General features: G+C 38.9%; 1 protein-coding gene across 2 annotated transcripts; it reads left to right on the top strand.

Annotated features, from left to right (window-relative positions):
- Positions 1 to 11570: 11570 nt before the first annotated feature.
- On the top strand, positions 11571 to 67664 carry TFCP2L1 (transcription factor CP2 like 1). 2 transcript variants are annotated; one of them, XM_070730040.1, is made up of 15 exons: positions 11571 to 11905; positions 24463 to 24614; positions 45499 to 45575; positions 47374 to 47479; positions 48007 to 48113; positions 51482 to 51634; positions 54245 to 54355; positions 56481 to 56572; positions 58198 to 58246; positions 58343 to 58436; positions 58717 to 58807; positions 59196 to 59296; positions 61624 to 61766; positions 66653 to 66704; positions 67341 to 67664. In XM_070730040.1, the coding sequence occupies exons 1-15, from the start codon at positions 11844 to 11846 to the stop codon at positions 67376 to 67378; spliced, it is 1428 nt and encodes a 475-aa protein (XP_070586141.1). In that variant the 5' UTR covers positions 11571 to 11843; the 3' UTR covers positions 67379 to 67664. The 2 variants fall into 2 exon arrangements, with proteins under 2 accessions (XP_070586141.1, XP_070586150.1); XM_070730049.1 differs by lacking the exon at positions 54245 to 54355.
- The last annotated feature ends 4425 nt before the right edge of the window (positions 67665 to 72089 follow it).

Genomic DNA, 72089 nt, shown 5'->3' with positions numbered 1-72089 from the left:
TACTATTGTATCTTTGATCCTGTACCCTGAGATCTTGGCTGGTGTGACACTTGAAACTAGAATTTTGAGAATTTTTGAAAGGGAATTTAGCTGGTCTGAAAAAGAGACTGATTCCAACGTTACTTAGAGAATCTGATGCAGGTTCATTAGCAGGTCTACTTTTTCAATTAAGATTTCATTCTTAACATGAGAAAAACAGAAGCTGCTAATGATCTGTTATAATAATAATAATAATAATAATAATAATAATAATAATAATAATTTATTAGATTTGTATGCCGCCCCTCTCTGAAGACTCAGGGCAGCTCACAACAATAATAAAACAGTGTGACAATGTAAACAAATCTAACATTAAAAAAGCATTTAAAAAAACACCATCATTTAAAAACCATGCAACATATGCATACCATACATAAAACTATAAAAGCCTGGGGGAGATGTCTCAATTCCCCCACGCCTGGCAATACAGGTGGGTCTTTAGTAATTTGAGAAAGACAAGGAGGACGGGGGCAGTTCTGATCTCTGGGGGGAGTTGATTCCAGAGGGCTGGGGCCGCCACAGAGAAGGCTCTTCCCCTGGGGCCCACCAGACGACATTGTTTATTACAAGGAAACTGAGCCATATAGCCTTCTCTCTAGATTTTGCAAAGTGAAATGCTTAACAGTCGTACGTCAATGAAGTTTCTCAGTCACCCAGGTAGAGGAGTCTGGAAGTTGAGTCAATAAAATATTTCAAACCAACAAAGCGAGAAGTACAGTTGCCATGACTCAACTTACTTCCTCTCTAAAGATAAGCAAATAAAGCTGGGTTTATATACAAACCAGTCACTGTTGGTGCCAGTCAAAATTTGATTGGGATTATTAAGCCATTTGCAACACCTTAACCTACATGTTTATTTTTAAATATTTTTATACACATAAAGGGTTATGTACATTTTAACACTTCTCTGTCCTCAATGTCCATCTTCTGAATTAAAATAGTGCAGAAAAATACTTCAGTGTAACGATTTTCAATAGGAGTTTGTTCACCACAGTCTTTTTTTCTTTCCTTTCTAAGTCACCGGAAGCTTCAAAGAGTTAAGCTACCATTGACATGCCCGAAGGGCTAAGGCTCTTGATGATTTTGTTGCTATTCTAAAAATAGGAGGCGAGCTTTCTAATCTCCTTGCCAGTCATTTCCACTCCCTGCCAGTTTTTTCCTGCTATTTCTTGCAAAGGGGCATCTGCAACCCAGAACTGTCTATAACCTAAGTTTTCAGAATGATTACCGGGGCTTATTAACCTGTCAGTGGGCTTTAGAACTAAATTACAGATAGTTGTGTTTTGGGGGGGGGGGTTTGTAACTATGTTGTCAGGTCTATTTTTTTGATGATATTTTTAAGGCTACTGTAACAGAAACAGAAATCTAACATTGGCAGGGGTGGGTTCTTACTTACCTCGCTGCTGGTTTGCTTCTTCCGTATCCCCCCCTTCCCATGTGTCCAAGCACAGTGCTGAAAATTCAGCCTTTTCACATGCTCAGAAGCAAAAAACCAAGATGCTGCTGCCGTGAGTGCCAGCCAGCCAGCCATCGCTTCTGGTTCGGCATGTGGGGGGGGGGATTCTTGCAACCGGTTCTATAGAACTGGTCCAAACTGGGAGGAACCCACCTCTGAACCCTGGGTATTACCATGTAAATCCAAGGTTTGCATGTTTAAGTGAGGATGGACATCATCACATAAGCTTTCCCAGGAACAACAGAAAAGGAATCCAGGAAAGTCAATTTGGCAAAAACTAAAATTAGGTGTACAGTGTTCCCTCGATTTTTGCGAGGGATGCGTTCCGAGACCGCCCGCGAAAGTTGAATTTCCGCAAAGTAGAGATGTGGAAGTAAATACACTATTTTTGGCTATGAACAAGCCTTCCCTTAACACTTTAAATCCCTAAATTGCAATTTTCCATTCCCTTAGCAACCATTTAGATTATTACTCACCAGGGTTATTTATTAAAGTTTATTTAAAAAATATTTATTAAAGGTGGACAAAAGTTTGGCGATGACATATGATGTCATTGGGCGGGAAAAACCATGGTATAGGGAAAAAACTGCGAAGTATTTTTTAATTAATATTTTTGAAAAACCGTGGTATAGACTTTTCGCGAAGTTCAAACCCGCGAAAATCGAGGGAACACTGTACACAGATCTCTCCATATATGAGGGTTACCCAGAAAGTAAGGTTACAAGGCACGTAGCTCTTGCTGGGAATGTTCACGGGGGAAGTTGGCATTACTATCTTGTGGCAGGAAGCAAGCAGAAGTGAACGAGCAGTCCCAGTGGTCAGTTGCTCATCGATTGGTGTTGTGGTGAAGGTTAGAGATGAGCGTCCTCATTCCATTTCCTGCCAAGTGAGAAGTGCATGTTGTAATATGCTACCTAAACGCTAATGGCACGAATGCTGCTGCGATTCATTGTGAAGTTGTTTCAGTTTATGGAAAGGTGATTCTCGCACCCAGTGACTATCATCTCTTCACTAAATTGAAGGAACACCTTGGTGGAAAACATTTTTACGATGACGACTAGGTAAAAATCGAAGTGACGAACTGGTGAAAAAGGCAGCGGGAGACCTCTATGACACAGGCATCAAAAAACTCATCCCACAGATGACAAAATGTATTGAACTGAATGGTGATTATGTGGAAAAATAATGTAATACTTATGCTTCCTCACCTTCTGTCCTGATGTTGATTATTGAAAGTTTTTCCCACCATCCACATCAGTTCCAGCCAATCTTTTTCATTGTGCATTTCCTTGATTGGATGTTGCATAAATGGAATGACAAGAAAAAAAATAACTCAAATAATTTCTATACTTCCTTTGTCTAAAACATACAAATATTTATGAATAGCAACTGACAGCATAGGTTGCTAAATGAGGCAATTGTTAACCATTGCAAATGGGTCCAATTCCAGGGTTTTAAGATATTCAATGTTTTTCTTGATTAGGAAAACCTCAAAGAGAGAGAGGGAGGGAGGGAGGGAGGAATTCAAAAGGTATAAATTAGTGGTAGTGGTTCCTTCAACGAATGGGCAGAATAGGAGAGGGGAGGAAAAGCAAGGAGGTAAATATTTGTGTTGATTCTTTTCCTCTCTGATTTTGCCTTAAAAAGTGAGCCACTCAGGAACAAATTGGAGAATTTGTTACTTTAACATACAATGTTACTTTTTCTTCATCTTTAGAGGAAATAAAGACTTTTGTCAAGTTTTTGTACCATGGGATCAGTCCAGAATGTTGTAGGTATGCTATTTCATATTTGTCCCCATGCTAAACATTAACTTAAAAGTTTATATTCTACATTATGAAATGCTTTTCAATTGAGAAATTAGAGTCTTAAGATTAAATTCTTATCAGACTCATAAGACATGCAGGAATGCTAAGTCACACACAGTAGTATTAGTTATCTCTTGTTGTGTACCAGCACAAAGGCAGAACATGGATTTCACCAGAAAACATTTTTACAAAAACTATAGCCTCTGTTCTTATTTTTGGTGTGTGTGTGTGTAGTTGTTTGTATAGTACCAATGGAAGGCAGGTGAATAAATGTTCCCAGATGTAATCTGTAATTTGTACTCACTTAACAGTTGTCATTTAAATGCTGTGCAGCATATCTACACTTTGCTTTTATATAAAACCTAAAGCAAAAACAAATATCAACAGGGAAATAGTGCTATGGAATACACAACAACCGAAACCATGTGCATATCTTTTTATATAATGATTACAAAATTTATCCAATGAGGCTAATTAGTATAACTGTGTGGATTACAATAGAATAGAATAGGGGAGTATAAATGCATGCTTGCATAAATGAAAACCTTTGTATTTGGCTTATATAAAAACAATGAGAAGATATAACAAGAATGCTTTCTGCTCTAACAGCCCTTAGGCGATCTAAGAACCAAAGTTTGGCCGTGCCCATGATTTTTATTAAATTTGTATGGGTGTTGTACATGATAAAAATGCCAAAGCATGTTCAAAGAGGCAATTTCTCATGCCCATATTTCATATCTTTCCAGCAATTCCTAATGTCAGGGCACTGGAGGCATTTATTTTGTGGTGTTACAATGCCACTGCTAAGGAGGTTATTCCAGGGTTTCCTAGAGATGGTTATGTTCAAAGTATAGTCTCTCTTAGCCTCTTATCCCAGAATCCCAGTACGTGGCAGGGAGAGTGATATAGTCCAGTTCATGAAATCAGGGTGAGATTTGTCCAACTCCATCTTGTTCAGGTAAAAAGAAATAAAAGGTTTGAATCTGAGAGACATCTCAAGTGAAAGGAGACAGTCAAGAAGCTATGTTGGAATGGAGAGAAGGGGGACTTGAAGTCTCTTACTTCAGCATCAGATTTAAGCTTGATATTTCCACAAAATCAAGAAGCAAATCAGATAAAATTAAATGAGAAAAGAATTTCTGATTAACAATGATTGTTACATAGATCCTATAGATATATATTTATTAGTACCATGTTAAGGTTATTCTCATTTTTTTTATTCAGGTGAAGATATTTATTGTTTTTGATGCTAACTTTGTTTATGTAAGTTTAGTTATTATGTGTTTGATGCATCTTGGAATCTCTGTGCAGATCCATTCCATCCTAAATCTAACTTCTCCTTTATAGCAACTTATTGTAAAATGATGTCTGTGATTGTAGCAGCACTGTAAGTTTATTTCCTCCTAGCTTGATTGAAGGAAATAGAACTGCTGGACTACTTTTGTAACCTATTGAGAAAGAGGAAGGATTGCACAATACTACAAGCACAGAATATCTGCACATTCTTGCTTTGCCAAGTTAATGGGTAGCTACCTCCACAGAGCATTAATTGGTAGTTAGCAAGAAGATCAAGAAACTTCCACTCAAAAGGAAAGAGATACGTTGATTATATTGTAGAAATTAAACATTCCATTGCCAATATTTTGCTAAAATTTTGATAATTTAATTCCTTTTTCACTTTCAGTCTGGTTGAGGAAGACTGTGATAATCTTGTCTTTTTGATTGTAAGGGATTGCTAGGGGCTTGACAACTTCAAGTAATAGTAATGCCTTTTAAAGATTAAAATATATAATTTTATTCATCTTATTCATTTTTACTTGAACATTGATCATCTTCAATGGACAGAGTAAATTTCTCTATACAAACACCTCACACTATAAGTATAGGAGATCATGCCATAGTATTAATTTCATTTTTACCTACTTAACAAAAAAACAGCAGCACCAAACCAATTGTCAAATTATTCAAATAGGCTGAACATTCCTATCTGTCTCTCGTGTCAATGTTAAATGGGGGGATGCCAGATAAAGTCAATCCATGGAATATTTTTGATGGTGGCAGTAATTACCAAGCAGCTACACCAAGACAGGAAGTGATGGTTAAAATATGCCAAATTCTCAAGAAAGTCTGGTTGATGAGAGTTGAGATTTCCCACCTTTCATCTTATAGGATCATCCGTGCTGCTACATATTACGAAGAAACCCCCCCCCCAACATGATTTGGAAAGTTAAAACATAGAATAACAGGGTGGGAAGGGGACCTTGGAGATCTTCTAGTCTGAACAGATCTTATTATGCTTTGAATTGTTTAATTCAAATAATAGAACAGTGTTTGTTCTAGTCTTGTTGCTTCATTTGTTAAATATATAATAGGGCCGTCTTTATCTCTGCCTGTCCCACAAGATTGCATAGGGTGAACATGCTATAGGTTTCCTCTATGAAACAATTGCATCTAATGGGACCTAGGAAAATGCCTTCTTTGTTACACTGACTACACTTTGAAACAAGGAGGTTCAAATGGTACCACCCTATTGGTCTTCTATAGAGCTATGAGGATCTGATTTCTCTACCATGGAGGCCGATGAACCCATTGTATGATGTGCATCCCCCCCCCCCCGCCCGTTCTCAATTATGTATGGCTGTTGTTTTTGTTGGGATTTTTTGGTTTTCATATTATTATTGCTTCTTCCTGATTTCTTTTTGTATAAACTCAGACTCACAAATTGTAAAAGGGAGAGTCACATGCAGTATGAGAGGAGAAGTACAGTGGTACCTCCACTTAAGAACTTAATTCGTTCCATGACCAGGTTCTTAAGTAGAAACATTCTTAAGTAGAAGCAATTTTTCCCATAGGAATCAATGTAAAAGCAAATAATGTGTGCAAACCCATTAGGAAAGAAATAAAAGCTTGGAATTTGGGTGGGAGGAGGAGGAGGAAGACGAAGAGGAGGACAGTCGCTGCGGAAGGAAGAAGGTGAGGTGAGGGGAATCAAAAAAATCCAAAACTTTAAGGCTTAAAAAAAAAGAGGGACTCTGAGGCGGCAAGGAGGAGCACGCGCCTCTAATACACTTGGTGCGAGGATGCTTCCCATACACTGCCTCCCATACACTGGCTGCTGCTGCTGCTACCTGCTGCCTCTTCCTTCCCATGCTGAAGGGCTCCCCTCTCGATCGATCGCTTTGTAGCCAGCACCTTTCCTTTGCTGTGGTGACTCCTTGGCTGCCCAGAGCGAAGAGAACGTTTCTTTTCTCTGGGTGCTGGCAGAGGTTTATTCCCTCTCCAAGTGCCCAGAGAAACGAAAATACTTTGTTTGCTCTGGACTGCCAAAGCCCTATTAAGCGCCACCAAAAAGGCTCTTCTGGCAGCCCAGAAAAGCCCGAGGTGGCCAAGACTAAAGGGGGAATGGCAGGGAACTGGCCGGGCCTTCGTGCTGCTCTCAAATTTCCTGGGAAATTTTTCTGGGCTTGGGTTCTTAAGTAGAAAATGATTCTTAAGAAGAAGCAAAAATATCTTGAACACCCAGTTCTTATCTAGAAAAGTTCTTAAGTAGAGGCGATTTTAAGTAGAGGTACCACTGTACTTATGTTTCACACCTTCATATGTTGAGATGTGGAGTTTTATTTCTGTCTGGTTCTATTCTTGTTTTCTACAAACATTAATCCAGATATAACTTCACTTGTTTCATTTCTTGGAGCTCCTCAACAATGGCACAATAAATAAAAGAAATGGTACCAAACTGGAAGGCAGGAAAAGGCCGTTAAATTTCAACCACCCCTAATTTGCTCTAAATAAGTTATTATATAAGTGCATAATATTTATTACTTACCAATGTCTGGCCATAGGTTTTCTTCTACATCATTGTATATAGAATGATACTGTTTTGAAGAAAGAAACTCCACCCCTAAATATAATTTTACTAATATTTCAGTCAGTTTTTCTTTTGATCAAGCCCTCCTGGATTGGACTTTTGACCTGACAATACCGTAGATATTATCTTCACCTATTCCAGGTATAAAATGTATAAAAAGAATTAACAATACGTATCAAAAACAAGCATCTTAGCAACTATTCTTATCTTGATGTATGTGATATATTAATTTACAATTTTCCATTTCAGTTCTACATTTATTTTAGCCATGACTTTAGAGAATTCTTCAGGGGGAAAAAGTCCTTATGGTAATGATCTTTTATCCTGTAAGTTCTGCCAACTACTGACTAGGTTCTATAAACACAAACATTATATGACATTTATGCTGGAAATGTTATATGACATTTATGTTGGAAATGAAAGTTGTCATCTACAGTATATATCTCCTATTAAAGACTGGCACTCCAAAATAAAAATAAAACCCTTTTCTTTTTCACAATATGGTTTTGAAGAGAAAGCATAGTGTAATATTTGAGGTCCACAATTATAATGCCATATGAAAAAAAACGGAACGTGTGATGTGAGACACAAGTAACCTCTTTTCTTAATATCTCTACTCTTGTATAGAGTATAGAGAACTTCTGTTTCTGTTTCATTGTCCTATTCAAGAGAATGCTAATTGGAATAGAACTTGCTCCTTCTACAATATTTTACCCCCCACCCTGTTTACCTTTGATTTAGATGAGCAAAGCAGAGAAAACCTGAAGTGCCCTCTCAGCCCAGAACAAATTATCATTCATAAAAAGTTCATCTAAGATATAACAATGTTGACAAAGCCAAAAGGAATTTATGAAGACATACTATTCTTCTTCAAAAGACAAGGAAGTAGGTCCCTATGAAATTATTGTCTTATTATACAGGGACAGTATTATGCAATTATTTATTAATTTATACTACCCTGAATAATTGTTGTTCTGTCCACTATGAGGTGTAATCTGAATTAGTAAGCAGGGATGGCTTTATGTAGCATAAACAAGCTCTGGTACTCCTACTAAAGCTGTGTTGCTCGGTTCTTTTTTATTCTTCACTGTGCCCCACAGAATCTACAATGGGAGGTCATATTCCAATGTAGATTATGTACATATTGGTAGAAATATAATTTTGTTAATTTGAGAAGAAAATGGAGATTAAATGTGAGTAAAACTATAGGATAAGTGTAACTAAAGGATATTTCAAATTCTTTGCTGCCATGTTATATTTTTCAGACAGTTTATTTCCCCCCTTTTAAATAAGTTGATCTCACAAAAAGGAAATTCATTTTTTGCAGTGTTTTCCTCTAGTAGGTTTGCAATCAACAATAAAAAATATACTTCTTATGGAAAATGGATAATTAAGTCACCCAAAGTTGTAATTAGAATGTAGACTTGAAAGATGTTGATTAATATAATGCAATTGTAGTGCTACTGCTAAAAAGGTTTTAAGGGAACTTTAAATCTATTGTGATAATGAATATTAACTCTTAGTATTGGAATGGAAACAGATTGAGAATCCAATGTCAATTGAATTTATAGCCATGGAGCAGTCTTTGAAGACCAAATAGTACAAAGCAACTGTTTTAACTCAAAAATATCAATTAATTCATGACAATCTTCCATTGCTATGGAAATGGAGCATAGAGCAGGAAAGGACTAGATAACTCTCCTCCCCTTACAGTCCTAGTTTAAATCATTCTGCCCAAATTTATTTATGCTTAACTCATTCTAAATCACTTATTCAAATGATCTCTAAAAGGTGTATGTTGTAAGACATTCTGCTTTTCCTGAGGATTTTTCATGGCCTCCACACCTTCCCTCCTAATTTAGACTGTTTGACTCTCTTACTGGATTACCCTGACCATGGTTTTTCCAATTCAACCAGGCTGTGTTTTCAAAACACTCTAAACCATACATCAATCACAAAGGGTGGTTTCTCACACAACACACTAGATTAAAATGTGGCTGGCTAGTTTACGAGTTCAGTAGATCATCTAATGTCTGCTTTTTCAGCACTTGCCTTTGAGAAGTTGCATGGGATTGGGTTATCCTATCTTTGCATTCCTGTTTTGGAGATGGGAGGACTTGTGGCTCTTAAAAATTAACCACAAAACCCCAACCCCAGAAATCAGTTTTCAGTGTCCTGCATAACCATGCAATGTGTAAAGAAAGCAGCCCCTTTGATCATTTTTAAGCTATCTAGAACTGAACACACTCAAAACCGTAGAAATGGTGATAGACTTTAGGAGAAACCCTTCCACCTCTCACAATTCTAGACAACACAGTATCAACAGTAGAGACCTTCAAATTTCTATCTATCATATCTCAAGACCTAAAATGGTCACCTAACATAAAAAACATCATCAAAAAAGCACAACAAAGAATGTTCTTTCTGCGCCAGCTCAGGAAGCGCAAACTGCCCAAGGAGCTGCTGACATAGTTCTACAGAGGAATCATTGAGTCTGTCATCTGCACCTCTATAACTGTCTGGTTTGGTGCTGCAACCCAACAGGGCCGACACAGATTTCAGAGGATAATTAGAACTGCAGAAAAAACAATTGCTGCCAACCTGCCTTCCCTTGAGGACCTGTATACCGCACGAGTTAAAAAGAGGGCGGGGAAAATATTTACTGACCCCTCGCATCAGACATCGCTACAGAGCACTGCACACCAAGACAATTAGACACAAGAACAGTTTTTTCCAAACGCCATCACTCTACTAAATAAATAATTCCCTCAACACTGTCAGACTTTCTACTAAATCTGCTTTTCTATTCCACTAGTTTTTCTCATCATTCCTATCATCCTTTTCCTCCACTTAGGACTGTATGACTGTAACTTGTTGCTTGTATCCTAAGATTTTTATTAATATTGATTGTTTCTTCATTGCTTATTTGACCCCTAACACAATCATGATTCTTGACAAATGTATCTTTTTCTTTTATGTACGCTGAGAGCATATGCACCAAGACAAATTCCTTGTGTGTCCAATCACACTTGGCCAATAAAATTCTATTCTATTCTATTCTACAGGTAGTCCTCGATTTATAACCCCAATTGAGCTCAACATTTAGGTTGCTAAGTGAGATGTTTGTTAACTGAGCTTTGCCCCATTTAAGGACTTTTCTTGCTACCATTGTTAAGGGAATCACTGCTGTTGTTAAATTACTGATGTTAAGTGAATCTAGCTTCCCCATTGACTTTGCTCATCAGAAGTTTGCCTAAGGTGAATCCCATGACTCCGGAGACAAGGCAACTGTCAAAAATATGAGCCTGTTGCCAAGCATATGAATTTTGATCAAGGGACCACATGGAGATGCCGTGACGGTCCTTAAGTGTGACAAATAGTCACAAGTCAATTTTTTTCAGTGACATTCTAACTTGGCTTGTCAGAAGTTTGCCAAAGGTGGATCCCATGAACCTGGCGATGCTGCAACCATTATAAATACGAGTCTGTTGCCAAGCATCTGAATTTTGATTGCGGGACTACATGGAAATGCCACAATGGTAATTAAGTGTGACAAACGATCAGAAATCACTTTTTTTTCCAGTGATGTAATTTTGAATGATCACTAAATAAAGTGCTGTAAATTGAGGACTACTGGTATTTACTTCAGGAAAGCTAACCAAATATTTCCCTCAACACTGTCAAACTATTTACTAAGTCTGCAGTACTATTACTATTAGTTTTTTCTCATCCTTCCTATCACCCATTTCCTCCCATTTATGACTGTAACTTATTGCTTGTATCCTTAAGATTTTTATTAATATTCTTTCCTGATCGCTTATTTGACCTCTGTGACAATCACTAAGTGTTGTACCTCATGATTCTTGACAAATGCATCTTTTCTTTTATGTACACTGAGAGCTTGTGCACTGGAGACAAATTCTTTGTGTGTCTAATCATACTTGGCCAATAAATAATTCTATTCTATTCTGTTCTGTTCTGGGTAAAATGAGGACCCAGATTGTTGGGGGCAACATGCTGATTCTGCAGACCCCTTAAAGAGGGCTGCAAAAGCACTACGAAGCGGTATACAAGTCTATACCCTCTCCCTCGGTTGAACTTGGGGGCGGCTGCAAAGCGCCCCCTAGGGAAGACGAAGTCCTCCCCCCACCTCAGGCGACCGAATGTCAAGCCCCGCAACGGGGTGGGCTGTGGGCTGAGGGGGGACGCCGACCGATGGCTTGGCATTCCTGGGGGGGAAGAGGTGGCCGCCTCTCGCTCTGTGGCTGCGCCTCCCTCGCCTCCCTCTGCTTCGGTGGCTCCTCCTCAGCTTTCGCCACCTCTGCCGCGGGCGACCACAAGCCAAGGAACCCAGTCGCGGCGGAGCTGAGGGGAGGAAGGGGAAGGGGGGGAGGGAGAAACCCAGGGAAAGCCGAAGGCACTCGCGGCTGACCTCAGCGCCGGGGAGCGGCCGCCCAGCGGCTCACGCGGCTCGGACCAATAAAAGCGCAGCCGAGCGCGGTTCCGGGCTGTTTTCGAGGGCTCGCCGTCGTCTGTCTCCTGCCTAACCGCTTCCCGGCTCGACCCGACCTGAGCGCCTCGAGCGGGGCGGGGGCGGTGGGGGAGCAGCTCGTCCCGGACGAAAGGATTTGACTCGAGGGGTCGGCTTGGCCGGCGAGCGGAGGGCGAAAAGATGCTGTTTTGGCACACGCAGCCGGAGCATTACAACCAGCACTCGACGGGCAGCTACCTGCGGTGAGTCAGGCGAAAAATGGTGTGTGTGTGTAGGGGGCAGCCGTGGGTGAGTCGGAGAAAAAGACGCGGGATGCCCACGAGCCAAGGGGAGTGGGGGGAAGAAGGGGGAAAGAAAAGAAGAAGAAAAAAGAAAGTAGGGAGGACGGAAGGAAGGAAGGAAAGGAAGGAAAGAAGAAAAGAAAAGAAAAGAAACACAACACCCGCGCATGGCGGGTCAGCCAGTGAGGAGATGCGAAAGTAGCTGCTGAGGAGAAACCATCGCCCGTTAATTTGGCGCTGCTGCGTTGTATGAGTGGGGAATCACTTTGGTCTGAATTTGGAGGGGGGGCTGAATTGGTGAAGGTTTCTGAAGCGAGGGGCACACGTGTGTGTGTGTGTGTGTGTGTGTGTGTGAGAGAGAGAGATAGAGACAGAGACAGAGACAGAGAGACAGACAGAGACAGAGACAGAGACTGACGCGGGGGCATCTTAACAAGCGCGAACCGCCCGTGTTATTCAGTGCGCCCCTCTTCAGGAGAGGTCCTGAACTTTTGGGGCGCGGAGCCCTTGGTGGGGAAGCGGTCGGCGGGTGCTAAGGGCGGGAGTAGCGGAGGTCGCGGCTTCTATAGAAAGAGCCAACCTGAGCCCGGAGTTTGGGTGGCTTTTTTTGTACTATTATGTGATCGCACTTCGGGGCATTGGCTGCACTGACGGCGTAAACTTCTCTCCTTTCTAAAAGATTTGACATCGTCATACGATGAACGCTGGGGGAAACAGCAAAAGAACCGAAATACTACCAAAGGGCTGGTTTTGTGAATAAATTAAATAAATTAATAGATAGATAGATAGATAGATAGATAGATAGATAGATAGATAGAAAAAGTAAGTAATAAATTAAATAAATTAAACACATTAATAAATAAATTAAACACATTAATAAATAAATTAAGGGGCATGCATAAGCGCACCACTATGCCTACTGTCCCTGTCCTACTGTCCTATTGTCCTCTTTTATGGTTACTTTTTACTTATGTTTGTACATACTACTACTTGTTCTGCCCCAATGATGAACCCTCGAAGAAATAGGTCCACACACACACATGGAATTGACATGTTTTAAGCTATACATGTATGACAAATAAATAAATTAAAAATAAATAAAATAATAAATAAACCGGTTTTGCTAACGAAGGATCGCGTCCCGTCCCCCCAGATCAATATGAGTGTAAGATCCAAGTTATACATCTAGGGAGAAGGTGCTTTTTCTGAAGATCCAAGGAAGCTTCTTGGATGAGAAGTGAAAGGTCTTCCAAGAAAAACCTGGATAGCCCAGTTGCCTCTTGAAAAAAACCACTCTGGGAATGCTGCTGGGAATGCTGAGCGTCTTTATTTGGGGATGACTTCCTGGATGATAGAATATCTGAAGCAGTTGATTCCATTCTGGGAGCCTGTTTGCAATGCGGTTACTCTGAGAACTGGGAGAGAGGGATGTATCTACGCTGTTACGCACTCTGGGAACTGCTGCCTATTCTCTGTGTAGTGGAATATATTGTATGTATTGATAGTATATAAAGAAAGAACTGTTTATATACATGAGATTGGTACTAATAAGAGAGAGACTTAGGAAGATGGGACACCATATAATTTGGACTTAATAACCAGTAGTCTCTTGGCATTGTGTGGTTCCCCCATTTGTGTTTGTCAATTATGGTTTTTAAAATTGTCAGAAGTTGCCTATCTCATACTTTCCACCTATACTGCCTGTTGTGGGGGGTCAGTATGGTAGTCAGTGTTGAAATTTGTAATATCTATCTATCTATCTATCTATCTATCTATCTATCTATCTATCCATCCCTCCATCCCTCCATCCATCCCTCCACCCCTCCACCCCTCCACCCCTCCACCCCTCCACCCCTCCACCCATCCACCCACCCACCCACCCACCCACCAATTGTCAGCAGTGTTTGACTGCTGACAATTACCTGGATAAGTCCCTACATTTTTCCTGGTAATGATTTTCAGAAGTGATTTGCCATTGCCTTCTTTATAGGATTGAGATAGTGATTGCCTCAAGATCACCCAGGTGATGTCCTGCCTAAGGTAGGACTAAAATTTGCCATTTCCCCTTTTCTAGTCTGATGCATTAAGCAATAGGCCAAACTAGCTCTCCATATAGATCTCTGCAACTTTATATATTCACCTACAAATGTATGGATTTTAGTCTATCATGTATCTTTATTAGAATCCAATAATCAACGAACGCAAAGGAACTTTCAATTCAAAAGATGTAGTAGCAAAAAGAAAGCTATAGTACCAAAAAGTGGGAGATAGAAGCAGAAATGTTTGAAAATAAGGCAAGAGTAGTTATAGCCTGTCTCTGTCTTAATTTCTAAGGTTCAAAACCTTTGTTTTTGCTGCAGTTCCTTATGCAAATCTGTGTCAGAATATGCATTTCTAATGCAAAGCAGGGGGGCGGGGACGGGGGGGCGGGACCCACAAGAAGTGTAAGGAAAGGAAAACAGTTGATAAGGGAACACCCCCCCCTGAAATGTAACTGAATCGACATTCCACAAAATTATTGATTAAATCATTCTATCCCTGCAAGCCATCCTTGCTTCAACCATCTCTTTGAAGTATCTATAGATACACTGCTGTTTAAGGAACAAAAGATCTTGTGACATTTCAAAACAAAGAAAAACAACCCATTTAAAACACTAAAAACTGTCCAATTTATTACAGCATAAAAGTTCTGGGGATATGGTCCACTCCCTCAAATATGTGGAAACTCTTTGTTATGTAGAGTGTAATCAGCAAACTTTCATATAGTAAAAGAGACTTTGTTGCAGACAAAACCCCAAACATAGTAGTCTAAAACCCCAGTCCATAAAAGCAGTCATCCACATTCACGATGATAATATACTATCTTGTGAAAAGATTAATACATTTACTAAAGAATAAATACTTTCACTAAATGATATTCTAATTTGGCAGACATATCATTTTAGTAACCTATGAGTCTCCTTTTTGTGTGTGTATATACCTTGGCTTATAGTTAGTGTTTGACTGCTGACAACAACACAGACCAGGCCTTCTTAAATAGATGATGTTTAAAAAGAAAATAACCTATTGGTTGTATTGAATAAAGATGCTCAAATGAGGTTGCCTGAAGTAAATAATTTCAATGAACAAATTTGGAGGACACAAAGTGTCCTTTCAGAAGTGGAGCACTTGTAGATTAAAAGACTGCCTAATGGTTCTTTAAATCTGTGGTCTCAACCCTGCCCCCTCTACCCCCACCCATCTATGCATGATGAGTAGTTCCTTTAATTCATTTTACTTACTAGACTTGATGAATCCAGTTTTTTCCTGCTTTGTTTCTATGTTAGCCATGTTCTACTTAAGGGCAGTGAACAGTGAAATAATATATGGAAGGTCGTCATTTGAGCCCCCTAAGAAGCAAGCCATAAGTGGAAAACGCCTTTGTTTTAATATGATTTTGTGTATGTAGTTAGGGAATAATTTTTTTAAAAAATGTATAATTGTTCATGGTGCTTAAAAATATATTGTTTGGCAACATCTTTTTAAAGCTAACTAAAATGCCATAATAAATATTTTTTAGTATTCAGTTTGGAAAGGAAGGACCGAGGGTTAGGAAATCAGAATTGGTTGAGTAAAATCAGATTCACAAATCATATTGTTTGCTTGGCTTGCCTTTGTTTCTGTGTTAATTTAGTCATTGTTTCTGAGAAGCCACCCACTGAAGTCTTGCTTAGAAGTTTTCATGTTATCTAAGGATTGGAATGTGTCTCAAAAGGTGGCAGCACCTACTCATTTTTTTTTCTAAACTTGGAGCTTAGCTTACTATTTAGATTAAAACAACTTACAAGGAATACCAATAGGTATGCTAATTAGAAAACAAAACATCCCAGGAAAATGTAGTGATGCACCAAGAAAACCTCATTGTTCTATAAAGTCACCACGATTCAAATATGGCTTGAAGGAAACTTTACAGAGAACTATAATTTTTTATTTATTTGTTGTATTTCTGTGCCCCCCAACTCCCGAAAGACTCTGGGCAGCTTACAACGGGACATAAAATACATTTAAAAACATAATAAAAAATTAAGAAAAAAACAGTTAAAAAACCACATAGATACATATCATTCAAGGCCGGACCTTGTAAAATTGCAAGATCAATGGCCCCAGGCCTGCTGGAAAAGCCAAGTCTTCAATGCTTTCTGGAAGGTCAATAGAAGGTCTGGGGGGGCAGTCCAGATCTCAGGGGGTAGTTGGTTCCAGAGAGCCGGGGCAGCCACAGAGAAGGCCCTTCCCTGCGGGACCACCAGCCAACACCATTTAGCTGTTGGGACCTGGAGGAGAACAGCTCTGTGGGATCTTACTGGTCTCTGGGAACTATGAGGTAGAAGGCAGTCTCAGAGATATATGTCACTGTTAAGTGAAGCCTGAGACCTTTGCACATAACACTTTGCCAACTCAAATCTAGTTAAAGCATGTGAGAATTTGCTTAGGTCAGGAGCCAGGCTTCTTAAACCTTATCAACTAGTACACCTTTTCCCCACTTGTCTTTCCAATACGGCGCATTCCAATTTACAGATTTACCCAGCCAGCAGCACATCCTGCTAGTTACAAAGTCTGGGAGTGGTCATCCTTACTTACCTACCTTCTTTACAATAGATCGGAAAGGGGTAAGTAAATAATTGATGCACAACTGTGGATAATGCTACTTCGGGAAGTTTAACTTCCCCCAGAGGCAAACACAAGTAGTACTTCTGAATTTGCTGAAGTCATATAATTTTAACATAAGGAACCCTGCTATGAGGGTTGTCATTTTATGAGCCTGCTGGGCCTGCCCTGCTAAAGTTGTTACTTCCATGCATTGGGAGGACACAGCTGTCTTTAAGCTTCTCTCATCACTGCTGATCTTTGTTAGATACACTCAGGGGTAGGTTTCAGCAGGTTCTGACCAATTCTGTAGAACCGGTAACAGAATTTTTGAGTAGTTTGGAGAACTGGTAATACCAATTTTGACTGGCCCCACCCTCATCTATTCTCTGCCTCCCGAGTCCCAGCTGATGGGGAGGAAATGGGGATTTTGCAGTATCCTTCCCCTGTCATCCCCACCAAAACACGCCCACCAAGCCACACCCACAGATAGTAAAAAAATTGAATCCCAACACTGGACACACTTAGTATATTTTTTTTTTGTTCTGGGCAATTCCGAAAGGCACAGGAATCATCTGAGACACCTCTGCTGGACTGGACTGACATTTTTCAATCTTACGTTCCAGCTAATATAATAAAATTATGCTACAGGACACTCAAGCTAATCATGTTTAGCCAGCATGTTGCACGGAGCTAGGCCACTTGATGTTTATGATTTAGTATATTGTGCAAATTCAGACATTTTTGTGTGAAGGACAGAATTATTTCAGTCTAATGCTCAGTGGCTCTTTTTAATGATGTTTACTTGCATTATTTCTGACCAAGTTAGAGTTCCTCGAAAAAACACAATCTAGTTTCATTTAATTTGGAGTTTAAATTTACAGCAATCTCATGCTTCCTTGGGTTACATAAAATCCTAGTACAGAATAAGTTCCTTTAGATAACTTCACAACCCTGCTTTGTTGCTTGCATAAGCCACAGTGACAGAGTTTATGCAACATTGAATCAAACCAGCCTACCTAATGGCTTTCCAGGATGTTTGAAGCTGAATCCAGCCCCACATGCTTATTTTCCCCTCTTTTTTTCTGGATTTTTTCCCCTCCACTCCAATGACATATGCAATATAATATACCATCAATCTTAAAATACAATACAATACAATAATAAAATTTTTAAATTTCCACATGCTTATTTCTGATTGTGCTTTTAACTGTATACAAAATTACATTCTTAATCCATAACACTCACATTCGGGGGGAGGGGGGGATAGAGAAGAAAAAATTCTTAAGTTTTTCCAATGCTGACTCTAAAAAGAAACCAGAAGAAGGTGTTCACAAGTCAAGGTTTACCTTCTGTGCTAGTTATAGAAGCAGTGAATCTGAAGAGTAAGCGTAAGAGTAAGAGTAAGAGTAAGCGTTCTTCATTTGGTTACCAATACTAGGGCATATTTTGTTTTTTCAAATAAATTTTATGTAGCCCAGATTTTCTGGCCTTATGCTAATGCTCTCTAGTCCTTGTTCAAATCAGTAGCAGACTAAAATTAAATGCAGCATTATGACATTTATTTCTTGTATTTCTACCACCTAAATAATATTGCCAGAAATATAATTATAATTTTCCTTCCTTGGGTATTAACTATTCTGATCAAGAAGACAGCATAATTTTAAATGGATTCTTGAATGTGAAACTGAACATACAAGTTTAAATGAGGGAGATTTATTATCCCATTGTTCATCTACTTCCTTAACTTCACTGGATGTTTTAAAATTAGCAGTTTCCCACTGGAATTGAACTAAGCATGTTCTCATGAGAATCAGGTAAAATAGATGGAGGCATGGGAGTTGGAGTATGAGGGAGATAACAGGAGCCTGTGGAGACCCATATCTAGATTTAGGTTGCTGGGCAGAAATGAAGTGTAAGAATTAGCCTGTGGGATGATTCTGGTAAGGGTTAGGTATTGTATTCTTTTATCCTTTCTTGTCTTCTTTTTTTTCATCTGGTTTTGTAATACTGCGAACAACAAGTCTTCTGGGAGGGAGAACTCTTGTGATTTCACCTTGTGCAATTCTGGTACCAGCCCAGCCCTTGGGGTGGGTTAAGCCTATAAATCTAAATCTTTTTTAAAAAAACCAATGGATATAGTTTACTGTAAGGGACTTTTTCATAAAAGAAATGCAAATATGCTATATAAAATGGCTGGGGGTGAGGGAAAAGAGAAGTCACATCATCTGGAAAGTTTTCCAGCCCTGGAACAGCAATCTCAATTTAGCTCTGAAGTACATGGGTGCCATAGGTGGCACACGGAGCCATACTTGCTGGCACCCAAGCCATTGCCCTAGCTCAGCTCCAATGTGCATGTGTGTGCTAGCCAGCTGATCTTTGGCTTGCAGAGGCTCTGGGAGTTTATTTTGGTTTTCAGAGAGCCTCTGGGTGAAAGGGGAGGGCGTTTTTACCCTCCCCTGGCTCCAGGGAAGCCTTTGGAGCAAAATACGAAGCCTACTGGGCCCACCAGAAGTTGGGAAATAGGCTGTTTCCATCCTCCAGAGGGCCTCTAGGGGCAGGGGAAGCAGTTTTTGCCCTCCCCAGGCCTTGAATTATGAGTGTGGGCACTCGGGCATGCGTGATAGTGTGCATGGATGCTCTTTTGGCATCCGAGGAAAAAAAGGTTCACCATCACTGGTATATAACAATGGTGTTTCAGTGTTGAGCCTAATTAAAGGCACGGTGATGATTTTTTCAGGCCACATAGCAGCAGATACTACTTTCATTAAAAAAATTTTTTTTTGAGAGTTCAAAAATTAACCCTTGTTTATGTTTTCAAAGGCGAGAAAATGGTTTTGGGCAACATGGAATTCCAAAATGTGACATTTTTCCAATTTAAGCATATTTCCTTCTTCAATCTGTTTTGAACCAAGTGTGGATTTTCTTGTAGTAGTGTCTAGACAAGTAGTCCTCGACTTATAATTGTGATTGTGTCCAATTAAGGTTAAGCAAGACAGTTGTTAAGTGAGTTGTGCCCCATTTTATGAGCTCTTTTGCCACAGTTGAGAATCACATGACCATGGGAATACTGCAATGGTCGTAAGTGTGAAAACTGATTGGTGAATATTTATTTAGCCACTACTTCACTCTGGGAGTGTTTTTTTTTTTTTTTTGCATTAAGCAAAAGAAGGAGATTGTGTGCCCGTAACAACCAGTGTTCCCTCTAATTTTTTGGGGTGGGTGGGCGGAAAAGTATAGTGTCTGAGCGGCAGTCCCTTCGGGACTGGGTGGCACAGAAATAATAAATAAACAAACAAACAAACAAAAAACCCACCTTGTTTTGCCTCAGAGAATTTCAAAATAAAATACAGTGATACCTCATCTTACAAATGCCTCATCATACAAACTTTTCGAGATACAAACCCGGGGTTTAAGATTTTTTTGCCTCTTCTTACAAACTATTTTCACCTTACAAACCCACCGCTGCCGCTGGGATGACACGCCTCCGGACTTCCGTTGCCAGCGAAGCACTTGTTTTTGCGATGCTGGGATTCCCCTGCAGCATTGCAAAAGCACAGAAGTCCAGAGATGGGGTTTCCTATGGAGGGGAACCTCAGGGGAATCCCAGCAGCGCAAAAACGGGCACATTGGCTGGCAAAAGGGGTGAATTTTGGGCTTGCACGCATTAATTGCTTTTCCATTGATTGCTATGGGAAACATTGTTTTGTCTTACAAACTTTTCACCTTAAGAACCTTGTCCCGGAACCAATTAAGTTTGTAAGACAAGGTATCACTGTACTGTACTGTGTGTCTATAACAGTGAGCTCATAATAGGGCAACTCTATCAATATCAAAATGCCACTTAAATAGTTGAGCTAGTTTCAAACTAGATTTTGATTTTCTTTCTCTCTTCCTTACTCCCATTCTTTTTCTTTTTCTTTTTCCTTCCTCTCTTTTTTCTATCTGTTTCTCTCTCTTCCTCTCTTCCTCTCTCTCTCCTTCCCTCTCACTCTTTCCCTCTCGGCTTCTGGGCAGGTTTGGAAAACTCTGAGTTGATGATGATTTTTAAGTGAGCGATTGCTCACTGCTCAGCTTAGAGGGAACTATGGTAACAACCACTCTTTTTACAAGTTTATTAATATACAGTCCTTTTTACATTTCCAGTTATCATTATGGTAGCTCTCTATGTTGAGATGGTTTAAAGACTTTATATAGTAGATCTGAAGATGAAAAGAACACAATGTATTTTACTGGTTTAGATTCTTGATAACTTAAATTCTTTATTGCATTGAAAATGTATTATTTTGCTGTCTTTGAAACAATTATTTCAGCAAACTATAAAATAAAGAAATAATATTGTCAAGAAATTATCAGTTACCAGCAAAGCTGTCTACATTTCCATATTTAACTTTGAAGTTCATATACCTTTTAACTTTAGTTCCCCATAAAATGAAATCACAGTCTCTTTCAGTTAAGAAGTTTTATCATGTTTATTATCAAAACAGATGTGATTAATGCGTTTAGCTAATTTTTTAAAATCTTCTTGCTGGTGAAAAAGATTTATTAATCTGTGTAGCCACAAGAGAACATCTTCTTGTCCTAACTTTCAGTTTATGTTATTGATAATTGTTGATGTGACAGCTTCTAGAAAATGTAGGGTTTTCCCCCCACATTTACACAATTATTATTAGTTGACCTAATGTTGCATCTCTTGAATAAGCCCAACAAGTTAAACGAATTTGATTCATTAGATAATAAATATTATCGATTTAGAAAAAAGCATAATTTATTCTTTGTTCATTTATTACATAGACTACAATGATTTATAGCGCAGCATAATTAATTTTAATACTATGAAATATTAGTTTCCTGAAACCTCATGGTTTCCAAGTGGATTTCCATTATGTACATTCAGCCTTTTTAACTTTTGGCATTTATGTTCCTAATCTTATGACTAGTTAAACAGTTTTAGAATGTGGCCCAGCTTGTTTGGAAACACTAAACATGAACTTATCTATAATCAAGAAGAGTGGTCTTTAAAAGCCACATGACTGGAAATGTGGAGATTTACCATAATCCCAATTTACCCCACCTGGAGACACACCTGGTATACCTTACTTTATCTCAGAAAAGCTAAGTCTGGGCAAATATGATTTGCATTTGGATGGCAGACACTGGGAAATACTGTAGCTAAACACAGAGTGAAAAAAACTTCTTAGAAAAAAGCAGTGGCAACTGTTTCCATACTAGTATTGAAAAAAAAATACATGAATAGGAAGTCACCAGAAGTTGAACAAGACTAGTTCTAACTTTTCTGGAGTGTGAATGGATAACAGATTTATCTTGCAGTTACCAAACTATAAAATAGATCAGTGATGGTGAATCTTTTTTGGTTCGCTTGCCACAAGGATGTGTATGTGATGTCAAGGCAGGATTAGACAGATTCATGGATGCCAAGTGTATCGGTGATTATTGAAACGGATGTCCATGTGCCACCTCTATATTGGTTAAGGCAGGCAGGATTCCCTTGAGCACTATTTGTTGGGGGTCAAGGGAAAGGGAGGGTTTTGCCTTCTCAAAGATCCCCATGGACAATTGGTGGGCCACTGTGTGACACAGAATGCTGGACTCGATGGGCTTTGGCCTGATTCAGCATGGCTCTTCTTATGTTCTTATGTGTGCTAACATGCGTGTATGTGCCCATACCCCTTTCCCCCCCACGCACATGTGAACCCCATCCCCCGCACTGCCCTCCGTGTATGCGCACAGGCCTTTCTGGAGCCCGGTAGGCACTGGTGGGTTCATCCGGTGTGGTTTGGAGAGCCGTACCAGTATGAATCCACTGATTTTTGGTGACTTTCCCCCCACCCTGGAGTGTCCATGTCAGAAGAATTCCTCCGCCCCCCTGTTTTAATGCTGACCTTAAAACTTTATCCAAAGCACAGCTGAGGGTTTCTTCCACACAGAGACACTGGAAAAAAATTGCCAAAAATCAGTGGGTTCATACCAATATGGCTCTACTCCCCCACCACTGCAGTTAGGTTAAAAAAAATGCCCAAACGGGCAAACCAGATGTGTGTTTTTTCAAACTTCTGGTTTGTCTGTTGGGGGATTTTTTTTGCTTCTGGAACTTCAGGGAAGTTTCCCTGAAGCATCCGGAGGATGAAATGGCCTTTCCAAAGGCCAAAAATCAGCTGGCTAGCACATCTATGTTTCTATTATGCGCCTTGGAGCTGAAACATAGAAAAGTCATGTGTCCTCCCATATGGCTCCATGTGCCACTTGTGGCATGCATGCTATAGGTCCGCCATCACTGTAATAGGTCATGAATATAGGTATTACCAGGTACCATTAACTTGAGTATGAAATTCATGCCTGGATCTACTAAACGTGCATACATGTTTAATAGATACATGTCTTTGTACCTAGTTTGCTTTTTTAATAACGGGTGTGTGTGACTGAATCACTTTTGATCCTGGGAATAGTTTCTACAATAGTAATTTCTGGGCGGATAGACTCTTGGTGGGAGAGGTGCAGTATGAGGAGGTTGCAGTGCTGAAGTATTGGAGTTTATGGAGTGTCTTGCCTTATCAAGAACAATAGCATAGATTGAAGTATATTTGGGGAAAAGTCTACTCTTTACCATTATGTGTGCACGCAGTGCAGAGTCACGGGCTTGTGGAGGAGATGCAGGCACGACGAGCAGCCCAGCCAACAAGCCGCCAACTGGATATTGCTGGACCTCCGCATTGGTTGATTTTGAGCAGCGTGGAAGCTGAGCTTTCTTCTTTGTGGCTTCCGAGTTTTTCCCTGGCATCACCGAGTAGAATCTGCTGGGGAAAAAACTTGGAAGCTGCGAAGAAGGAAGCATAGCTTCCACGCTGCTCAAAATCAACCAATGCAGAGGTCCAGCAATGTCCAGTTGGCAGCTTGTTTTTAAAAAATTGGGACTTTTAAAAAATGCCCCGGGACGTGGGAAAAATTGCTCAAAAGCGGGACTGTCCCGTGAAAACCGGGACATCTGGTCACCTTACTTTAAAGTAAAGTCTGGCTAGAATCCTTTAATTCTCTTCTTCCTCGTATGTATTTCACATTTCCTTTCATATTGTTACCTCCCCTTTTATCTATGGAAATTCATAGTTATCCATGTCATGGTTGTCCCAAAAGTGCTTTTTTCAAAAGGCAACTGTACTGTTCTGTCTGGGTCACTCCGGAAGCTATGACCAACCCAAAAAGATAAGCCAGACACACCGGTAAAATTCAAATACAGTTTTATAATGTTCAAGAGAAACGAAGCTAACAGAAAATGTCCTTACAAAGCAGGAAAACACTGGAACATAAATAGAGGATCCTTGCTGCCAAGACGAGGCTGTAGATAACAGACATACACCTCCCACGGGTCTTCAAAACTGCTGGGCCACGAGCCAGGAACAGAAACACCGAGAAAACAATGCAGCTTACATCAACTCCAAACTGATAACACTCCACATGGCTTCAAGAGCTTGCCTGCCTTATAAACCCTTCCCTGCTAATGAGGACCACACCCAAGCCCTGGTGTTCCTTATTCAATGCTGATAATATTTCCTCAATTGATCCTTCCTTTGATCTAAACGTCTCTGTCGCATGTCAATGACAGCTTGGGCTTTGTCACCTAATGACTCCAAAGACTCCAAGCTACTGGCTGGGGAGAGCCCCTCCCCGGGGCTCCCATGCTGTTCTTCCTCGTCACATTCCTGACTGGACTCTCCCCTGTCCGACTGCTCAGCCCCCTCCTCTTCGCTGTCAGCCTCCTCTGGGCATGGAGCCAGCAAAGATGCAGCTGGTCTTTGATCTGCCTCAGGCTGAACCACAACACTGTACTTTGATTTTTTTGGCAACCCACTGCTAACTAACATTTCATTTCATGTTTTCAGTGATGTGCTCGCATTGCCATTCTTTAAACAAGAAGAACCTCAACTTTCCCCTGAGAATGATGCAAAACTCCCTCCGTTTCAATATGTGCTCTGTGCAGCCACATCTCCTGCCATCAAGCTTCATGAAGAGACTCTGACTTATCTCAACCAAGGTAGGACCAAAACAAAATTGAATGGATTCTGATTGTTTGAATTGATCTTTGGTGGCTTGAAGACTAAACATAGCAGACTCTAATTTGGTCTGAAGAGCATGTCTGGGGGAACCAATGTAATTTAAGGTATTGTGTCTGAAATGTGCCACGGTGGAGTAGAATTATGCATATTTAGGAAGTTTATATTTTCACTGCTTCTGTGTTACAGGTATATTTGACTAATGAAAAATATTGTGCTTGCCAATTGCAAAATTGTACTCATTTAACTTTAATTCTTCTATTAAGGTAGAAAACCAGCACTTTACTGAATGGTGAGAGATGGTAGATTTTGCTTTGTTTCTGCTTAAGAACAGAAGGTTACCAAATCTAGGAATTAAAGTGCAATAGAAAAATGCAAAACGTATACAATATAGTATGGAGTTTCTGATACAAAATACTAGACAGTATATACCAGTCTTTCCCAGCTAGTTCCCTCTAGATCCCTTGTTCCCACGGGGGGGGGGGGGGGTGATTTTTAAGGGAGGGGGGCAATAAGTTATTGGCTTTTAAAGCTTCCTCCACATGAGTAGGAGTTACTTTTTGAATAGTAAGAATTATATGTCATGTGGGTGGCATCAGGATTTTAGAGATGCTTAGGTGGGGCATGGCCAAAAAAAGGTTGGGAACTACTGCTCTAGATGTTTAAAATTTATATCTTTAGAATTCCCATCCAGCACAGCCACCATTTCTGAGTACATTCTGATGAATCCTGAGAATCATCAGCTAACACATCTGGAAGGCATATGTGCCAGGTGTGTGCATTGTATGAGTTGGGGAATTTATGAATCTGGGCTTCTGAGATAAAAGATGCAGCACATTAATGAATATTGAGGCTTGAATACTGATTGATTTGTGAAAAAAGTACCATAGTTTTTGCACTGTAAGATGCACTTCCCTCCAAAAAAGTGGGTGGAAATCTCCGTGCATTTTATGGAGCAAATATTTCCTATCGCCACTGCCTATTGCTGCCACCACTTCTCACCACCACTGCTTATCCTTGCTGTCGCTCGCCACTGCTGTCTATCGGTGGTTGGATTGGCCTCCCAGAATACCACCAATCAGCTGTTCTAGACAGCAGGGATTGCTGCCACGTATTGCTGCTGCTGCCTGTTGCCGCCGCTGCTGTTCGCTGGTGATAGGTGCTGATGATAGGTGATGGTGATCCCTGCTGCCTGGAACAGCTGATTGATGATATTCCAGAAGACCAATCCGACCAACAATAGGCAGAAGTGGTGAGTGGTGGCGCATGCGGTGGTGATAGATGGTGGTGACGAATAACAGTGATAGCCAGGAGCACTGGCAAAGGCTCCAACATTCCCTAAAGGCAGCAAACACAGAGGAGGTAGCAAGAGAGCCATTTGTAGTCAGCCAGCCTGCTGATTGATGGGGCTACAAGAGGCTGGGATCCAGCTGTTTATTTACTTATTTTATTTTATTTATTAGATTTGTATGCCGCCCCTCTCCAAAGACTCGGAGCGGCTCACAACAGTAAAACAGTAAAATCTAATTGATTAAAACAATTTAAAAACCTTTAATATAAAAAGCAATCATACATCTCATATAAACCATGCATAAAACAAAAACAGCCCAGGGGAATCAATTTCCCCATGCCTGATGACAGAGGTGGGTTTTATGGAGTTTACGAAAGGCAAGGAGGGTGGGGGCAATCCTAATCTCCGGGGGGGAGTTGATTCCAGAGGGTCAGGGCCGCCACAGAGAAGGCTCTTCCCCTGGGTCCCACCAGACGACATTGTTTAGTCAACGGGACCCGGAGAAGACCAACTCTATGGGACCTAACCGGTCGCTGGGATTCATGTGGCAGAAGGCGGTCCCAGAGATATTCTGGTCTGATGTCTTGGGCTTTATAGGTCATAACCAACACTTTTAATTGTAAGCGACCGGAAACTGCGGAGTGTTGGTGTAACATGGGCATACCTAGGGAAGCCCATGATTGCTCTCGCAGTTGCATTTTGCACCATCTGAAGTTTCTGAACACTCTTCAGAGGTAGCCCCATGTAGAGAGCATTACAGTAGTCGAACCTCGAGGTGATGAGGGCATGAGTGACTGTGAGCAGTCCAGGTAGGGCCGCAACTGGTGCACCAGGCGAACCTGGGCAAACGCCCCCCTCACCACAGCTGAAAGATGATTCTCTAATGTGAGCTGTGGATCGAGGAGAATGCCCAAGTTGCAGACCCTCTCTGAGGGGGTCATTAATTGCCCCCAGGGTAATGGACGGACAGATGGAATTGTCCTTGGGAGGCAAGACTCACAGCCAATCCGTCTTATCAGGGTTGAGTTTGAGTCTGTTGACACCCATCCAGACCCTAACAGCCTCCAGGCACCGGCACATCACTTCCACTGCTTCGTTGACTGGACATGGGGTGGAGATGTACAGCTGGGTATCATCAGCGTACTGATGATACCTCACCCCATACCCCTGGATGATCTCACCCAGTGGTTTCATGTAGATATTAAATAGTAGGGGGGAGAGGACCAACCCCTGAGGCACCCCACAAGGGAGAAACCTAGAGGTCGACCTCTGACCCCCCACAGTTAACCAGCGTTGGGTGCAACGGAGTGACCAAACCATGTCCTGGGGCTGGGAGGCAGAGGCTGATTTTTTGTTTACTTGTTTTCCTCGCCAAAAGCAAGTGCATCTTATAATCTGGAGCATTTTATAGTGCAAAAAATATGTGTTTGTACTGCCCACAGTTGTTAGGTTGAACTTGCATGCTATTGATAGTTTCTTGCATAAACTGTCAGTTGTGCTTTAAACTATTTTTGGAGTTTTCTTATTCCTTAATAAATGTGGAGATATTTCTCACATATTTATGTATGTGTATCTGCATTATATATTTACCAGAAGCCACGCTTCACAAAATTGAAAGTTGACAAAATTTAAAATAAGAAGCCTGGAAAAGCACCAGGCCCAGACAAGATAACTCCTTCTTGCTTAAAAGTCTGTGCTGACCGATTGGCCCCCATCTTCACCCAAACCTTCAACAAATCACTAGAGTTGTGCTATGTTCCTTCCTGCTTCAAACACTCGACTACCATCCCAGTGCCGAAGAAGCCCTCCATCAAGGAACTGAATGACTACAGACCAGTTGCTCTAACATCTGTAGTTATGAAAACCTTTGAAAGGCTAGTGATTTTCCACTTGAAAACCATCACAGATCCATTGTTAGACCCCCTGCAATTTGCATACCAAGCAAATAGATCGACAGATGATGCTGTTAATATGGCTCTACACTACATCCTTCAACATCTTGAATCTCCAATGACCTACGCTAGGGCCCTCTTTGTAGTTCAGCATTCAATGCCATTGTACCGGGCATTCTCTTAACCAAACTCAATGAGCTAGTGGTACCTGAACACACTTGTAAGTGGATCACAAGCTTCCTAACAGACAGGAAGCAGCAGGTGAAGCTAGGAAAAATCACATCAGATCCATGTACAATTAGCACAGGTGCCCCCCAAGACTGTGTACTTTCACCACTTCTCTTCTCTCTATACACTAATGACTGCATCTCAAACGATCCATCTGTTAAACTACTGAAGTTTACAGATGATACAACAGTGATCGGTCTCATTCGAGACAATGATGAATCCGCATACAGATGGGAAGTTGAACAACTATCCTTGTGGTGTGACCAGAACAATCTAGAACTGAACACACTTAAAACCATAGAAATGGTGGTAGAATTTAGGAGAAACCCTTCCACGTCTCACAATACTAGACAACACAGTATCAACAGTAGAGACCTTCAAATTTCTAGGTTTTATCATATCTCAAGACCTAAAATGGTCACCTAACATCAAAAACCTCAACAAAAAAGCACAACAAAGAATGTTCTTTCTGCGCCAGCTCAGGAAGTTCAAACTGCCCAAGGAGCTACTGATACAGTTCTACAGAGGAATCATCGAGTCTGTCATCTGCACCTCTATAACTGTCTGGTTTGGTGCTGCAACCCAACAGGACCGACACAGACTTCAGAGAATAATCAGAACTGCAGAAAAAACAATTGCTGCCAACCTGCCTTCCATTGAGGACCTGCACGAGTCAAAAAGAGGGCGGGAAAAATATTTACTGACCCCTCACATCCTGGACACAAACTGTTTCAACTCCTACCCTCAAAACGTCGCTACAGAGCACTGCACATCAAAACAACTAGACACAAGAACAGTTTTTTCCTGAATGCCATCACTCTACTAAACAAATAATCCCCTCAACACTGTCAGACTTTCTACTAAATCTGCACTTCTATTCTACTAGTTTTTGTCATCATTCCTATGATCCTTTTCCTCCCACTTAGGACTGTATGACTGTAACTTGTTGCTTGTATCCTAAGATTTTTATTAATATTGATTGTTTCTTCATTGCTTATTTGACCTCTATGACAATCATTAAGTACCACATGATTCTTGACAAATGTATCTTTTTCTTTTATGTACACTGAGAGCATATGCACCAAGACAAATTCCTTGTGTGTCCAATCACACTTGGCCAATAAAAATTCTATTCTATTCTATAAGATGCCATATTGTTTGGAGTATTAGATGCATCTTTTTACTTTCCCAAAGAGGAAGAAAACTTGGGTGCATCTTATACACTGATGGCACCATCCATCCACCCCAGCCATCCACCCCCACTCTTTGGTCTCTGCCTGCCAGCAATTTAGCTCCTCGCAGCAAACAGCAGCAGAGCCTGCTTAACACAAGCTACTGATTATCAGCCTCCCGACACTCAGCTGATTGATTGACCTTGCCGGCAAGCCATGTGCTAAAATTGCTGGAGGGATCAGACCGTGCTGAAACTGGCTGTTTGTTTTTTCCTGCAAGGAGATAAGATAATTACTATAAATGTCTATAGAATGTTCAAATTATTAGACTTATTTTTAAAAGACTGCTTTATTATTAACTTAACAAAATCAAGAAGCTTTTTAAAATAAATGCTTGATCTGAAGAGGCCCAGTGCTATTGTATCTTCTTTTAAATAGCAGAAAATACTTCCAGAAAGCCACATCAATTTAAAAAATCTGTAAATGTATAATCTGAAATGTAACCGTGTCCTGTTTTAGTATTAAGATAAGTCAGCTGAGTTATACCCTCGCTTAGTTATGTTTGGAGTAAATCTATTTATATCATTGAGAGGGATTAGTGTGATTACATTTAAGAAAACTTTCTGGGATTAATACACTGCCATAATATACATTTCTCCAATTCTATGCTATTTCTATGGGTCAGGCACACATACACAGAAATATATAGCAAACAATGTATATCATCTGTGTTGTTTGCTGTTTGCTTATTTGGCAAATTGCTGGGAGGCAGAGGCAGTTTTTCCTTGTTTTCCTCCCCCAAAACTAAGGTACATCTTATTCTCCGAAAAATACGGTACTCCATTTTGAAACGAGCCACAATGGTGCACTGGTTAGAATGCAGTATTGCAGGTTGATGCTACCCACTGCCAGGAATTTGATCTTGACTGGCTGAAGGTTGATTCAGCCTCCCATCCCTCCAAGGTCAGGAAAATAAGGACCCAGATTGTTGTGCTGACTTTGTAAACTGTATGCTGACTTTGTAAACTACTTGGAGAGGGCTGTAAAGCACTATGAAGTGGCATATAAGTCTAAGTGCTATTGCTATTTCTAATATCAATACCAACAATTTTCTCTGTAGTAAACACAAAAATATATTTCCCTCTTCCTTCTATTATAAATAACAATTTTTTTAAAAAAATGCATTAATTCACATTTATATTGCCTGAAATTACAAAATTTCCTGTGAAAAGAAACAGTTTTATTAATTAATGGAATGAAAATATTATTTTCAGTTCTCTTTTATTAATATTGATGACAATGCTTCCATAAGCTTGTTTTGGGGCAAAAATTATTTGTAAATAAAAATATTCTGTTTTCAAGATGTTCTATCATTGCTTTTAAAATATTGTTATTATATTTGCTCTTTGATCTTGTTGATATCAATTCGGTATCCAACTTCAACTTGATATTGAAATACATTCATTTTGTATTCCTGAAAATAAATTAATTAATCTTAGTAGTAATATCCAAACAGAACATCAGTGATTCAAGACACTTAGAGTTTAATGCACCTCATGGCTTTTCAAAATTAAGTTGGTTGGATTCAGTAGACTTTACATCCAGTTAAGGGCTATAACCTTTCAAAGAGTGTTTTTATCCTAGCTCTCTCTAGCAATCCACAAATGTCAAAATCAGCTCTGTACTCTTTTTTATCTAATACTGGGGACAATAACTCAGATTGGTCACCTATGAGTCAATTCTATAATCACAATTTAGTATGGATGAAATATATTCTATTTAACAGGAATCAGTTATTTAACAACAGCAGTTGAAATTGTTTTCATAAATATATAAGTAGATTTATAGATTCCAAACCCTCCCATTTTTACTACATATTTACAAAGCTCTTGTATAACGAAAAATGACAGCCACAAAGGCAGGTTCCTTAGTAACTAACACTATCATAAAAATTTAACAATAACAATAATAGTAGTGCTAGAATAATACTTTGTATAAGGATAAGTAGCCATTATGATTTAAAAAAACACCTTAATTTATGTTTTACGGGATTAAGGCCAATGCAGTCCTTCGTTCTGCTTCCTCATTTCCCTCTATTACTACTGGAAATTAACCCCAGAGTAAAAAGTCCATCTCATAACTTGTTAACTATAATCATTAACTATTAATAACTATTAATAACTCTAATAATAAACTATCATACAAAGTATTATCCTGTTATTATAAAAACTGCTAAATTCGACATTATATTCATCTGCGAAACATGGCTAAATGCATCCCTCCCAGACATCATTATCACAGTAAGGGACTATCATGCTTACCGATCTTATCACGAAACCTGTAGAGGAGGTGGAGTTGCAATCTTCTATAAGAAATTACTGAACCCAAACAAGGTGCAAGTTAAACACGAATTTGATCTTCCAGAAACTATCGTCTGTGAACTGGGGCGTGCATAAGTGCACCTTTGTGCCAACCGTTCCTGTCCAAATGTCTTTTTATCTTTTCTGTCTCTACTTTATACTTATATTATGTTAAACATACTACAATACAATACTATATTTGTATGACAAATAAAATAAATAAATAAATAAACTGACCTTAAATACCACACGTTGCTTCCTACTATACGATTATAACTTCACACATTTGAACAAACTAACCTCACTACTAAGGTGGGCAGCCTCCCTCCCACATCCTCTTATTTTTCTTAGTGACCTAAACCTACCACATATAAACTGGACCCTAAACAAATGTACAACTGAACCCATACATTCAATCCTTTACAACGCTATTACCAGTCTTGGGCTAGATCAACTAGTTACTGACAATACTAGACACAACAATTGTCTTGATCTCATCTTCTCCTCCACTAGACTAGACTTTCAATCCTAGGTCTAGACTAACTATGACGCCTAAAACACGATCTAAGTATTGCCCACAAAATCATATGTTGCAATGTCTTGCCTGTCAATGACTACTTCAGCTTCAACCGCAACAACACAAGAGCACGCAACAAATTCAAACTTAATATTAATCGCTCCAAGCTTGACTGTAAAAAATATGACTTTAGCAATCGAGTTGTCGAAGCGTGGAACTCATTACCGGACTCAGTAGTGTCAACCCCTAACCCCCAACATTTCTCCCTTAGACTATCCATGATTGACCTCTCCAGGTTCCTAAGAGGTCAGTAAGGGGCGTATATAAGTGCACTAGCCTGCCTTTCGTTCCCTGTCCAATTGTCTCTCCTTATCTCATATATCTTTTCTTCCTTTCATATATCTTCTCGTCTACTTTTATACCTTTTCTCTCTATATAATACTTCATGTCTATCCTCTTCAATATGTATTGTGTATTGGACAAAATAATAAATAAATAAATAAATAGATAGATAGATAGATAGATAAATAAGTTTACATTCAATTTATGACTAATAAATACAAAAACCCTTTTTCCAACAGTAATCATAGCATGATTGACTTTTGTCTCAATATATGTCATTACAGAAACCACCTTAATGATGGGATAACCAATTACAACTTTAAAAAAGCCAACTATGATAGTATAAACGCCAACCTCTCATCTCTTCATTGGCATATACTATTCTCTGGCTGTAATACTGCCAAAGACTACTACAATATATATTTGCTTGAAATCCAAACCGTCATTAAATTAAATAATCACCAAAACCAAGGAAAATAAATTACCGGTACCCCTAAAAATAAGGAAGCTCCAATTAAAAAAAATCTCTTTGATGAAAAAATAAAACAGGCTACATTGCAAACTTTAAAAGCTGCTACAAAAATTTGTGTCACCAAATGTACCAATTATCACATCAATCAAGCAGTAAACCTATGTACAAAGTCCACACGTGCCTCCTACAACTTTGTAAACAACCAACTGAAAGATTCAAGATCCATCCCACTCCTTTTAGAGGACCAAATATAATGATGAAACAGTTAAAGCCAACCTCTGAAACACATTCTTCAGTTCAGTCGCTGTAAACAGAAATAGCTCATGCCCAATATTTCCTAGTCGTACCACAACCAACTTCAACAATCTAACACAAATCGATTTTATAGAAGATAATGTTAGAAAGGCATTATGCAACCTAAAACCATCCCTATCTATTGGAGCCGTAATAAGAAAAGACATAGCCTTGCTCTCTTCCATCACCTAGGAATTATTTTCCTACTAGAAAGAACCTACATCTGCAATTGTTGTTGACTTGCAGGGCAGGAATCCTTTAGAAAACTGGATCCTTTACCTTCCATGAAAATAATCATGGCAAATAAAAAGCTAAATTAATATATAGATCAGTGGCAAAACTACTGCTACTGCAGTTCTTTCTCTGTCTTTCCTTTCTGTATCAGACCAATTTAACTGAGCCTCTGGACAGCAGTTTGTCATTGTAACGTCTATATCATTCAGAGGTGGGATTCATCAGGTTCTGACCAGTTCTGGAGAATTGGTAGTGAAACTTTTGAGTAGTTCGGAGAACCAGTAAATACTTATCTCTGACTGGCCTCACCCCCATCTATTCTCTGCCTCCCGAGTCCCAGCTGATTGGCAGGAAATGGGGATTTTGCAATAACCTTTCCCTGGAGTGGGGAGGGAATGGAGAAAGTACCCTCCTCCTGGAATGGGGTGGCACAAACCAGCAGCAACGGGTTTTAGAAACCACTACTGAGGCAGATGTTATAATTATAAATCCTTATAGAAGGAAGGCTTTGCCATATTGTATTAGATATGTGAACCAACCCATGTGCTCTTTAAAGCTGAAGATCTTTTCATTCGGTTCAAAGGATCATTTGTTCTTAGGAACAGTTATTTCTTTGACATGGTTAATTAATAGAGCATAATTTAGACATTTTTTAAAAGAAACAGACTGTCACAACACAGTCTGTTTCTTTTCAAAGAAATTTCAGGAAAATTATTATCCTTAAATAATATAACATTTCATACAAAATTAGGGGAATTCCATAGATAAAAAGAGAGATATTTATAAGGAGAAGTTTTCTTAAACCATTTAAGCTTTTACCAATGTTCATGCAGAGGCTATCGTTACAATCACTTATGTTCTGACTGTAAAGTAATCAATCTATTTCTAAACGGTAAAAAGGTTTATGCAATCTGTATTTATTACTTCCATTTTGCACTGAATGTGAAGGATGAAATAAGAGTGAGATTGTCAGAAAAACTAAAAATATTTTAATTTCCCTCTAATGATATTCTTACTATGTATTACTCGAAGACGTTCAATGAAAAAGAACCTTAAAAAATTGGTAGTTCATAGTTTGTTAGTCATCTGGGCATCAGTAACACAATATATATGTGATTAATTTTTTATGATAAAGGTTTTATTCTGTTTTTAATATTGTATTTGCATATTGTGTATTATGTTGTGAGCCACCCCGAGTCTTCGGAGAGGGGCAGCATACAAATCTAATAAATTATTATTAATTATTATTATTAAATTATATTTTGATTGCAGTTGAACAAGATTTCGATTGGATTATGTTTCATGCTGGCGTGTGTTTTGTTTTTTGACATGGGTGGAATGTAGGGGCTAATCTTTTGTGATCCGAGATATATGCATTTTTTCTTATTTTTATATCGGAATCTAGATTATTATTAATTTGGCCTTATTAAATAGATATGGCTTAGGTATACCAATTCAGTCTCCTGGAACTGGTTTTTCTTCACTTTGCTTCTGTAAAGATGAACAGTTCTGTTAATTCCTGATATTTGTAGATTTTTGAAAAATTTCTCTTCTATAGGCTATATAAGGAGAACCTGTGGGAATCAAATGAAAGATTTACTTCAAAAAAACAACACAACCCCCCCTTCCCCATGCACAACTAAAATTTTGAGAAGGAAAAGTGAAATTCATATTTTTTTAAAGGTATGGGAAATATATTTAGAAAAAGATCTTTAAAAAGGAAGATGTTTTTATTTTTATATAGTAGATTCATGCATACATAAAATGACTTAACAGATGAGTTCAAGTACAAAAAGCTTAAGTGTTTTTTTCTCTATGTTATGATTATAGCCTTTACTGACACTACTTAAGAATTAAAAGTAAAATGAACCATAATTTGATTAAAATTATGTGTAAACTAAATCTATAAATTAACACCTGCTAGGATCTAAGAATGTTGGATTGGAAGACCACGATGATATATGTCACATGATCTGCAGAATCAAATCACAAATTTATAGATGACACTAAGCTGGTAGAAATAACCATTACTCCAGATACAAAATGATCTCAACAAATTCATTGTCTAGTTTAATGAAAAGAAGGACATTATAGTAGTGTTCCAATATCTAAGGGGCTACCACAAAGAAGAGGAAGGTGTTAATCTAGTCTCCAGAGCACTTGAAGGCAGGAAAAGAAGCAACAGGTGGAAACTAATCAAGTTGAGAATTAACCTGAAAATAAGGAGAAATTTCCTGAGAGTTAGAACAATTAACCAGTGGGGTGGCTTTACTTCAGAAGTTCTGAGTATTCCCTCAAAGGATGTTTTTAAAAAGAGATTGGACAACCATTTGCCTGAAATGGTAGAAGATCTCATACTTGAGAAGACCACTGGACTAGAAGACCTCTAAGGTCTCTTCCAATTCTGTTATTCTGTTATTTTGCTTATGCTATCATTACACAACTGCTGATAGAAATTCTGATTGCAAAAAATAAATTAGAATAAAAAATTAATTAATCTACCGTATATACTCGAGTATAAGCCGACCCGAGTATAAGCCGAGGCACCATTTTTTGGCACAAAAACTGGGAAAACTTATTGACCCGAGTATAAGCCGAGGTTAGAAAATGCAGTGGTTACTGGTAACTTATAAAAATGGAAACCAATAAAATTACATTAAATGAGACATCGGTAGATTAAATGTTTTAGAATATTTATTTTAAAGAGGGTAAACAATATTTATTTCAAAGTGGGTAAATAAAAGCAATCTGATATTTACAATAAATTAAATAAAATTAAATAAATTAAAAAGTAAAAAAAGTAGTTCAATCAGCAACCAAGCTAAAACCTATGAGTCAAAATCCCTCAAAACAGTATTTTAGAGACTTAATTTTTCTCTCTATAATCCAATGATAAAGTAGAGAGAAGAACAAAACAATATTTTTTCAAATTCAAATTGCACAATAATTTCACAAAATTCTTTTTCCCATCTAAGAATAAAAGATTTTCAGAGACATAAAAATTGCATAACATTCTACCAAACTACCCCAAGCCATGCAGCCAAGTTAATTACTGAGTAAATTTATGTACAGGATTGCATATTAAATCAACTCTTTATTCTGAGTTAAGCCTTACAGATTTCAATAGGACTTACTTACAGGCAACTGCACAGATGGACTGCAGTTTTAAGCATATCTATCAGCAAGTTCCCAAAAAACTGAGACTTATTCTGAGGTAAATCCACACAGAAATAACAATAGATTTAAATCCAAGAGGTAAATATTAATATTATTTAACACTAAAACTTAATGCTAAGTGAGTACAGAAATGCTAAACATCTTAAGTATTCATGAATCTCTGGAGTAGAAGAAAGCAGCATAATGTATCTTATTTTTACAATCTACTGGCAGGCTAAAATTAGTACGATTGTATATTACTTGTACCATAACAAATCTACAGAATGAATCCAACAAAGCCCTTAAAAAGTACTCAATTCCTTTTTCTTTTTCTTCTACCCTTCTTCCTTCTCTCTCTCTCTCTCTCTCTCTCTCTCTCTCTGTCTCGCTCTCTGTGTCTCTTGAGAGAGAGGGGGGAGGGAGGGGGGAACTTTATCAAAGTTCTATAGAAAGGAGACTTTGAAAAAAAGCAGAGAGAGAACTTACCTCAAAATCTAATCAGGGAATTAGTGCAGTAATTGTACAAGCTGGAAACTTTGCTGGACCTGGGGAAGGGAAGGCAACTGCAAGACAGGAGCTCCAAGAGGGAAGTAAAAGGGGGCTCCGAGTGACGCAGCAAAGTTGCCAGCCAACTTCTCTGACCTTGTAATCCTTGTGGCCGAGGTTTTGCAGGCGCTGTTTGCCTGAGGGGGGCCGGATTTCCACGCCGCCGGCCGGGGGCTCCTTCGGGGTTGCCTCCGCCGGAGAGTGCTGTTGCTGGGGCTCCTGGTGGTCCCGAGATGGGGCGCGGCGGGCTCCGCGCTGCCCCACGCTGAGCGCCGCGAAGTCCAACGTCTTGCTCTCGAAGGCGCCCTCCACGTTGCAGAACATCCCGCCATACTTCTGGCGGGGCACTTGGTCGGCGGTGCCCGGGCGCGCCAGGTAGACGGGCAGATCTTCCTCCCCCGCCGCCGCGGGATCCGGCCGCTCCCAGCCTCTCCGCCCGCTGTGAGAAGACATGGCCGGGAGTCACTGGGGTAAGTCAAGCCGGCGACTCCGTCTGCGAGGCAGAGAAAAAAGGGCAGACGGGCGGGAGACTTCCCGGGCGCCGCTGGCTTGGCTCAGGCGCGGAGTGACTGATGACTGAGAGAGAGAGAAAAGGAGCGCTCTCTCTCCCTCCCTCCCAGCAGGCGCTCCTTTTCTCTCTCTCTCAGTCATCATTCACTCCGCGCCTGAGCCGAGCCAGCGGTGCCCGGGAAGTCTCCCGCCCGTCTGCCCTTTTTTCTCTGCCTTGCAGACGGAGTCGCCGGCTTGACTTACCCCAGTGACTCCCGGCCATGTCTTCTCACAGCGGGCGGAGAGGCCGGGAGCGGCCGGATCCCATGGCGGCGGGGGAGGAAGATCTGCCCGTCTACCTGGCGCGCCCGGGCACCGCCGACCAAGTGCCCCGCCAGAAGTATGGCGGGATGTTCTGCAACGTGGAGGGCGCCTTCGAGAGCAAGACGTTGGACTTCGCGGCGCTCAGCGTGGGGCAGCGCGGAGCCCGCCGCGCCCCATCTCGGGACCACCAGGAGCCCCAGCAACAGCACTCTCCGGCGGAGGCAACCCCGAAGGAGCCCCCGGCCGGCGGCGTGGAAATCCGGCCCCCCTCAGGCAAACAGCACCTGCAAAACCTCGGCCACGAGGATTACAAGGTCAGAGAAGGGGCGGAGGAGGGGAGTCTCCCCCCGGCGAGGGATGGAGGAGGAGGAGGATGGGTGGCTTTGCGAGCATGGCTGAAGGGGTGTGTGTTAAAAGACGCCGCCTTACTCCAGATGCACGGGTGTGGAGGGGGATGCTCGGACCGTTTGCCGGAGAGTCAATCCCGCCCTCCCCGGGGGTGATGTGCACTAGATGGGAGCGCGGAGAGAGACTGGCGTGCTCCGCCCCAAAAAGCATCTTTCCGTCCTCCTGAACACTACAGAGTTTGGATATTGGGTGGGGGTGGGTGGGGTGGAGAGAAGATGTGGCCCCGCACTTCTATCCCCGCACTTCTATCCGAAGGTGTGGCGGCTGGCGAAGTGGGGGTGGGTGGAGGTTGTGTGCTTTAGTGGCGGTTACAAGCAGGGCGCTCTATTTCCCGAGGTTTTTAATTCTTTCCTCTTGACGCATGAAAAAAACCCCAGTCACTTAATTATACGCGCGGGGCGTTTACTCTGAGGCGGGCGGCATTTTTTTAAAAATAAAAGTTCGAGGAATCTTGTGGTTTACAGGGGTTGAGTTTTCTCCTGGCAGTTTCCCCGATTCGCCCCTCGCGTGTGTTTTGCAGCTGCCGGGCTCCCGCGGTGCGCCCTCTTGTGGTCACCCGGCGCCCTCTTGTGGTGACCCGAGTATAAGCCGAGGTCGGGTTTTTCAGCCCATTTTTGGGGCTGAAAAACTCGGCTTATACTCGAGTATATATGGTAAGTTTAAATTAGGAACCCTAATACCAAATTCAAAAGTAATAAACTCAAATACTATCTATATACATTAATATACCATAGCACCATTATACCATTGAAACAAGAAGGATATATGAATGACAAAATGACATGAAGAATTGGAAATGTATTTATGTAACCGATGTATAACAAAGCAATAAAAGGAAGATTTTCCTTTATGGATCAGACTTAAGCTGCACACCAAATTCACTACTCTTAGAGTAGTTCAAATGTAAATAACGATATAAAAAATGCAATAGATAAAGCAGAGTGCTTTATTTTCTCTCTCTTATTCTCTTTCACACCTATCTCTCTTTTTACTCACCTTTTTTCTTTTTTCTATTGAAATCTTTGTGTATGTATTGTTGTATTATATGTAATGTACTTGTGTGATTTTATTGTAAATATTTAATAAACTTTTTTCAAAAAAGAAAAGAAAAGAAAAGAAATTCTGATTGAAGAACATAAGCTACAACTGAAGCATAATATGCCTGTTAGAATGCAGGATTATGCCAGTGCAGAATGCAGGATTATGCTAATACAATACAGATTGCTTCCAAAATTGTCATCCAGTCTGAAGACAGATCAAGGGACATGACATTCAACAGACCTGGAGACGACTAGGATGGGAAATTGGTCTGTTCATGGAAGCATCTAGAATTTCAACTGGAAACGGAATGGGGTGATTAACCAATTGTTAGCTTTCAATCATCACAACAAATATTCTGATTAGTTTCCTATTATGAAATAACCAAAGATTCACAAAATTGTTATCAAAGTTAACTAATCAGGCCCTTTAAGCATTTAATGCATTTGGGATGTAAGAATTTAAAAATATTCTCTGGCTCGAAGGCTTTAGCCCTGTTCATCTGTTACAAATTTGAAATAACCCACATCCCCTCACTTACAATTCTCCACTGCAATTTGTGCTTTCGGATATTTTGAACGCGGGGAGATTCCTCAAGTAGAGTTGCATTATAAGACTTACACTAAAATCAACATGCATACATTTCTACATCAGTTGTTTTTTGTCTTGTTGGCATGCAAATCAACCTACAAACCACTCCAGGAGAAAGATGCCATTGGAGCAATCTTGGCATATGTATGTTAATTGTCAAGAGCAGTCCTACAGAAAGAGCACTCCTAATTCCATAAGACACAAACAAGTGTTGCTGTAGCATACAAGAAAGCATAAAAGCAATCTGACACCCACTGATAATTTATTGACTATTGAAGCCATACCATAACATTTGGTTTACACTTTGCATTAAGACTTGATGCAATTTGTTTAGCTAATCTGGTCATTCCTTATTTTAAATCAAAATTGGTTACTTGCTTGTTGATTGCAATTGTAGCCCAATGTGATGTTGATAGAGATATACATGATTTGTGTTTTTTTCTGGCATTTTGAGGCCTGTCTAAGCCTCCAAATAGTCTACTTACTGTAAGATCAAAGTGGTTAAAAAAGTCAACAAACAAATCATGAGTGGAAAAATATAACTTTTCCCCTTTTTTTGCCTTGTTTTTGGTTGGTTCAGCATATTATAATTCAGACAAATCCATGTCTCAGTGCTTTTATTTCTAATTCATATTATTTTAAAGGCGTTGGGCGGGGGGGAAGGGGCAAAAATAATAAATATACCTTTCTGCCTTTCCACATCTCATTAGCAAAACAGGCATTAACTTTCCTTCAAGCCTTGGAAATTAGAAGAAGGGAAGATTAGACGCTCATTCATTAAACCATTTTCTCCAATCTCAAAATTCCAATTTTTTGAGAGCACTTAAAGTTCTGTCATACTTGGCTATGAATTTGACAAATTAGAAAGAAAAAAAAATCTCAAGGGTTTTTTTTTTAGTTGCTGTCAGTATATATCACCTTCAATGTTTTATTTTAATTTTATATTGATAGTAACCAGCTTTTTTAGCCTAAGTACCCAAATGTACTTGTATTTTATTTATGAGATTTTTACTTGCAGGCAAAAATGGTGTTACTTGATGCAGAGAGCTCATAAAAGTTCTTTTGAAGACAGGTGGAATTTCTGCATATAATACAATTCAGGAACATTGTGAACGTAGATGATTTTACTACTACAGTGATCCCTCGAGTATCGCGAGGGTTACGTTCCAAGACCCCTCGCGATACTCGATTTTTCGCGATATAGTGGTGCGGAAGTAAAAACACCATCTGCGCATGCGCACCCTTTTTCCATGGCCGCACATGCGCAGATGGTGGAGTTTGCGTGGGCGGCGGGGAAGACCCAGGGAAGGTTTTTTCGGCCGCCCAGCAGCTGATCTGCTCGGCCCAGCAGCGAGGAGCCGAAGATCGGGGTTTCCCCGCCGCCCACGCAAAGGGGAAACCCGATCTTCGGCTCCTTGCTGCTGCCGCGCTGCCGAGCAGATCAGCTGCTGGGCGGCCGAAGAAACCTTCCCTGGGTCTTACCCGCCGCCCATGCAAAGGGGAAACCCCGATCTTCGGCTCCTCGCTGCTGCCCGCCCGCCGCTTGCCCGCCCGCCGCCCGCCGCTCGAGAGCAAGAGGGGGAGAGATAGAGAAAGAGAGAGAAGGAAAGAAAGAGATGAGAGAGGGAGGAAGAGAGTGTGAGAGAGGAAGAAGCAAGATAGAGAAAGAGAGAGAGAAAGAAACATGAGAAAGGAAGAGAGTGACATCATCGGGTGGGAAAAACCGCGGTATAGCAAAAAAACCGTGGAGTATTTTTTAATTAATATTTTTTGAAAAATCGCGATATAGCGTTTCGCGAAGAGCGAGATCGCGAAAATCGAGGGATCACTGTACTACTACTATTATTATTATTATTGTTGTTGTTGTTGTTGTTATTATTATTATTATTATTACTATTATTATTATTATTATGATGGAACCACACCGAATATACTGTATATGTATTATTGCCTGCTTAGTAGAACCCTATAAACAAACCTCTTTGGCTATAATATGTCTTAAACTGTTTGCTGTCAGGGCTTTCTCAGCTGACAATATAAAACATTGCAAGAATATATTTCCCAGGGTACAAAGGCACAGATAAAGCCGATTTATTGTGGCAAGCCTTTGACCCATTACAAAAGACATCTAGTCATTGCAGTGCGTCCAATGTGAGTTCTATTTATACTACAGTCAATATTCAGTTCCTTGTGCCTTTTTCCTATCCATTCTACATAAAACAATTCTCTTGTGAACCCGTAATACAATCTCCATTTGTACTTTGTTTTGGAAATGGCCTAATAACAGTCGGTTTTACTTTTGATTAGCTGAACTTGTGGGAAACCATAGTAAGAAAAGATTTGTTCAGTGACTGCCTCATTTAATGATGATTTATTTATTGTTTGTTTGTTTAAAACATTAAAACATTTTTATAGCCGCCTGTCTTCCACCAAAATACGGATGGCTCCCAATCCAGAATTCAGGCTATATAAAAAAAATAATTATAGGTAGTCTTCGACTTACAACAGTTTGTTTAATGATCGTTCAAAGTTACAACTGCACTGAAAAAAGTGACTCATGACCATTTTTCATGCTTACAACTGTTGCACGCAAGGGGCCACGCAATCAAAATTCAGGTACTTGGCAATTTTATTTATGATGGTTGCAATGGCCCAGGGAGCCACTTGAGCACTTTTTGTGACCATCTGACAAGGAAAGTCAGTGAGGAAGGCAGGTTTTCTTAACAACCATGTTCCTAAATCCACAACTTCAGTGGTTCACTTAACAACTGTAGCAAGAAAGGTCATAAAATGGGGTAAAATTCACTTAATGTATGACTCACTTAGCCACCTACATTTTGGGCTCAATTATGGTCATACTTTGAGAACTACCTGTATAAAAGCCATACTACAACCATACACATTTGAAACAACCATAACAAAGAAGAACTGGTGCAGTCTGCTCATCATATCCCAGTTCCATAGGATCAAGCCACATCTTCAGTGACCATTAGTGATGGGCAAACCGAACCCACACAATTCGTGTCCGTACCGAATTTTGCGGTGTTTGGTATGCCGAACATGAACCCGACATTTTTTGAAACTTCAGGCAAAGTTCAGGGTTGCATTTGGCGTTCGGATGTCACCGGCAGGTTGCTAAGGATGCCAAGGTGATCACTTCCTGGATTCCATGGAATCCAGGAAGTGATCACCTTGGCGTCCTTAGCAACCTGCCAGTATACGTGATGTCAAAGCTCCGCCCCCGGAATCTCTTGGTGGGATTCCCCGTTTGGGTTCGGGTTCGGTTCGGGTTCGGCCGAATTTTGCATAAAGTTCGGCTGAACTTGCCAAACCCGAACACTGTTGGGTTCGCCCATCACTAGTGACCATGGCTAAAGTGTTCTGGAGAAGATCTCTTGTTATTCTTGATAATCTTAATAAAGTGTATGGAGTTATTCTAAACACAGCTTTATATATTCTTTTTCTTTTCTTTTGTTCTATATTTGTTTCCTTTATTTCCAGAAGAATTATAGTAATGATTATACCTTTTTTTGCTTTTTTCAGTGATTTATTTATTTATTTGTTTGTTTGTTTGTTTGTTCAATTTTTTATGCCGCTCTTCTCCTTAGACTCAAGGCAGCTCACAACATGTTAACAATAACACCTTTTAACAGAGCTAGCATATTGCCCCCACAATCTGGCTCCTCATTTTATCCACCTTGGAAGGATGGAAGGCTGAGTCAATCTTGAGCTGGTGATGAGATTTGAACTGCTGACCTGCAGATCTAGCAGTCAGTTTTAGTGGCCGGCAATACTGCGCTCTACCCACTGTGCCACCTCGGCTCATTTATTTTATTCTTGAACTCTTATTCAGCCATAGATAATTCCATAATTCTCAGGGTCCATATCACTAGAAGTTTGGTGTAAAGCATTTAAAATATTTGGGTAACAAAAAGAAAACCACTACTATTTTTGGACAAAATTGCAGAAATGTAACATTTTTTTCTTTTCTCTGCATAAGGGAAAATTTTTTTTTTTTTAAAGATCAACTTCACTGGTCAAACCAGAAGTCATACTGATTATCATTTTAGATTGTTATACACTGAACTGCATTCTTGTACAAGGAGGGGAAGTGATTAGATGAAGAACTTGAAAAGCTAGTTTCTCTGTGTTGCTTCTTGTTTTATTGTATTTATAATTTTGTTCTTGTTCCCAACATTTGGTTACCAAACAAACAGTATTATATCCAAAATAAATACATTTATATTTCTGATTAGGCTTATATATATGGAGATACATGCCAAATTCTTACCTTGATGGTAGAAGAGCAGATTTAATTTCTGTGAGGTCTTGTATTGCACCAAACTCTTATAGTTATTTGTATAGTTTTGTACCATTTTGAAAGACGATTGACCAGGTTCCATTATGTTTTCAATAGCAACATGTGAGAAGCTTAATACAAAACATATGTTCAAAGCTATTTCTAAAATAAATGAAAAGTCATTGCTATTTACTAAAAACACACCTGCTCATTTCATGCTGAGGGTTTCTGCAATACATAGTTATATTATTAGGAGCCATTTAAAAATCTGATCTTCTCCTTGGGAGCTCATCCATATGATCCTCAGAAAGCTAGTAAATAGACCCATATGAGAAGAAACAGACCATCATTATACCTGCTCTTTAATTAAAGTAATATGAAGACCAGTTTTAGGTCCTTGCTTGAATTCTCTGGAGTGCTTAATATTTACCATTCATCTGTGTGCAGTTAGCTTTTAGAAAACAGCTATAGTACAAATTTATGCCTGATTACTCAAAAGTACTCAGTGGAGCTTATTCCCTTATTTTAGGAGTAGACTCAGTGGGTTGCTCCTGGTTTGGACCAGTTCTTAGAACTGGTAGCACAAACAGAGGGGGGCTCCACCCACCCACCCAGGACATTTCTGCACATGCCCAGAAACTTCTGGGCATGTGCAGTAGTGTTGTGCGCAAACCAATAGTAAAGGGTTTTAGAATCCACTACTGGCTCAGTGGCTATAGCAGTAGCCCCTGATAATTCCTGAAGTAAAGATCCATTAGTCAAATCTGTGGTTTTAAATGGTAGAATCTGTCACTCTGATAGTACAACACAACAAAAGACACATATTGCTGAAACAACTATAGAAAATATTCAAGAATACTTGTTTATTCTTGGAATTGCAGCTGGTTTGAAAGATGTAGCTGTGTAAGAAGACTTCTTCCAGATGGTTACATGACAAATAGAGCTTGTAATACGCTTCAAGTTGTCTTGGAAGGAATTGGAAGGCTCAATATTCTTGAAATTTCCACATCATTGATGTAACAAAAAAAAAATTAAATTAAATTAAGCATAAGTTGCAATAATGTCTGGCCTTTTATTGGAAGAAAATGGTCAAAAACAACAACAGTCCCAAAGCATCTCTCCCAAACATGATTGATGCCGTTGCAACTGTCTCTTGCTATTCTTGCTGCAACATGCTTAAACAACTTGGAAATGTTTCCTTGAACTCCTAGGTCAGTCATATGAAATCCGTCTACTTGAGAATAGGAAATTGGGAGAGTTTCAAGATTTAAACACAAAATATATAAAGGTAAGGATATTTTCTTCCTGCTGCCACACAAAAGAGCTACTGGATATAGATTATGCTGCTGGAAAGTACTTTAAAGGGTACATGAGCCATACTGGTTGCTCTGTTTCCTGATTTACGTAGAAATAATGGGAATTTGGACACATTAAAGATTTTTTAAATTCCCTGACAACCAAGAACAGTTACTTCATAAATGATTTGTATTTAATATGTGCCTTTCTGCCAGATACGCTTTGAATGTTCCACAGTCAATTCTAGATGCAGTTTTTGTACATTGTACATTGTCTGCCTATGAACCTAAATGAATCCAGAATTCTTTCATATTTTACATTATTATTCATGATGCATAAATCATTTTTAAGGAAACTTGAATACCCATGGTCCTTTTCCAGGAATCTCCAATGTTTGAGGAATTTCAATGAATAAATACTGTTTGAGAACTATTGATGTACACCTTTGGTCTTCTGGTCACAGAGTTAGACATATTTTGGACTGAAATAGCATTTACATTTCTTGACTGCATCCCTATTTGCAACAGTGCAACATCTGTTAAAGATCAAATCAAGGGGTACTAATTTTTTTATTGCAGGTATATACAAACCACGACTAGGTAAAACTGTCTTTGCACCACTGCTGCCACTCATAATATTGATCTATAAAGGATAGTTTTTGACAACATCCAGCCACACTTGCCCCAGTGTATGATAATAGTCTAATAAACCTAAGAATTCAGTGTTTGTTTATATATTGTGTTTTAGAATTAAAAAAACAAAATAATATAATGTAATAAAATGACTACATATTTCTATTCTGTCTAAAGAAGTGTACGTAAATTTCATGAATTGCATTGGAATTTTAACAGGCCACTTTGCAATCAGAGGGACAATCTACAAAATGCCACTGGATCCTCAATGCATCTATTTCAGGGGTGTCAAACTAAATTATAAGGGGTATGTTTGATCTCAGGGGACCAGGATGCTCATGGCCAGGAAGTGGGAAGCCAGCTTGACATCACTCATTTTGGGTGCACCTGTGGTGGGTAGAGTGCTCTGCTGGTGAAAATGGTCTCCTGAGCTCTACTGGGATGGCCTCCTGCCTCTGTCAGTGAAAATGGAACTTGACAGAGGCACCATGGGCTAGTTCTTCAATGTTTCCAGGGCAGTCCTACAGGCCAGATCCAAGCACCTTGAGTTTGAAACCCCTGATCTAGTTCAAAACACACCTGCAAACGTACAGTTCATAACATGAAAATCAATATCTAAAACACCTTGTTTTGGATCTTTATTGGACTCTTCATTTGGATATAAAACTTACAAGATCTTATCCCTTAATAAATGGCCTGATTAAATAAAGACAAATGATTAATATCTTATATTATAAAAGCTATTCACTTTTACCTTTTGACAGTTCCTGGAAATTTTAATCTCCATTCTATTCCTTAATCTGTCTCCAAATATTTCATTTTCTTAATGTTTAGTTCTTTCAAGGATTTGTTTAAAATAGTGACAGTAAGATATGATTTACAAAGTGGGATGTATCATGTATCTTTCTATTTGCAATTGTTATCACATGATAAGATACCATATCACTAAACAATACCACTTTCCAGATTGTTGTCAGTATATTCTGAGTAGATTAAAATATTCTTCTTTATGGTAATGGGTGATTTCTGCACATCTACTTAAATAAAATGCACATTGCAAGTCTTCTTTCAGCTTTGTCCTATAAGTGGAAAGTATAATTTCTTTAAAATACTTGCATCTAGCTTCTTTTATTATTTCACCCACTTTTCTCCCCACAGAGCATTATTCGGGTAGTTTTTCATGATCGGCGTTTGCAATATACTGAGCACCAACAACTAGAAGGCTGGAGATGGAATCGGCCAGGAGACCGCATCCTTGACATAGGTGAGAACTTTTCATTATGATATCCATTGCTTCTTTCTTGAATGTACAGTATGACTTGCCTGTAAAATACAACAGGTAATATTGTAATATTTATTGATTGGAAAATACTTGGTGTCTTGAAATAACCAACAAGGTTTTGCTTTTGTTAGATTTCATTCCAATATCAATGAAATGTATATATACATATATATATATATTTGCATTAATGTATTTATTTCTTATCTTTTAGGTAGAAAAGTGACTTGTATATAACCACATTCATTTTTTATGATAATACTGTAAACAAACTCTTCACCTGTGCTATGAAAGCCAGAAGAGGTATAAATAGGGTGGGGTAACTTTAGTTTCCTAGGATTGTGAAATACAACTCCAAGAATCCATTTCAGATGGAAAAGCTCAGACCAGGTTTCTTACTCTGCAACTAATTGTGTCAGGCTGATCTTTCAAATACATCTGGTGTTTATGTTGCAATATTTCTGCTCTTCAATTTTTAATTTTTTTAATATTTTAGGGGTTTTCTTCTACAGATATCCCACTGTCCGTTGGTATCTTAGATCCCAGAGCAAGTCCCACCCAGCTGAATACAGTTGAATTCCTGTGGGATCCATCTAAGAGAGCATCTGCCTTTGTTCAGGTAAAGAAAGAAAATACCCCTTAGTGGAATATGTTTCATCCCAAGCCATTAGAGGGCATCATTCTTTCATGTTCTTTGGGATACATTTGATTGAGGCTATATCGGATTGAGAATGTGAGAAGTTTATTTCAGCCTCCCTTTAATTGGTATTCCTTTCTGTATTGCCCAGGAACCAGACAAAAGGAAAATAAACAATTCCATATAACTTAAAATGAAGTTGGAATCTTTATGTTGATGATAAATTGTGAGAAGTCAGTAAAAATAGGATTATACAGAGCATTTAACAGTGACATTCAACCTCTACATCTTTTATGCACATTTGGAATTTGAAGAATGGCTGCTATAAAATTGAGATTGTTCATAAAATAACACTTCTAAGGACATGAATGTTTACTCAATGGGCAGGACAGAACACCCTTAACTTACGTTTGAAAATAAATTATTTTCAAATCTGCTTTTTTTCTTTACAGTAAGTGTACTTTTTAAAAAAAATTAAGGCTCCAAATCAATGTTCCCTCTGGGTTTTTTTCGGGGTGGGCGGAAAAGTATAGTGTCTGAGCGGCAGTCCCCTTGGGACTGGGCGGCATAGAAGTATAAATAAATAAATAAATAAATAAATAAATAAATAAATAAATAAATAAATAAATAAATAAATAAATGAATGAATGAATGAATGAATGAATGAATGAATGAATAAATAAATAAGAAAAAATTCCTTATTTTTTATTAAAAGAAATTAACAATAAAACCAAACCAAAATCTATTACTATTAAAACTAAAACAACCAGCAAAACCAAAAACATAACAATTAATAAAAACAGGTGAGGGCTGGGTTTTTTTTCCTCTGTCATTATTTAAGTGCTTTTACCATATGCTTTAAATCAAGAGTCACTTCTCTCTCTCTTTCTCTCTCTTTCCTGTCATTCTCTGCATCAATTCTCTCTCTCTTGTTCTCTTTCTCTTTCTTGCTTTCTTTCTCTCACTCTTTCTCTCTTGTTTTCTTTCTCTCTCACTCTTTCTCTCTTTTTTCTTTCTCCCTCTCTTGCTTTCTCTTACTCTTTCTCTCTTTTTCTTTCTCCCTCTCTTGCTTTCTCTCTCTCTCTCTCTTGTTTTCTCTCTCTTGCTTTCTTTCTTTCTCTCTCACACTTTCTCTCTCTTGTTCTCTCTCTTGCTATCTCTCTTTCCCTCTCTCCCCCCTCTTTCTCTCTCTTTCTTTCTCACTTTCTCTCTATCTCGCTATGCGTGTTGCTCTCTCTCTCTCTCTCTCTTGTTCTCTCTTTCTCTCTCTTCCTTTCTTCTCTGCGGAGGCCAGTGAAGGTTTTTATTTTGAATGGCAGGGGGATGGGGAGCGCGTGTGCATGCGCGCCTGACATTCCAAATCACCTTCACCTGCCTCCACTGTGAGAAGAACACCCGCCCTGCCTCTCCTGTAGCCCCTTCGTCAACAGCTGGGACGAAAGCGCTCTCGGCGAAGGGACTGTGAGAGGGGCGGGGCGGGCGTTCTTGAAGCAGCTAGCGGCCGGATTGGGAGGACGAGAAGCCTCAGCCACCAGTGCTGTTGCAGCCACTGCTGTGGGAGGAGCCGTGCCCCAAGGCGGGAAGCGGAGGAGAAGAAAGAGGGGCAGATTGGGCGGGTGGGTGGGGGGCAGTGGCCATGAACACGAGGGGGCTGGACGCACTGGAGGGGCAAGGGCGGCCGCAGCTCCTTGTGCGGCCTTGAAAAAGGGTGAGCGTGTGTGTGTGTGTGTGCGGCCACGCGGCCGCGCACCTTAGAGGGTACATGGCTCCAAATTGCTGAGCATGAATCTCCTTTTGGGACTATAAATTATATTTATCAGCTAAACAATCAGAGGGTGGCACCTTGGTTGATTCTGCCAGGGTGGAAGATAGAAGAAATGATAATGATGCCACGATGGGACAATGGATGGGCTACCTGTAGCTAGGCATTTTTCTAGTCTGCATATTGGAGGGGGATGATGCAGACTGACTGAGGACTAGACATGACTGCTGATCACCCTCTTAACAGCAGATATGCTGCTGAAGTACACAAAGTCCCCTTCTTGCCTTACTTCACCATTTCCATCAGATTCATCCACTTGCACTGAAAGAAAATTGCCTGACTTACAAAGATGTGAGAGCATGTACAGGTAGTCCTCAATTTACGACTGCAGTTGAGCCCAAAATTTATGCTGCTAGGCAACACCATTGTTAAGTGTCCCATTTTATGACCTTTCTTGCCATAGTTGTTAAGTGAATTACTGCATTTGTTCAGTTAGTAGCACTGTTGTTATCTACCATATTGTTTGGAGTATAAGACTCACCAAACTATAGGATACTTCTTAGTTTTGGGGGAGGAAAATAGGGGGGGGGGAATTACCTACCAGGTATTCATCTGGCTAGTCTCCTTAGTCTGGTTAACTTCAGCACATTATTTATCCACTGGTTAGGGCTGATGAAAAGGAGAATGTAATTTGGGTAGTACCAATAGCACCTATATACTGCCCCATAGAGCTTTACAGCATATCTGGGCAGTTTACAATGTCAAAACATTACTTGCATATTTGCATATCTGAGTTACTGACCTCAGAAGGATGTAAGGCTGAATCCACATTGGACCCCCTCAGGGTCAAACTCCAGGCTGTTGTCAGAGTTTGCCTACAATACTGCATTCTAACCACTGTGCCATGAGGATTCTGCGAGACCGCCTTCTGCCACACGAATCCCAGTGGCCGGTTAGGTCCCACAGAGTTGGCCTTCTCCGGGTCCCGTCAACTAAACAATGTCATCTGGCGGGACCCAGGGGAAAAGCCTTCTCTGTGGCGGCCCCAACCCTCTGGAACCAGCTCCCCCCGGAGATTAGGATTGCCCCCACCCTCCTTGCCTTTCGTAAACTCCTTAAAATACACCTCTGTCGTCAGGCATGGGGGAACTGAGATATCTCCCCTTGCCTATGCAGTTTTATGTATGGTATGTTGTATGTATGATTTTTAAACAATGGGGTTTTTTAGACTTTTAATGTTAGATTTATTATTATAGACTTTAAATATTAGATTTGTCATTGTATATTGTTTTTATCACTGTTGTGAGCCACCCCGTGTCTGGGGAGAGGGGCGGCATACAAATCTAATTAATAATAATAATAATAATAATAATAATAATAATAATAATAATAATAATAATAATAATTCAGTGGGTACCTCAAGTTGGGTAATACTGTACTTATTCCTTTCTCATAGCTAAGCATTGTTAGTTCAGCTTCCCCACATAAGACTTGGCAAATACTTCTATTAAAAAAACATCAACCCCAAACCCAAATCTCAAACAGTGTGATTTGGGATTTGAGCGCTAAGCACATATCTTTTGATTAGGTGCACTGTATTAGCACGGAATTTACTCCAAGGAAACATGGAGGGGAGAAAGGGGTACCGTTCCGAATACAAATGGATACATTTAAACAGAATGAAAACGGGGAGTATACGGAACACTTGCATTCTGCAAGCTGCCAGATCAAAGTATTTAAGGTAGGTGGCTAATTTATTCTGTTAATTATGTGTCATAAGGAGATGCTACAAGTGACATTTCTTCCTCCCAGCCCCCCAGTACACTTTACTTCATTATTCTTGAAAAGAGGATGTTGGACAGATATGAGGGGATCTGTAGGCTCTCAGAAAAGAAGGGTGTATGGAGTTTAAATTGGTACAATTGGGGGTGGGAAAAGATTGTTCTGTGAAAATTGCAGATAACCGCATATTAAAATTTGGATTTTTCGTTAATTTTTGACATCTCTTTATTTCCTCTTGCTGATCATTCTCCCCTTTTTGTAATTATTCAATTTCCTTTATATGGCCCCTTCACCTCTTAGTTCATTGAAAAGCTCCCTGTGCATCCAGAACTGATTCCTAAACTCTTTTCATTTTTCTCTCTCACTAGAATAGGATACAATTTCCAATATCTTATTCCCAACCTGCATTTCATTTAACATAAGGATCTCTGTTCATGGGATCCTACCTAGTACTTCTCAAATTATGGGAAAATTTGTTCTCCTGAGAGGTGAATAAACGACTGCTGAGAAAATATTATTTTACTGAAAGAGTAGTAGATCCTTGGAAAAAACTTCCAGCAGATGTGGTAGATAAATCCACAGTAACTGAATTTAAACATGCCTGGGATAAACATATATCCATCCTAAGATAAAATATAGAAAATAGTATAAGGGCAGACTAGATGGATCATGAGGTCTTTTTCTGCCATCAGTCTTCTATGTTTCTATGTTTCTATGCTTCAGTTTCTATTTTAATATATCTTGAGCATGGCCACTTCCTGGTTGCTTTTACTTTTTTTGGTAACTACTCTCAAAGGTTTAGGAAAGCCCATCTCTTATTTGTTTGTTTCCAACTGTGTTCTGGATGGTTGAATTCTTCTATTATTACCACTCTCTGCAAGTTCTTTAAGATATTTAACAATGATTATCCACTTCTGTCTGGCCTGTCAGTCGATAGCACACCATCATCATACTATTTTCACCATTTCCCCTTCCTTGTATTCTTACAAAGGGCTTCCAAATAGACTCACACTAAAATTTCTAGCAACACATGTGTGCAATTTCCATGTATGAAGCTACTCTTTCTCCCCTTTAGTCTGGCATATTATTTTTAAGTCAGTTATATAATTCAGTCCTACACTTCACTCATGGGTTTCATCCTACTAGATTTTGTAATGTTGACTATATCATACTTGCATTAAACTCCTTGTGCTTTCTGTTTGTTCCCTATAATTTATGCATTTATATAAAGAAACATGATTCATGTGACTTGGCCTATTTCTTCCTGCATATATGTGTTAATTATTGTGTGATTCCATATCCTGCATCCCACTTCAGATCAATTCCTGGAATAACACATGCTATAATAGAAGTTCTATACAAATCTAATAAATAAATGAAATGTCATCTTCCCTGAGTCTTCCTGCTGCTAGGTGTTGGGTTGAGGTTTGGGGCTCAGGAGCCCAGACAGCACCTTGGAATCTGGGGAGCTGGTTGAATTTTAAAGGGGATTCAAGTTAATGTCAGTGATCCAAGTAACAATCCCAACGAAAGAGGCTTGAAATTCCTCAGAGTTCCGTTTTATTAGAGATGTCATATTGGAACATCTGGAAAAACCTGGATCTGAAAGCTTCCATATTTTCCTCATTCAAAAGAAAGTTCTAGTACCTGCCCAGCACCCACATGTCCATCATGTGGTCCAATCAAAGCACTGTCCCAACTGAGGATGCCTCCCAGTCACACTCCTTTCTCAGACAATCAAGGACATCTTGCCATGCAACTGATGGAGTTATTATAACTATATAACACCCCTGCTCCATGCAATCCACTTTCCAACAGCTGAAATGTGGCAGGCCCGAAGGCCTTATGCAAAATATGGCTTTCAGGCCTGGCATTAAAACTTAGAAACAAAATTGAATTGTTACTATTCTTGAGCAAATAGGAATATTAGCCAATGATGATTAACGTAACAGATTACTGTATATCCATCTGGATGAAGCTGGGCATGTCTCTGTATATATTTATGTATTTTTGACATTTGGAATGGAGAGTGTGATTCAGATACTTTATTGGGATATTGTTTTATATGCAATAAAGTTGAAATTATAAAAGGGCATTGTCCAATAAAAATCCCCTATGCTATGAAATTCACTTGATGAATAATCACTTTAATAATTCCAGTATATATGAGCCTTGTTTGTTGAGTAGCCAAACCCTAAGGTTTGCAGAAGAAAAGTAGGAATTGTTCTGCTCTCCATGGTTGTATCCACTGATGCCTTTGCTAATGGAAAGTATTATTCAGGAAGGGTGGAGAAATTGTAGCACCCTCTACATATTGTTGAACTACTGGCATTTCTCACCAGAGCCCTATTGGACAAGATATTAGAGTTCAACAACACCTGAAAGAGATTGTCCATGCCAGTTTTTCAAAAATAATTTTCTATCCTATATTCCATGGCACATATACACAAAGGAAGAATGCCCATTAAATCATGCCTCAATGTCACTTTTATCATCTATCAGTACATTTGCACTTTCTGTTTAACAATCCTTTACTTAAGACAAACTAAATTTATATGTGCTTTTATAGCCTAAAGGAGCAGATAGGAAACAGAAAACAGACAGAGAAAAAATGGAGAAGAAAACAGCTCAAGAAAGGGAGAAATATCAGCCTTCCTATGATACAACCATTCTCACTGAGGTACCACTGTCCTAGAGTTGCAGTGTTATATGGTTATTACTTGCAAAAGACTGCATATTTTATATGTAATAGAAGGCAATATTGTGGAGTGTTCAATTTTGAAGCAAAATGATACAATGGGTAAAGTGTAAAAAAAGACACTGTTGTATTTTTAGATTTGATGGTGCTCAGTATGGTGATGGTGACCTGTATTTAAAACTAATATATCCTAAAATTGATGCTTCCTAAAGTTCCAAAGAGCTGAAAAGGATGTTCTGTTGGATTCTGAAATTCAGGTTATCAATAATAACTTTCTCAGTCAATTGGAATCAGTTACTTAAAGTATCTCCACTTGGATACTAAGGTAATTTTCTAAAACACATAGGCTTAGCCCTATCTTTAGATGCGGCAAAGAAGCCACTTTTGGCAATGAATTGAGGTAAAGCTCCCATCTATTCCCCCTCCAACTTGCCACCGGAATAATAAATAATAATCATTTTTTCGCACTTCAGGCTGCATGTTACAATTATATTGTAATCTCAAAATGTATAATTCTGCAGACCTCCTCAAAATGATACTCACAATGTGCCAGGCTGGGTGTACAGAAGGAGAATGGTTGTGCTGTTGTGCTGAGGAAATCACATGTGAGAAGGAATCACAATCCTCTTGATGAGTACTTCTGCTGAAGGAGAGGGACTACTAGTTGAAACAGAGCCTTAACAATGGGGCATCCGGATTATAGACTGACTTCCCTAGAGGTGTATATGCTGTACATATCTTTCAGCATACAGCAAAGGTCTTCTAAATCTTTAAAAATAATTATTTGATCTTATTGTGTTAGCCTCTGCTTGCTTCTATCTTCAAGGTATTTTTCCCCCCTTCAAGTCTTCTAATTCACTTTAGATTTTGTGTTTTATTTGTACAGTTCATTTCATTTCATTATTGTTCTATCTAAACAAATAAAAGTAAAAATGGGACTGATAGGCAGATATTTTCTCTGTCTGCAGGGAAGTTTTGGTCTCATTCTTCTTTTGAGACTTAATTGGATTTTGACATTTTAGTCTTAAAGTTCACATTGCTGAAAGACCCGGATTAAAGAAACATTGAGAAAGTAGGGTAAAGTTAAATGTTTAAAGAAGAGCTGAAACAAATTTGCTGTTTCATTCATAGAACCTTTTATATCTGTCTGTGTCATTTAGTCAGGACCTTATGGGTCCTAATGGTTGAGAGCAGTGAGTCCTCTGCCTGGAAAGTGACCTAGTTTTAAAGAACTGCTAGATTGAAGTGGCCTGCTGTTGATGAGAATGACCTTTAGCACCCTAAAGCAGGAAGTCATATAGTCCTTGTTCCCAAAAAAGTTAAATATCTACTAATGTTTGTATTTACTGTGAAGAGAAATCTTGAGTTAATGCACAAGTTGCCTGTTATATCACTGAAAATGAATGGCAAAATCCTTTCAGCTGTCCCTGTTGTGGCACCCCTTACAGCCACTAGCAAATCCATAGTATGGATAATGGATAATATGGGGATTTCTTAAGTATATTTCAGTTGTAAGGGTTGGAGGAGAAACAGGGAACATCCAGCTGCAAAAGCATCTACTCGTACAACATTACATTCTGCTAAGAATTTAGTTATACAATAGTACATCATAATCTAAGCATAGGTTTAAAATTATTTCTGTGTAAAAAGGGAGTGGACAGGCTAGTGTTAGTTTTTGTGTAAGGCCCATTCTGCATATATTGAGTATAACATGGTTATGCGCAGTAATGGGGTCTTAAAATGTATTATATTCTACTGCGTATTTATAAATTGGCAGCCCTTTTTTTCACTGAATATATAATTGAAGTAGGGCTTTTTATTTGTTCCACCATCTAGAGTGCTGGGAAACCAATTGTAGGTTATTTCTAGAGTATAGTGTACACTCTAGATGTATACATCTAAAGTGCTAGGAAACCAATTGCAGATTATGCTTATGCTTAATATTTGAGTAGCTGCTTGGATTCTAGTGCATATACAATCACTGTTGGAAATCAGATAACTTCAGATTTGGAGTGGGCATACAGGTGATAATATATTTTTGCTATTGATGATGCAACAAAAGCTAATTTGGATTTCCTTTCTCAACACCTTGGTTTTGTTTGCACAGTGTTCCCCATGGCCAGATGTACCTTATCAAGTGAATAACACTCCATCTCCAAATTACAACAGCTCTCCAAACAGTTTCAGCCTTGGAGAAGGGTACGTGATGAATATTTTTGTCTTTTCTGCTGACAAAGGCAGCCCACTTTTGAGATTTTATGATTGTGTGTTCTAAACACTTCCGAATATAAAAGATTAGGAAGCTTAACCTGGCTTTCAGGCCCAGCTTAATGTTGATAGACTGAGATTGTAAGATCTATTCCTGTGCAGCTGAACTCTTGCACAACTTTGCCTTATTTGAAAGCTATTTACATTTACATAAGATGATATATGAAAGAGAGCTTTTAAATGATTTTCCACCTAAATTACTGGCTAGAGGAAAAGGTAATGTTTTAATTTATTTTAGATAGGTATGCCTATTTCTTCTTCAAGGACCTTAAGATAAAATATACAACCCATTCCCTCCATTTAATTTTGTAACAAAAAGATATGTTGGGCCGAGGGATGGCGGTTTGCTTAGTTCTAAAGCAAGCTTTAAGGCTAAATAAAGATCTGGATATGATTTCCCTCAATCTGATCTAAATACCACATCTAGATCTCTTTTGTCATCATAAGTTAATATGAACTGCTGTACTTCAAAGCTTAGAGAATAGTAATCTACAATGATAATTATCTTATATTTATATATTTATTTTTAAAATACGACCACCCATCTTATGAGCTATAGTTCTCAACAATATTAAAGCTCCAGTAACAGGACCCAATATTCTCCAATATATCACCAAAATATGGGCCCTGGGCTCCAACTTCATCTTATTCTCTTGCTTGTGGGGAAAAACAGATATTTAGAACTTTCTGAAAATAAAAAAGGGTGAACGCCTGCCAAATTCAATGAGAAAGGTGTTCTGCAGGATAAGGGCATTTCAATGACAAAGGCATACTTCAAAAGACCTGCTGAATGACAACCTTTGAGGAGAGACTTAGTTAATCACATGAGATTTAGCTCCAAGTAATGCCAATTTGATTTTTAAAAATCAAGATACAGTTTAGATGCTTGATATTTAAAATATTTTAAAATGGCATTGTAGTCATTAACCAGCACAGATGCTTGATAAGACTTAAGCAGCTCTTGTTCAAACCAGGAACAGGTGTCTGCATTGGCCCAAATTTAGAAAATAAATAAATAAATAAAATTCATTTTAGACGTTTTAATGTATCACCTCCTAGGCCAGTGATGGTGAACCTATGGCACATATTGAATGCATGTGAGGCATTGCCCTATGTCAATTCCTGTTTTTTTCAGCCTTCTTTTTGGCCATTTTCACTTCCTCCAGGCTTTAGGAAAACCTCCCAATTGGAGGTTTGGAAATGTTGGGCTTGCTGGGCCATTTTTCACTGTCCCCAGGCTTCAGGAAAGCTTCCTGAAGCCTGGGGATGGCGAAAAATGACCCAACAGCCCAACCAGAAGTCCCAAGGTTTCAGTGAGGCCTGTGTACATGTGCATGGGTGGGTGGGCAGCATGGGTGGTTATGCACATGTGTGTGTGTGGGAGGGCATTGCATTTTTGATGTGCACACACGCACCCTTGTGGCACCCTAGCCAATAAAGGTTCACCATCGTTGTCCTAGGCTGTATGGTGGAGGGGATGGCGGGAAATGGCCAACATGATAAAACAAGAGTTTTAAAAATGCTTTCTTTTTCCCTCAACTCTGTATGTTTTTTAGCAACGGTTCTCCAACTCATCAGGTGGAGCTCCTGCCTTCCAGCAATGATGTAAGTATCTGGGATCATGTTAATGTGGTGCTTTTCTTTTTTAGGACACTGATGAACAGTTCATTTCAAGACCTTCTTATTCTTTTTGCAATGTAGCATCTCCTCCCCTCTGCTTCTATTCAAGATGCTCAGCAGTGGCTTCATCGAAAAAGGTTTTCTCAGTTCTGTAGACTATTTTCAAGTTTCTCAGGTATGTGTATTAAATGTATGCTTAAAAGGGGTACACATCTACTTTGCATAGATCATGTGTTGACATTTATGCGGAATATTTTAATTATTCATATTTATACACATTGGCTTTCTGATGACTACATGCAAAACTCCTTTTCTGCCTCCCTCCCCTCAATTTTCTAATTAGCCTGTATGGTCAGCCAACATCTGTCATAAAACATCTGTGAAAGGTGGATCTGTATTGTTGGACATATGTTTTTGGAAGGAAAAAGAAAATCACCTGTGCTTGAAATGTATAGGTGCTGACTTACTGAAGATGTCCAAAGAAGACTTTATTCAGATTTGTGGCCCAGCTGATGGCATTCGACTTTTTAATGCCATTAAAGGAAGGTTTGTTATAGTTCTTCTTCTTATACCAGTTATTTTTGGTTGTGAATATGTGAATACTGTGGAAGATTAGGGCCCAAATTTAATACTGTCACTTTGCATCATCAGTGATCGTTACTCCTGCTTGTAAAAATCACAGGTGTCATATCTCATTCTGCTTGCAACTTACTATTCACTAATAGACTACAGATTTATTGACACAGAATACAGAATGACACAGTAGGAAGGGACCTTGAAAATGTTCTAATCCAGTCACCTGCTTAAGCAGAAGTCATACTGCAAACTCCATATCCTTGGGCAGTTATGTTAAAGCTGTTGATTAAGGTTAAACTGTTGATTAATTTTTGCCTATGATGCCAAGACCTAACATAAAACTTTGTTTTGCCTTCAGGAATGTAAGGCCTAAGATGACCATTTATGTCTGTCAAGAACCTGAACAAAATCGGACTCATCATCATCAAAAACGAGAGAATGGAGATGGTACTCTTTGTAGTAAGTGTTATTTGGGCAGAATCGGAGCTGTTTGAGAGCTTTTATTATTCATTTCACAGAATGTAAGAAACTATAAAAATTGGCTTTATTAGGCATATTAATCTAGCATTTGAATTAGATTCAGAAAAATCCTGTTGGATGCATTCTGGAATATTCAGAGCATGTCTGGAGTTTCTCCAGAATGGATTGTATGTTGCCTGGAGCCATCCTGAAATCTTTTTTACTGATTCCATAGAACAGATAGACTTTTAATAAAAATTATAACCTAAAAATTATGACCTAGAAGCTCTTAAATGAGGAAAATTCCAAAGTGGAATGATGGGAATCGTAATTTTTAAGTGACATCTTTAAACATTTAAATAGGAAAATTCCGATAAAACTACTCACTGTTAGTAGTGAGTAGTTTTATCGGAATTTTCCTATTTAAATGTTCAACATAGAAGGATGTTAAAACAACACAATAAAATATTTTAATTCACTATTCAGTGTTTCTGCCCTTGCCACTATTTGCTTCACATTTGCTTCATGTTTATTATCTTCCTTCTGCCCTATTGCATTTTCCATGACCAAATTTTGTAAAGAAAAAAAATATGAAAGGATTTTTTTTTCATTATTGATCCACTGTTGCTATAATATCTAAATTTGTCAGAGTTTTATCTATGTCATGGCCATGATATATGCCATGACCAAATATTACCACATAGTCTCAAAGGAAACCAAAGTATCCCTACTGAACCCCCAAATTTGAAGACTCATCATCTGCAAAAATAGCTATAGTTATATTTTTTAAACTTCGGGAAACCTTAAAAAATTCTAAGCACATCTGACTGTGGTCCCTAATGATGTGAAATTGTCAAGCTTCACATCTTCATTAGGAGAACTCTGTCTACAATGTTAATTCAGTTCTGAAATGGTCTCCAAAACAATATGGCAAATCATTAACATCAGATCTGAATTAAGTATTGTGGTTAAGGCTGTAGGGTTCCAAAATGTACTTGAATCACCAGAATGCCAAAGAGAGGGATTCAAGAAGAGGCTTGGGAAAAAATATCTGCTTTTATTTGTACAAAGAATAACTGGGTAGACCATTCCACAATATACAGACAAAGAGCATACAATGAAAGGCCACACCTTGGGGAAGGTACGTCTCTTTCAGAGACATCAGTTCAGTACCTGATTCTGGCCCCTTGGGCCATGCCTTCCTTCTAACCCTGCATTGGACATTAAGCAAGTAACAGGGGGGCTGAGTGCTTAGCAACACAGGTATTTTCCAAATGTAAACCTGCCAAATCATGACATACCCCACTTTTTGAGATATCCACGGAGGCACGGAGTTGTACAAAAAAAACAAGATAACAGAATTTAGATCACTGGTAGAAACAAATGGCAGAGGCAATCCTAATTCTTACAGGAGCAAAGCAATTCTTACAGAAGTGAAATAGCAAGTTGTTATGTCCTTTCAAGGCATATTCATGACTTTACCCCCATTCTTACATAACTACAATAAGTCTCTACAATGACCTCTCCTTCTCCTGATAACAGAAAGATTCTTCTCATGTCCATGTCTCCTTGCAAAATAGATGAGTTACTTTTAAGATTTAAAGGCTGTCAAATCCCGACCAGGTGCGTCATATGCTGGTTTAGCGAACGGGGAAAAAGTTACGATACAGCATGTGATGCCACCATGGTGGTGTGAGCTTGACACCCCTGGTTTAAACTTCAGTCCTAAGGGCAAGCAGTTACTGCATCTAATTGTTTTCTAAGGGTTAGACATGGGTTTGCAACTCTGCAGTTACCTTTTGAATCAGACAGCGGTCTTGGGAAAGTTACTTTTAAAAGAGGATTTTGGCTTTCACTGGGAGACATACAAATCAAAAGATTTCTTGCCTGCTTTCTGCAAAACCTTATATAAGATGTGTGTCAACCAGCATGATGTCTCATTTTCAACCCTCTTCATCAAGTTTTGGATTAATGAAATATAGGAGAGGGTATTTTGCATCATATGAAATGCAAATAACATGTCCTCAAAACACAATTCAATATTCTTAGGCTGATCTTGTGCAAGTAATGACCTGTGGCCATTTACTGCATTAGCTAGGATTATTATTTTTATTTATTTTCACCCCATCTTTATTATTTTTATAAATCATTCAAGGTGGGGAACATACCTAATACTTCTCTTAGTTTCCTTACCACAACAACCTTGTGAAATGGATTGGGCTGAAAGAGAGTGACTAACACAAAAGAGGATCTCACATAATCACGCCACCTGCAACTTGCTTGCGTGTTCACTCCTGAAAGTTGTTCTTTCTCCAATACTGTTGCAGTATACCATGCTATCTTCTTAGAAGAGTTAACCACACTGGAATTGATGGAGAAGATTGCAAACTTGTACAGTATTTCCCCACAGCAGATAAACCGGATCTATCGACAGGGACCTACAGGGATCCATGTATTAGTGAGCAATGAGGTAAGAGTTTTAACTAGAGTATTTTGCACTTGATACGAGATTTCAATGTCCAAGCATAACATCATTGTTCATTTCAAATAACTCAGCTTCAAAACATTAAAATGTCTTAATCACTATTTACTGCTTTTAAAAAAATATATCAATTTAAGATCCTTGATATAGTTAAAATCAGAAATTTCTGGTAGAATTTATATGGTGCTAAAATGAGTAGAATCAACAGGTGAAAGTTCAGTTAGCTTTTTCTAATTTGTTTTTTTAATATTTTAGTTTTTATTTCCCAGTTTGGTTTTTTTAAATATATGCTCTGTTTTCAACCCTGATTATAGACTTGGGGAAGAGCACTCAGACAAGGTAGATCAGAGCAGGATATAAGCCTTGCTCTTCCCCTGGGGCCCCAGGGGAAGAGCCTTCTCTGTGGCGGCCTCGGCCCTCTGGAACCAACTCCCCCCGGAGATTAGAACTGCCCCTACCCTCCTTGTCTTTCGTAAACTACTCAAGACTCACTTATACTGCCAGGCATGGGGGAGTTGAGACACCTTTCAACCAAGCTTTTTTATACTTTGTTTTATGTTTGGTATGAATGTGCTGTTTGGTTTTATAAATAATGATAGAGTTTTATATGTTTTTAAATATTAGATTTGTTCCACTACTATATTGTTTTTATTACTGTTGTGAGCCACCCTGAGTCTTCAGAGAGGGGCGGCATACAAATCTAATTAATAAAAATAAAAATAAATAAATAGGCAGACAAAACAATATTCTGAAATATTGCCTACAAAAGGCTAGTATTGAAAAATAATTAAGGCATGGATGGAGAAATATATCAAACAGTTTGGATGATTTATAGTTATCTGGTGAGAAATTTTGACTCAATTGTTTAAGAGTATTAGCAGAAGGTCACCTCCCACCTCTAGTTAACAGTTAGAAGTTTGAGATAAACAGGAGTGAATTGCATAAATAGATTTAAATATAGTTAATTTTTAGTAAAAATATAAGAAGTCAGACAATCTTAATTTACATTTTAGAAAGTGATTTCAACTGTGAAATCTATGGCTTTGTTTCATTTTGATTAATCTTCTGGTAGGCAGAGGGTAAGGAAAAAGACACAAGCGTTTCTAGATAGTATTAGTATATGAAGACTGAAATATATTAAAATACGGGATATTTGGTAAAAGCAAAAGTAACTGACATCAGCCCTAATAACTATGAAGTGTTTTGCTTTGGGGCAAATGGGGAGGGAATTTACCTTCTTTCTTCTAAATACTTCTAAATATATCTCACTTAATTATACCCTGTATTTATCTACAGCTTTTTCTGAGTAGCCTTTTGCATGCTTCAGAATCACTTAAGAATTTTCATTGTGTTTGACCTCTGGACGGGACTTAGAATAGAATAGAATAACAGAGTTGGAAGGGTCCTTCGAGCTCTTCTAGTCAACCCCCCTGCTTAGACAGGAAACCCTACATCACTTCAAATAGTTAGCCAACGTCATCTTAAAAACTTCCAGTGTTGAAGCATTCACAACTTCTGGGGGCAAGCTGTTCCACAGATTAATTGTTCTAACTGTTAGAAAATTTCCCCGTAGTTCTAAGTTGCTTCTCTCCTTGATTAGTTTCCACCCATTGCTTCTTGTCCTACCCTCAGGTGGAGAATAGTTTGACTCGCTCTTCTTTGTGGCAATTCCTGAGATATTAGAACACTGCTATCATGTCTCCCCTGGCTTTTCTTTTCTTAAACTAGGCATACCTAGTTCCTGCAACTGTTCTTCATATGTTTTAGCCTCCAATCCTGTAATCATCTTTGTTACTCTTCTCAGTATTCTTTTTAGAATCTCAACATCTTTTTTGCATTGTGGTGACCAAAACTGAATGCAATATTCCAACTGTGGCCTTACCAAGGCATTATAAATTGGTGTTAACACTTCACATGATTTTGATTCTATCCCTCTGTTAATGCAGCCTGGAACTATGTTGGCTTTTTTGGTAGCTGCTGCACACCGCTGGCTCAGGTTTAAATGGTGTCCACTAGGACTCCAAGGTCCCTCTCACAGTTACTACTGTTGAGCAAGGTACAACATATACTATACCTGTGCATTTTGCTTTTCTTGCCTAAATGTAGAACCTTACTTTTTTTACCATTGAATTTCATTTTGTTAGATAGCGCTCAATATTCAAATATGTCAAGATCCTTCTGTATCTTGAGCCTATCTTCTGGAGCGTTGGTTTTTCCTGCCAGTTTGATGTCATCTACAAATTTGATGAGTTCTTCATCTATCCCCTCTTCCAAGTCATTGGTAAAGATGTTGAAGAATACTGGGCCTAAAGCAGAGCCTTGGGATACTCCACTGCACACTTCCCACCATGTAGATGCAGTTCTATGAGCACTACACATTGAGAGCGGTTGGTCAGCCAGTTTCGAATCCATCTAGTGCTGGTGCTGTTGCTGTCTAACCCACATTTTTCTATTTTATCTAGTAGTAGGTTATGGTCTACCTTGTCAAATGCCTTACTGAAGTTCAAGTAAATTATATTGACAGCATTCCTCTGGTCCACTAATTTTGTCACTTTGTCAAAGAATGATTAATCTAGCATGATCTGTATTTGACAAACCCATGTTGGCTTTTGGTTATTACTTTGTTTGTTTCTAGGTGTTCGCTGATTTGTTGCTTAATCTTTTCCAGAACTGTCCCTGGTATTGAGGTTAGGCTGATAGGTGGTTTCCTGGATTTATTTTTTTTCCTTTTTTGAAGATGGGAACTACATCAGCTCTTTTCCAGTCCACTGGCAGTTCCCCAGTGCTCCAGGATCTTTGAAAGATATAGTTCAGTGGTTCTGATATCTCATCTGCCATTTCCTTCAGAACCTTGGGATGTAATCCATCCAGTCTTGATGATTTGACTTTGTCTAGGGTAAACAGGTGTTCATGTACCATTTCCCCCCCTATTTTAACTTGTGTTCCTAATATGTTTTTTGTTGTGCTGTTTTTGATAGGTTGGACTGTTTTTTGCCGTCTTTGTATAAAGACAGATTTAAAAAATAAGTTAAGTAGCTCTGTTTTCTTCCTGTTGCTTGTCACCTTCTTGCCACTTTCTCCTAGCAATGGACCAATTGTTTCCTTAACTTTTTTTATATATGTTGGAAGGAGATTTTTTTTGTTATTTTTTTACTTTTGTCGCAAGCCTTTGTTCATTGTGAGCCTTAGTTTTCCTCACTTCATCTTTACAGGCTCGGGATTTTTGCTGATAGTCTGCCTTAGTTATTTCACCCTCTTTCAATTTTTAATACTTTTTATACTTATAGAATTATAACTAAGTGCAAAATTCTCATGCGGTCAGGGATCAAGCCTATAATGTTTGCTCTGAGAATTGCTCTACTATTTCAACTCCGATGATTCAGAAACTTGTAACGTTTGAATAGTCATGAAATGCTTTAAGGCAGCATTTAGAAAGTGGAATGGCCTTGACTAACTTTCATGTGAAAAGACTTTCATTAAATGTTTAGGTTACTGATTAACAACTGCTATTGCTTTATTTTTGTTTTCTAATGGTAGGGAAGCAGCAGGGATGTAAAGGAAAGGCAGAACCTGTTTTTACGGCAATCTTGATTTTTGCATGTAGGCTAGTAGCTGTGACTTTAATTTTGGTGAATATTTCTATATTTGGAAAGTGAGTGTGAGAGAAGAAACTTAAATGCATGTAGGAAGTATAAGAGGGAGATGGATCTTAGAGTCCTCCATGACCATTATAGCACCTTGCAATCTGAACAAATGTCTGGAGAGGTTAAGTACTAAATGAACTGATGTCTATTAAAATAATAATAATAATAATAATAATAATAATAATAACAACAACAACAACAACAATAACAGCAACAACAACAACAGAGTTGGAAGAGTTGTTGGAGGTCTTCTAGTCCAACTCCCTGCTTGGGCAGGAGACCCTACACTACTTCAGACAAACATTTACAATCAGCTTGTGCATTTCTGTACTTGAACACCATGTGTTAGCGTATTGAATTGGAAAGCTTTTGGTCGGAGCTGCCATCCCTCTATAAATACTGGTGGGGTATGTGTGGAATGCTGGTTCAACTGCTGCAAGCAGGTTGGTTGGCTGTGTTGTAACATCCTGATTAGTTGGTGGGGTAACACCTTGAGTAGTTGACAAAGTGGATGTTTGCATATTAGTTGATGTTTGCAGATTGGGGGTGACATCCTGAGTAATTGTTGCAGTTGATGCCTGCAGACTAGTCAGCTGTTTTGTAATGTATGTCTGTGGTGCAACATCCCAGGTTTTAGTTTGGCTCCGAGTTTGTGGTCTGGGTATGTGTTTATGGCATATGTCAGTTTGCTTTGTGTTGGTGTCAGAGGGGGGTGCAGCAGTTGGAGATGCCACTGTGGTTTGGCTTCTGCGTGGTAGTTGTATTTGTCTGTGGGTTTCGGCCTGGTGAGGGTGATTGATGGTGGCATCCTGCATTATTCTGAGTCCGGTGTCAGTTTTCATGGTTGGGATTCATTTGTTGATTAGGGCTAGATTCCAGATGTCTGGTAGGCAGGAGGTATCTTCATGTTGTGGGAATGTTTCTCTATTTCAATGGCTTTCCATAATTATTACCCCCCCTTTTCTCAAATTCAAATGGGAATCTTCCTTCCTTAATAGCTGAGTTTGCTAATACTAATAGGCACTACCTACATGACCTTCTTTTAAAACAACAGCACCTTATTTAGAGCCACCAACCTCTGGAAAAACATTGGGTAGTATAAAAAATATATTCCTTTTTGCCATTCGGAGATCATTGGGAGTTTGTAGTGTTTTTCTGTTGAATAAAGATTAATAGAAAAATGTATCATGAAAGAAATAAAAACATCTTCCATTTTTTCTCTTCATCCAGATGGTACAAAACTTTCAAGATGAATCTTGTTTCCTCATCACTACATTGAAAGGTATACATTTCCTGCCACAATGTAGTCATTTTTCCAGGTTTCACACTGAGATGCAAGAAGGAAGAAACAACCTAGAAGCATTTTTCAAAAAAAAATCTTTGGTTAACATTCAACTATAAATATGAAGATATAGTCAAATGGCACCCATGGAGCCCTCTTCTAAAAGCAATAATTATTGACCAAATAGGTCAAGAGGTCCTCCTGATAATTGTTAGAACATTTCGAATGGAAATTTGACAAAATGCAGCCCCAGGAGCCAAATCAGTAAAAAGGCTGCTTACCATTGGGAGTGGAAAACTGCAGAAGTCTGCTTTGGAATTAGACTGATCTTTCTTTTATTTAGTTTTTTTACAACTGATACTCAGAGTGAGAGAAAGGATAAATCATCCTCTACTTACTTACATATAGCTTGTCTCTCACTGAAAAAGTTTATATCTTTTTGCAAGAAACATCCCATAATTTAACACTAATATGCCTTCCCAATATATTAAAAATGATTTTGCAGAATGGAATTTTTAGTCTCCTGTTGTACTACCAGAATCTGAGCAAAGTACAGATCATAGAATTGTAGATATTTATAGGACTAAAAACATAAATATTTCAATGCTGATAGTCTTTTTCACTCTTATCTTACAGCTGAAACTAATGATGGTTACCATATTATTCTGAAATGACCCACTTCTTTGTATATTTGGACTTGGATCAGCTACACAGCACGACGTCTCATTCTCCTTCCTGCAAGTCAATTTGTAAAGATAGAAAATACATTGGATAAAATGCTCTTATTAAACCAAACACCCTAACAAGAAGATTAAAGTGTGTATTTGGGAGACTTGAGGACCACATAATGCCTTTGTTTTGTTCCTGATCTAACGATATTTTGATTCAAGTGCCTTGTTCAAAAAGTATTGAAATGAGCAGATGAAATAAGCTGATATAATGAACCACCAGGTTTTGGAATTCATCTTGGATGTGAATTTGAAATTAACTGGGCTTATTCTATTGTCTCCTCTCTTTCCAGACAGTTAGAGGAAGTTAATTAAAGGTTTTTATAACTTTAAAAAAAATATTGCTTTGGCAACTTGAAAATATGTGAACTTCCCAGCTGTCAGAATTCCCCATACCATCAAATTGCCAAAGTTCACAAACACTACTTCAGAGCAAAGAAACTATCTTCTGACTCATTGTGAGAAAATGTTTCTGCACACTGATCATATTAACTAGGCTTTTCTCTCCCTCCCCCCCTGATTTTTATATCTCCACTTTCCATTTTTAAACTTTTAATTCATTTCTTTTGTACGGGCTTCAGACTTCAAACTAAAAGCAAGACAAATAGGGTCAGATTTTACTTGCAACTTCGTTCGTTGCAGCTAGCTTATGTTACATCATACAACTTGACTTTCCTTCAGGTTTATTGCATAGATGAAAAGGGGCTGACTCTTGACTGCCGTATGAGTCTCAGTGACCTCTTAGGTCCCACAGATTTGGCCTTCTCCAGGTTCCGTCAACCAGACAACAACAACAACAACAACAACAACAATAATAATAATAATAATAATAATTATTATTATTATTTATTAGATTTGTATGCTGCCCCTCTCCGATGACAATGTTGCTTGGTGGGGCCAAGCTTTCTCTGTGGGGCCCCCGGTCCTCTGGAATCAGCTCCCGCCAGAGATTTGCATTGTCCCCACCCTCCTTGCCTTCCGCAAGAGTCTTAAGACTCACTTATGTTACCAGGCTTGGGGCAATTAGATCTTGGCTCCCTTGCCGATGAATGTTATGTATGGCTGAGTCTGAATGTGTATGAGTGATTTTTAAAATATTGGGGATTTTAGGCTAGTTATTTAGTTTAATTAATTGGACTTGCCATTATATTTTATTGTTTTTATTATATGTTGTAAGCCGCCCCGAGTCTTCGGAGAGGGGCAGCAAATAAATCTAATATTTAAAAAAATTTAAAAATGGGAGATTGCAAGTTTGGCTTTCCTACCATTATAGCTAAGAGAACTGCAACACCCTCATGGAACTGGGTGAGATTTGACTTTGAAAGACAATAAAAATGGTTGTATGTTCTTAAACAAAAGGCTGCACATTAAGCTTTACTTATAAGTCAGTGATATGTTCAAGAATAATGTATATATTTTTTGCAAATAAAGTAAATTTGCTCAATTCACTGCATAGGTAGAAATCTATAAGCATAATCAGAAATATCGGGCTTTTGTGCCTTGGATTTAATAACAAGTTAAACAAGTTATTTCTATGGTTATTCCATGACTCTGGTGGTGATTCCATGCTCAAAACTTTAAAGAGAGTGTTGTTGGATTTGCCACTTCTGTTTTTTGGGGGTGGATTTGCTACTTCTCTTTTTTTCATGTTTTCTAATCTGGAAGTGTAACCTACAGGAATTTATATGCTTTGTATGTTAAAGTTCCTTCCACAAGTGGACTTTCACATCTCTAAACTTTAGAGTGAGGAGAAGCAGATCTTACATTGCTCCCACTTCTCTTACATGTTGCATAGAAGTGCATAGAAATTACATTAAACTGGATAGACACATATCTTATATGTTTTATATGCATTTAAGACAAACCCTTGCACCCTGATCAATTGAATGGGAGAGGTGTGCAGAAATAGCTTCTGTATAAAATTGCCTGTTGGATTAGAAACAGACATAAAGAAAGCTACTATACATCTATCTCCCATATGATTGCATGATAGGCTGTGGATTGGGATTGTGTACACAAGGGTAAACAACACTGGTTGAGGAGGTGGTAATAATAAAAATAATAATAATAATAATAATAATAATAATAATAATAATAATTTATTAGATTTGTATGCCGCCCCTCTCCGAAGACTATATGGTAGATTATATGCAGCTGCATCATGTAACATTTGACTGACATTTGTCAATCAGGTCTCATGGCCAGAATCCTCATATGTGTAGAAGTAACTTTTTAGACCAGAATATTGATTTATATATGTATTTGCATTCATCAAGCTCTTGAAATAAAGCAAGATATTGGACTATTATACTGCACAAACAGCTCTGATGGCAACATATCATGGGACAATACAGTTTTGATTCAAAATTGCCTTTAGCACATTCTTAACTGTGTGTTGCATTTCACAGAAGTGTAAATTCTGTGCTCTTGATAATTGTCTTTTTTTACTTCCTGAAACAGCCTTCATAGCAGGTTGTAACTATTCCACTCCCCAACCCAAAGAATGGAGAAAGCTTGTTATTTCAGATTAAAAAGTGTAAACCATTTGAGTCAGTAGCAACATGTTTTTCTGCCTTAAGTGCTGCATGTTAATTCTTGTAATCCAATAAGGAAGCTGATTGAGTTTATAAAATCACGCTGATCAAAATACTGCTTCAAAATACTTCTAGACTAGAGGGGCCCATTCTTTCTAAGCTGAGGACATACCATATTTTTCAGACTATAAGACGCACCAGAGTATAAGACGTTCCTTGGTTTTTGGGGAGGAAAATAGGGAAAAGAATCTGCTTACCAGGTATTCATCTGGCTGGCATCCTTAGTCTGGTCTGATTCAGCACATTATTTTATCCCCTGGTTAAGGGCTTAATTTTTTTTTATTCTATGAGAGTAACAATGAAAGAGCTTGCAAGCTAATAAGAGCTGGGAACATCATTAGCACCTGGAAAGAAACAGTCTGAATAAGTAGAGCAATGGAATAAACCCTGCAAAGATTTAGGACTTGGAAAACATTCTTCTTCACAGAGTGTAACAATGAAAGAGCTTGCAAGTGGGTAAGAGCTGGGAACATCGTTAGCACCTGGTTAGGGCTGGAAAGAAACTTACTCAGAGCAAGTTAGAGCAATGAAAAAAAAAAACCCTGCAAAGACTTAGGGCTTGGAAAACATTCTTTGCAGAGAGAAACAATGAAACAGCCTGCAAGATAAGAGCTGGGAAAATCATTAGCAGCTAGTTAGGCCTGAAAAAAGAGCCACATTCAGAGCACCCTAATTATCAGCCTCTTTTAGGGAGGGAAAAGGTGCGTCTTATACACCGAAAGATACGGTATTTGGGAAAACTGAGAGCCCCTCACCAAATGAACATGCTGGAGGTCCAATTCACAAATAAATAACTCTAGTGATCCAGTATGCCCAGTTCTATGTAGTCTAGATGTGCTTTACTGTGGAAATAAAAAAACTGTTGGAAATGGTTAAGCAGCACACCAACTTTCCATTTAAAATTTAAATCTGTAAACACATTTTGGGATGGCAGGGACCAAAGGATAGGATTTTGAGAAAATACTCCTTTGAAAATTGTACTATCTTGTTGTATGTATCTACAGCTATGAGATCTTACTTGTCTGTTTTCTCTTGTACTGACCCTGACATTTGAGAGAAAACTTTTGGGTAATGAAAATATTTGATAACAAAAATGATATTAGATGTCAAGATATATTTTAATAGTGCTAGTCTCTCAGGAAAAAGCAGCTTTAAATCAATGCCTGGCTTTTTTTAAACGTATGCTGAATGTTTGCGCTTATGCTTTTTGTTTTATCCCTATATTTGGTCTTATTGTGAAGCCTGGTTGATCTTAATCTTGCTAGATGTTCGAAATCTTCAGATGATTGGATTAGGGTATCTGTGTCTTTCAGGAGGGTATGGGAGTTTTCTTGTTTTTACTGTGTAACACAAGGACAATTTTAATTGTGATATAAATGAAGGGAGATTGGAGGCCCAGAATAAGACTTCTGAGTGAGACTGTCAGAACGTTTGTTTATCAATTTTTTAAAAATACATATTTTGCACTGGCCATTCTACTGTTGTACAGAAAAGAAAATTGCTGTCATCAACTTTATGCTCTGGTAAAACTATAAATAAACTTGTTTGTAAAAAAACAATTCTGGTTTTGAAGTATATGTATTTTCTATTTCAGGGTTTTTCCTCATTTTAATTCTGCTTAATTTCATTTTATTCAGTGTTTTGAGATTGATTTTTTGCCACTTAAATATTACTTCCAGAGTCAAGACTCTAGAGAAAAGAATTACATGGAAATATCCACTGACAATTCTGCTGAGGGGACAATTTGTTGGCTTCCCAGATTTTGCTAGTGTGGAACAACGGAATTAAAATGTAAAAACAGCAAAGCAAACTGAAATTATTTTATATCATGAACTGAAAGACAACGGAGCAACTAAACGGCACTCATGATTTTTAGTAAAATTGATAATACAATACATTGTGAACAGAAGACTTTGATATTCAATATAAGTGCAATCATATTGTATTTCACCTAGTCTTACAGGGACAGTAACTAAACTGAGGAAATTGGAGTGTGGATCTGAAATTATTCAGACTCCATGCGGTCTTCTTGGTAAGAGTTTTCAGAAGTAGTTTGCCATTGC

This window comes from Erythrolamprus reginae, chromosome 1, assembly GCF_031021105.1.
Source record: "Erythrolamprus reginae isolate rEryReg1 chromosome 1, rEryReg1.hap1, whole genome shotgun sequence".
Classification (NCBI taxonomy): Eukaryota; Metazoa; Chordata; class Lepidosauria; order Squamata; family Dipsadidae; genus Erythrolamprus; species Erythrolamprus reginae.
This window is presented reverse-complemented; position numbering and strand designations above follow the sequence as displayed.

What these genes read in the sequence shown, in the direction of transcription:
- TFCP2L1 (XM_070730040.1), top strand. Translation starts at nt 11,844, where the DNA reads ATGCTGTTTTGGCACACGCAGCCGGAGCATTACAACCAGCACTCGACG. An exon ending in TCTGACTTATCTCAACCAAG is followed by an intron (nt 24,615 to 45,498) that starts GTAGGACCAAAA and finishes TTGAACTCCTAG; the next exon opens with GTCAGTCATATGAAATCCGT. An exon ending in ATGTATTAGTGAGCAATGAG is followed by an intron (nt 61,767 to 66,652) that starts GTAAGAGTTTTA and finishes CTCTTCATCCAG; the next exon opens with ATGGTACAAAACTTTCAAGA.